The following is a 72,089-nucleotide window of genomic DNA, read 5'->3' on the forward strand; positions in this document are numbered from 1 at the left end:
GCCACATGTTCTGCGCCAAGACACATGGGGGGTGATTGGGCAAAATAACCCCCTCCCAAATGGTGGAAATACTACCCCTATGTGTCTGGGCGCAGCTTGTGTTGAGGCACAAAGAACATCAGCCCAAAGTAATAGAGTTTTTTGTTTTTTTTTATAAGAACAAATCCTTAGTTACTGGTAGAACCAACAAGGTCTGGTAGCTGAACTACTGTCTACAAACAAAAGCAAAGAGATGAAGGGAAGGGGATTATAATCCCAGATAACAAAAAGACAATGATTACAACCAAAGCTCGCCAAAGGATCTGCTACAAAATTGCCTTCTCTGTAAACATGATGGAAGGTCACAACAACAAACTTATGGCAGAGGTTGAAGCAGTCTGCTATAATGTGAGATATGCGCCATGGAGCATCAAAGAAAACTCTATTGAGAAGATTAATAACCAAGAGGTTGTCACTTTCCAACATAATGTGTTGATAGCCTCTGCTTGCAGCGATACAAACAGCTTGTTAAATAGCCAAAGAGCTTCGGCAACATAGGCATATCAAGAATAATTATCACCTCCAATTCGCAGGCACCTCCAATTCCTCTAATAGGGGGGAGTGGACCCCACCTTGGGCAGTGTTTTCAAGCAGGGGATAGGGTGGTCATTTCAGCCCCCATGTGAGGAATTGGAGGAATTGGAGGGGATAACGATTCGATTTATGTAACCCTCACATATTCCACAAAATCAGATATAAATTGACCATGATCATTTCTGAAGACATCTCCGATACCTACAGGTCCTAGACCGCCAAGATAAGAACCATCCATGTTAATTTTAATAAATTGAGAAGGAGGAGGATGCCGTGAAATAAAATCGTGTTTGTTCTTTGATTTTAGAGATTCTACCTTCAAGGAAATAATCAGAGGCAATTTTTTTTTTTTTCTTTGAGAGACTATAGAACATGGATTATGCATTTATTCTCTGAATAGATCATTGTTAAAAGATATCCAGATGTTCCAACAAGTTTAGAAACAATCCAAGATTGGATTGTGACTGAAGAAGGTATGGATCTAAATCCAAGATGGTTCAGCAAAGTGGCATCTTAGAAATGTATGATTTGTATGCCAAAATTTTAAGAACAGAATGGTTTGATCTTCCTCTTGAGAGAATGAAATGGGGATTGATACAATCGTTGTTACAACATTATCAGGCCACCAAAATTTGAGAAGATACTCTTTCCAAGTGAAGGAGTCTTGATTGATGAAATCTACTAATGTAGAAGGAGCCTTCAGAGGAAGAGGAAATGGCACCAGAACAGGAGGAAAATCTAGAATCCATGGGTCAGTCCATGGATTCATAGAATGATTGTGACCAATTCAGATGAACAGCCCTTTACATAACAGGCTTCTAGCGTGAAAAAATCGGTTTAAATCTCCCATGAGGTGTTGGTAAGACAAGAAACATGAAGAAGAAAAGTATGAGGAAAGTATTTACTCTTCATAATAAGGCCCCAAAGACTGTTAGAAGGGGTGTAGTAATTCCCAAACCTATTGAGCTCATTCCAAACCACCTGATTTCTTTGATTTGTAGATAGTATTCTACTTGACAGTTGGAACTAAAGCCTCACCACCACTAGATTAGAATTTTTTTTGAGAAATATTATCCAAATCTTTGTGAACAAAAGCAGATAATTGAAAGCATGAAATATGATATAAAGGTAATGCTAAAATTGTTGTCTGAATGAGAGTGTGCTTACCTACAATACTGAGGAAAGAGGATTTCCAAGAGTGAATCTTCTAATTAACTTGGTGGATAAGGTTTTCACATTGAGAGCGATTCAGTCGACTAAAAAGGAAAGGAATCCCTAGATATTGCTCAAGTTGAAGGGAAAGAGTGATGTGAAATCTTTCAAACAACAATCTCTTGGTTGAAGAAAGAACACATGGACTAAATTTTGCTTTGATTTTGGAGACACTAAGAGCTTGACCCGAATAATGGCAATATGTATCCAGAACCAGTTGAAACTCAGAACTGTTGATCAACTAGAGCATTCTAGAGTCGTGTTGTCATCGTTGGAAACTTTACTGGTCATATTGGTGATGAGGCAGTGGACATTGGTGAATTGGCAGAGCTAGAATGGTTAGACAGTGACTCGATAAGGTTGCAGGGGCACATGACAGTTGGACAGTGTTTTAGAGGAATCCGGCCTTGTTAGGCACCTTTTGGAAGTAAATTAGGTCCTAACACAGTATTTGGAAAAAGGCTAAAGCAGTAGGTGAAGGCCCCCCGTACATCAAAAGTTGTGAAATCATAAGTTCATGCAATGGAAGCCTATTCAGAACCATTTTTGGAAGGTTTATTGGTAGAAATGGGTAGATAGATCTATAGTATCAACGTAGATCGTCAAGTCACCTTTTCAACGCCACTAGAAGTGTTTTGTTTCAATGTCAGACGAGAAAGTTACAGTGATTTCCGTGTGACTCCGCACTTTAGAAGCAAATTGGGAGAGTGTGGGAGCTTCTTAGGTAGCTACTGGAAGTTTTCTCTGAAATTGTATACATTCTAGTACCTTATCTCTCTCCTAATATTTTTTCTTTTGGGCAAATTTCACGGACACCCCCAAGTATTCAATATGTCACAGACTTACCAAACTTTGAAAAAATATCACAGACAACCTTTATTTTATGATTATATTTTAACTTAGCCCACTCTGTTAGACTTGTGTAGTTAAGTTGTTGTTAGTTTTTTTATAATGGCCAACTTACCCTTAAAAAAAGATGAACTTACTATAATGCCCTCAAGGGTAAAACCCCCAATTTACATCAGAAGACGAAGACAAAGTTGCCGGCGTTCAACCTGCAACTCATTATTTCTCTTCCAATCATATTCTATTTAGCCTGAAATGTTACCCATAATCTCTGTTTACGTCCCCTCACAGTCCTTACGAGTGAACCTTTTGTTTCAACTCTAATTTCATACCCATCTCATTTTCTTGCTCTGTTCTGGCCGCAAGGTATCTTTACTACCTCTAACGAAGGCCTTGGCGGCATTGGCTCGCATCAAAGACCTCGTGCAGAAAGAGTGTGAAAGAAAAATTGAGGAAACATCCGTCATCAATCCACGGCTCACTCGGCTATTATTTGACGTCCTACTTATCTATTTATGTAGTCAGTCCGGATTTTAATTGAAACTTTTCCATGAAAATATAGATTTCATTTGAAATAATTGAGTCATGGAGAACACAAAAGACATTACTCTATTTCTTAATACAAACGATCGGCCTCTTCCAAAACACAATTGACAATATTTAACCACAATTTGTTCTACTTATTAGTGGAATTTCAAACAATCAGTCAAATATGCGGGTTTTGAAGCTGAAAATCTTTGAACTACAAAAGGAGGAGAGAAGGAAATTAAAGAGAATCCTAACCAGAGGGACGATGATGGCCGGATTCGGAGAATTCAAGATCTTGAGAAAATTGAGGACTGCGACTTCGATTCTAGCTCATACCTGTACCAATCACATTTGGGAGAAGGATTCCAGTTGGAGAAGAAGCAGAAGAGGAAGCAAGAAAAAGTAGAAGGCTTAGATGATAAATACCACTGAAGATGGGGAAGTATTGCTGCGTAGCAGGGTTGTTGATCAGACTAGAACAAGGACAATTTGCAGAAATCCGCCATTGTTGTAGGCTTCAAGTAGAATTTAAAAGCGACTTTGCTCATAGTCCCTACCTCTGCTCATGGTCACAGCAGTTGGCTTGTATAAGAAAATGAGCTTCTTGTTTGGGTTGCGAGCGACGATAGTAAGATCGACCTTGGAGTTGAGCTTGGAGGAGGAGCCGTCAAAGGAAGTGGTGACGTTGAACTGTGAGATCCAGAAGGACGTCACAGAGAAGGTAGGGCGGTGGGGGAGGTAAAGAACCCAGAGGGTGGCATCGGCGATGGCGGCGAGCAGGATGAGAGTGATGATGAGTAGTGTAGTCCAGAGGCAACAGATGCAGCAGCAACTACGGCGGTAGCGCTGGAGCGTCGGCTGAGGACGATAGATGGGGCGATTGTAGAGCTGACCTTTGATCGCCGGGAAGAAGAGGGAAGAAGAAGGGGAAGGTTGATATTTTAGGGTTAAAATGGACATTTCAATTTTGGGGTTAAAATGGATATTTCACCTTTGGGTTCTAACTGTGCTTAACGTTAGGGGGAAGATTGATATTTTTTCAATGTTTGGTAAGTTCGTGACATATTGAATACTTCGAGGGGGTATCCGTGAAATTTGCCCTTTTCTTTTTGAGCTGGCTAGAAAATCGAGGTAAAACCTTGTTAGTTGTACTAGATTCCATTTCTTGTACTTAGGTAGATCGGGAGGTTTGAGTACAATGTGGCTGTCATACATCTGAGCATAGGTTTAACTTGGTAAGCAGAATTATAGCCTTTGAAAGAATATTCGAATTTGATGGCGACAATGAAGGCGTGCGAATGGTAGATGAAAGAGATTCTCGCACTGGAATTTTTATTTGTCGTGAGCAGGGATTTTGGTCAGTTGAGATGTATAAAATCAATGCCACCTCTGACGTGGTTGTCGTGTATCATCGATACACCATACAACTAATATAAAGACGCCAAATCTCTGACTCTCATGAGCCTCGCGTCACGCTCAGTTGACAAAAGAGTAACGATCAACCCTAAGGGGTTAGCGTAGCTGGCTTGGAGGGGACATGAGACTTCGCCTCAGGAAGCGAGGTCTCATGATCAAACCTTTGCCGTTGCATAATTTCTTGGGGCCACCCGCCTGAGGCTCACTAGGGCCCAGAAGCTCCCGGTTTATGCGTGGCACGGGTCATGTACTAGCCCAGGGGGGAATTAGTCGGCCTAAAGTTGGATACCCCTCCTGTCTCCAAAAAAAAAAAGAATTACGATCCGATGAACAAAAAATCAGCCCGCGTTTTTGAATCTTGATCCATCGGCTGAAATTCGAGCCGCCAATAGTCCCTCATGTGGTGTTAAGTAGACGTACCCGAATCTATGCACAGATTCCAATTCCTTGGCCCAACATCAATTTGCTTTAGTATTGTCATTTAGCAACGAAAATGATTCCCATCTAATGAATCTGGTTTCACCTACCATTTCTCAAAAAGCGAGCCACCCGAGTTCATGACACTACAAACGATAATGCCGCCTCTTGCGAAGTTCCAAATGTCATGAAAATATCAAAAAATTATAGATTTGCCCTGTCCTTCCATTTTGAATAGTTCATCTTTGGAAGGTCATAATTTGCTCATTTTAGCTCCGATTTGCGAGTAGTTTGTTACCATGGGTTCACCAAAGAAAGAACTTCATCCACATGAAGAGAAAACAAAGAAAATACTACAAAGAGCACAATTTTCACAGTAGAAGACATATTGAAGATGTTTTAGATCTGCTTGAAGATGGAAGTGCATGCAATGTGCTGACTGCTCTCCAAAGACATAGTCAAGTGTGGCATTACCTTGGAAGAGGTAATCTATCATTGTAATTCCCTAATATTGTTTATGTTATTGAAACCCTAGATTGACTAAAACCCTACTTTTGAGTATTGTTATGGGGGGATTTATATTCTAGTGATTATTAGTGATAATTTGTAACTCCTTTAAAGTGGGTGTTTGATTGGAGAAGGGGTTGTAGCCTTCATTTGTGTCGTAGCACAAACTAAAGTAGGGATTGTAGTTCCTAAGTTGTAGTTGTTGTCAAAATCTTGTAGTACATTGTGCATAATTCAAAGTCCAATTAGGGCATTACACTATGAATGTAGGCATATTGCTGAACCACGTAAAACCATGTGTCTCTATTGTTATATCGTATTGGAGTGCATGTGATGGCAAGATGGGTGTGCACCTCCAGGTTGGCCTGACCAATTGGGGTTACGAGGCATGAGGACACATGAAATTGTAGAATAGTAAAATTGGGGTACCCCATCTAGTTGGTGTTTGTGTCAATTCATGTCAAGAATCAGTGTTTATGCGGTGTGGTGGACTTTAATATAATAACAGGGCTGATGGTTGTGTGCTATCAATGGTTGTGAGTATCCCCATTAAGCAATGAATTCATACAAGGATATCAAGGGCAGTGTTGAATAATATTTGAAGAAAATTTGTAGTGACCTTAATTCACCCTTGTGTCAACCTGGGATCATCAAGTGGCATCAAAGCCACATTTTTCCTAGGGATGAAGCTTAACACTCTCAGGCCTAAATATTGAGAAATGACATATGACATCCATTGAAGGTAGTTGTATGCATGAGAAGATTTCTATCTTTGGTGGGTCAAACTACAACTTCTGGAAGATCAAGATGGAGGCTTACTTGTAGTCTTAGGGTTATCGACTCTGGCTAAAGGGCGTACCTAGCAAACAAGGCTCCTGCCACTACGGGGTCTAGGGAGGGTAATAATATACACAACCTTACCCCTGCTTCACAAAGAGGCTATTTCCAGAGACTCAAACCCGTGAACACTTGGTCACAATAGAGCAACCTAACCTTTGCACCAAAGTCCACTCTCTTATTGGCCCTTTTATTATAGGAAAATTTATGAAACACCCTCTAAAAATGGGTCGAAACTCGGATCACCCCCTGAAATTTGAAAATACTCAGATCACCCCCTCTATACTAAGGGTGTTAGTTTGCTTAGTTATTGATGTAAAAAGACTATTTTACCCTTGTACTAAATCATTAGAATTAAATTTACAATACTACCCTTTCTTTCATATTCAACTTAAAATACCCCAACCTTCTTCCTCACATAACCTGCAACCCTAAAACCAAATCTAATGGGATTTAGGTTATGAGAATAAAAGAGATGAAGGTGGTTCGGTGAGCTCTGTTTGGGTTTTCGATTAGTGGACATGGAGAATGGGAGTAGGGAAGGGTATAGATTAAGGGGAAAAGGTGGATCTGGCGAATGGGATTCTCGGCTGGGTTTTAACCATGGGAAGAGAGGTGAGAGGCGGTGTTGCAGTCAAGTTCATTCAGAGCCGATTTCAAATAACCCTTGTCCCAAATTTTACAGAAAGACAAGAAAAAATTATGAATCTTGACTTGTGAATGTTAAATCATTAGGTGGGAGCAAAAGCTTTGAAGATTTCAACATGAAAAAGAAATTCCAAATCTGCAGATGAAGCAAAAGTCCAAAACCCAAAGACTTTTTTAAGGATCCAATGTCTCTGTCCACAACAGTAAGAAGAGACAGAAATTGCAAATATTATATTCACAACAGATGAACTGACCAGCACAACATCAACTACTACTTATCTTTTTACAAAACTTTGTTAAAAAACTATAATCAGATATTCTAATCACAAGATGAACTAAAATTGCAGAGAGATCTAACACGAGCAGGTTATCCTATGTGTTTGCTCACGATCCCTGAGAATTCCATTGTACAGAGCCATTCGATTGAAGACATTTCCTGAACCCTGTAACTCTGAGACCTGCAAATTCCTTTTCTTCCTTCATCTCCATTCTCCCTATAAATCCTAACATCGACGCCTTTTCTTTTCTTTTCTTTTTTCTCTCTTCACTTCTCTTCCATCTGAAATCCAGAACCGAACGCCATAAACCTGCAACCCATCTTCTTCCTCTATTCTGAACCCACTTTTTTCTCCTTCTCCTTTTCATTTTTTCCTCCATTAACCGAGTCTGGGTCTTTGGGGGTGGTGGCGGCGGCGGCGGCGGCGGCGGCTGCTGGGGCAATGGTGGTTGCAGAGGAGAGCACTGGGTTTTTAGATTAAGGGTAAAATGATAATTACACTCTTCTCAAGGGTAGTTGTGGATTTTCAAAAATTTAACTAGTTGACTTAATAAGTTATCTAACATTAGGGTATAATTTAAATATAGGGCTCTAATACAAGGGGGTGATCTGAGTATTTTCAAATTTCAGGAGGTGATCCAAGTTTCGACCCATGTTAAGAGGGTGTTTCATAAATTTCCCTTTATTATATTACTACATCGTAATATTAAAAGTAAAATAATACAGTTACAAAATCTGTTTGTCACAAATACAGCACCTTTTTTACTTTTTAAATAATTATTCAATTATTTGTATTCTCATTAACTTTTAATATTTGACTGATTTACTAGTCGGTTGGTAGAAGCAGCCGATTCCAACTGATTTGAAACGGATCACAGGACTGATTCTGACCCCGAATCCGGGTTTTAGAACTTGGTACCCAAACGTACCCCAACTAGGGAAATTAATCTCCCGCAGAACGAACACATCAAGGAAATTTCCGACTTTCCCTGGAAATCACCGTTTTCGTCGAAACAAACTAACAAAGCCCCTAAAGTGCAAATTTTATCCTAATTGCACCGTTTCTTCAAGCTTCAAACACAGTTGCGTTGAGCTCACATTCAAGACCACTAAGGCTGAAGACTGTTTTAATTTCCATCGAAAGAGCTAGACGGGATTCTTCGGACGACGAACCATGCCTGGCTCTCGTCCTTCCCTTTCATCGCGTGACTGCTTGTGCCAAACAGCTTAAAGTACGTCCCTGTCTCTCTCTGTCTGTCTCTTGTTCGTGATTTCTACGATCTGATTTCTTTGCTATGAACTTCTCTTTCCAGTTATCTTAGAATTCTAGGGTTTATAATGTCTCTGTTTCAATTATTATTGATTGGAGTATATTTTGCTTTTCTTTTGTTCTCTGGTAAGTAATTACTGTTGGAATTGACAGGGGATTGGTTCGTCTGTGTTCCCCTCAGGAATTGACTGTCAAAGTGGATAATTAGCTATTAAAAGTTAAAACATGATCACGACCCAGAAAGAAACTTAGTAATGCTCAAATTTGTCATTTACATTTGCACTGCTGTTCAAACTTCTGTTTTTTTTTTGTCTTACTTCCACTACAACTCAACTAGGTATTTTACCTGGTTTACTTTGGGCGGGGTATGTGATCCCTGTCTTCTGACCTAGTGAAGTTTGCAACTGATTAAATGCGGAGAATTTAGATGAGCATTGTGTCCTACCTTACAAACAAGCTAGCCTGTAATGATGAAGATGGAGAGAAATGTGTGGGGCTATCAACACCTATTCTTGAATTGCATTACAGTCAAGGTTCTAAATTTCCATCAGAATTAGGGAATTTTGCTGAAATATGTCTCTTTCTCTTTCCCTATAGGTTGACATTGAAACTGGGGGGATTTATAGAGATCAACCTTGGAATCAAAAGGTTTGAAGATAAGTAGAACAAAGACGGAGTATATGGTATGTAACTTTGGTTACACTAGGATGGATAGTGAGGTGGTGAAATTTGATGAGAGGGAAATTCCGCAAAGTGATTATTTTAGATATCTTGGCTCAATCATAAATAAAGAAGATGATATAAAGGATGATGTTTCACAGAGAATTAAAATAGGATGGATGAAGTGAGAAGAGGTGCGTCCAGAATGTTGTGTGATTGGTGTATTCCTTTAACACTTAAAAGAAAATTCTATAGGACAGTGACTGGCTATGATGTATTGTGCGGAATGTTGGGCAGTTAAAAAGATCATACATATAAACTCAGTGTAGCGGAGATGAGGATGTTTAGATGGATGAGTAAAAAAACTAGGAAGGATAAAGGAATGATCATATTAGAGCTGGTTTGGGAGTAGCTCCGATACGTGATAGCATAGTTGTCAAGGCGTCTAGGCGCCTTGGTTGCCTGGTTGGTGTCGCCTTGATTTTGGTCCCTCTCCAACGCCTAGGGTCGCCTAGACGCAGCGACAACTATGCGTGATAGATAAGCTACGAGAAAGTTGTTTGAGGTGGCATGGCCATGATCAACGGAGGCCTTTGGATGCTCCAGTACAGAGGAGGGATTTGATTCAGATTGAAGGAACTAAAAGAGCTAGGGGCAGATCTAAAATGACCTTAGGAGAAATGGTGAGGAAAGACATGGATAGCATAGGGCTTGTTTCAAATATGACCTCAAATAGAGCTGGTTGAAGGGCAAGGATCTAAGTAGCCGACCCCATTTAGTTGGGATAAGGCTGAGTTGTTGTTGTATTGAAACTAGGGGGAGGGGGATGGGGATGGGGATGGGGATGGGACTGATACAATGTTCCATCAAAGTTGGTAATTTTTTTTTGTTGAAACATCAAAGTTTTGCTTGAAATGTCAAAAGTGACACATTCAATAAGTATAATCCAAATTTCCACCTATTTGGTGCAAAATAGATCAAAATTGGTCGAATTTGGGGGAATTGGACATTACTCCCTTTTCAGAAAAAGAAAAGGATTTCTAAAGATTTGAGCCTTCTTGATGCATATTTATCACCAAACTGGGCTTCTTTGCTGAGGAATAAATCTAGGGTTGGGCTGTATACATGTTGGGCCTTTGATCCCAACGTAATAGGTCGCTTTTATGGGCCTAAAGTATGGGTAATAGGGTTGCATATGGGATTAACTGTTTTAATTTCCTTCTTTAGTTTTATTTTTTATGTAATTAGTGGTCATGTGATCACTTAAGTGATCATGTGACTTGGTTAAGTGGTCACGTGACTATTTAATTATTATGTAAGTTGGGCTGGATTAGGACTTTATAAGTCCAACAATATTTTGAGTCTATTTCAGTTTCCTAGTCCGTTTATAGGCCTTTCCTTTTTAGTGTAGGAGTCTGTGTTTGAGTCTTTATATAAGGCTGTAAGGGGGGCAAGTATTGGATACGTATTTTGATTAATGAGAAGCTTCTTGCTGCTCTTCTTCTCCATTGAAGTTTTTTTGTCTTGTGTTAGATCAAGGTTGAAGGAATCGGTGTTTAATCCAATTGACACCTTGTGGTGGGAAGCCTGGGTGGTTCGTGGTTACTTTTATCTTCTTCATTCGCTGTTCTACATTCAAGTTCTGTTTCAAGGATTATTCTACGTCACCAATCGGTTCCAGTTGTTCTTCAAATCAACAAGTAAGTTAGAACCTGTTGCGTCAGAAATCCTGCCGGATCGAGTTCAGCCTACGAAACAAGGATTAGCAGAGAGGACCGGGCGTCGCCGGTGATCTCACTCCGATGCTTAAGTTAGATCTCTGAGCAATAGTCAATTCAATGAGAATTCAGATAGTTTGGTCGCGTGTTACCTCCCATATTTAAGGTGGTTGAGAAGTAGAATCGTGCCTGAATAGGTAAGCTAGAATCTTGGAGTGGAGTGAGACCATTGTAGAGTGAAGTGTGGGGATAGTGTTTATCTGTCACTTCCCACGCGCCAGATTAGGCGTGACGTGGGCGAAAGTCTCGGACCCTGTTGGTCCATGTTAGACTTGGTGTTGTTTACGTAAGTTATGGAGGTCGTTCCTTTCATGCTTGGTTGTGGTCAGGCCGTCGCCGTTACCAGGTGAACGGGCTACGTCTTGGCGACGCAAGCTGGGGGGCTACCTTGTGCCTGCCACAGTACTATGTTCATGATTCGACTCTTTCTACGAGGTTGGGGAGCATCCTCGTTCGTGCTTGTCGGGCCGCGTGACCTCGTCTTGGACTCACGACCTCTATGGCTTGTTCTCATCGTACCTAGTCCTTTGTCCCAACACGAGCCCCCCACTCCCCTGGACGCTGGTGTCCTGGGGGGTTAGATCTATTCAAATTCTTGGGTGTCTGACCTTGCACTTGTGAACCTGACATATTGGCGGCTGGGCGTGACTTGACGTTCCGGTCGTCGCTTGACACGTGACCTATGCCATTTAGACGCCTCGGTTCGAAGCGACGCTTGACGTTCCCCATTCGTACGGACGCGTGGCCGTAGGCATTATGAGGTCTGGGCTAGGCCTATAGTCGCTCGATCTCTGCCGTGATGAGGCACTCACTGGGGTTTGGCCACGTGGACTATGCAGTTATTGCATCTCGGGCAGGCCCGACGTCAGTCTTCCCTAGCCCTACGATGGGCTTGCCTTCCGACCGTTGGATCTAGACTTTCGCTCTCCCCTTTTTGCCTATAAGCATAGTACTAAAACTCCTGAAATTTCGGTCGAGATATCGAATATTTCGAGTATCTCGACCTATCCGAAACGAAACGCAAGTCCAATATGAAAAAATGCAATATTTCGAATATTTCGGAAATTTCATCGAAATTTCCGCGGTCATCTTGTTTAGAAAATTTCGGTAATCTCGTTTAAAAAATTTTGGAAATCTCGGTCATTTTTGTCATTTTACACCCACAGAAAAATACCATATTTCGACGAAATTTCGGTATCTCGAAAATTTCGGTTAGACCAAAACACCGAAACGAAACGAGATTTAGAACCATGCCTATAAGTGGAAGTTGTCTTCTTCTTTGGGATTTTTTACTGTTACTCCGCGATTTTGAATTTCTTATTTCTCTGCCTTCTGTTGCCGCTGTACTTCTGCCGCTGCATTTGCTCTGGTGATCACCACTTTCCTCAGCAACTGTCGAGCATTTTTACTGAAGCTCTTTCTTCGCGAACTCATGCCGCATAACTTACCCGAGCCGCGCCTTCTCTCCGTTCTCACTTCTTGTTTCTGCAACTCCTTAATAGTAAGTTCTCTTCAATTATGCCTTCTTCGTCTCAGGCAGAGTCCAATAAGGGCTCCGGCGAGGTTGCCGGCATGAGTGGGGGCTCTGACCACGAAGTGAGCTTTGAGAGGACCCAAGAGGGGCGATCTGCACTCTTTGGGTCTAAAAAGTTCTCTTCCAAGGCCGGCCACTTGGCCCGGGCCTCCTCTGCTCAATCTAGTGGGGGTGCACGGGTCTCGGCTGAGGGCCTAGTGGAGCTCACTGCCGAAGGTGGCGGCGCCCTGGATGTGGAGGAAGAGGAAGAGGTCTTAGTGAGGCCCACCTATGTGGCTGCCTTTGAGAGCACCATGACCGAGGACTCACTAGCCGTTCTCAGGGCCCAGTATGGCTTCCCCTCATGGGTGGAGACATGGATACCTATCAGAGCCGAGAGGGCGAACACCCCACGGCCTGGCACCGTATCCTAGTACGAGGTTGCGTTCCAGTGCGGCCTCCGCTTTCCTGTTCACCAGTTTGTTGTAGACGTGCTGCGTCGCTATACGATCTCCCCCAGTCAGCTAGTGGCGAATTCTTGGAAGCAGCTTTTTGGTTTTTACTTGTTCTTCGCCCAAGGCCTCATGGGCGCTTTTCATTTATTTTTACCACCTGAAGAGGACCAACGATGAGTGGTTCTATGTGGCTCTGCGTGGTACAAAGGAGCCACAAAAGCCCAAAGCATTTGTATGCCATATGCCTGATTCCGTAAAGAAGTGGAAAGACTGTTTCTTCTTCGCGCGCATCAAGGGTTACGACCACAACGGATGAGACCATCCCTCTCGATCCTCCTCTAGTGGGCCAGCCTTCCAATGACCCCCCTTTAGCGGGCTCGACCTTGGCCCCTACGGCCTCTGCTTCCGATCCTCTTCCAACGGACTCGACCTCGACCAGTGCAGCTCCTGCTTTTGATCCTCCAGCCAAGGACTGTGGATTTTGAAGTCTTCTTTCTTTTTTTTTTTTTTTTGCTATGTAAATATTCAGTTCGTTTTCAATGGCAGATATTTTTCTTAAGTGTTGGAGCACGCTTTTCTTTCCTTGTCTTTTCCTCTGAAGTTGGCCTCCCTCGTGACGTTTTGCTTTTCTACGTGACGTAAGCATCATCATGACTTTGAATCTTCCCCCAAGATTCTCTGTGGATTTCCCACGTAAGCCTTTATTGCCTTTCCTTTCCAGCTGACGCTTGATCTTCCTTTGCCGTTAATGAGAGCTGGCTTGTGAGTTGCCGCTTCGATAACGGTGCCCTTCAAGTTTCTTGGAGAGACCCAAAGCCAATGGGAGATGGGCACGTGTCCCAAGGCATAATGGCGCTGGCACGGGAATCGAATTGCCATCCTTGTAACCGTGCCCTTCCCAATTTTTCGGGGAGGCGCGAGACCAATAGGGTTAGGACACGTGGTCCCTGACGTAACTTACCATTTACATGGCTCTGGACTTCAAACCGTCACCCTTCTTCTTTAAATAGAGGTTAAGTCCTTCATCCTACGCATCCCTTACAGATCCATGGCTTCCACTGCCACTTCGCTGTTCTTCTTTTCTCTTGGAGGCTTATACCTTCCCCGGCGTTCACGATGCCGCCGCCATTCCAGATACAGGGGCTGCAAACTCCGGGAGGCTTATTCTTTCTGTTGCTGTCCCTTTCGGCTTCAATCTTCAATCGACATTGATCCTTACAGCTTCGATCCTCAATCGACACATAGTATCTTTTGGGTGACTGGCTGTGAGGGTTCCTCTCTGTGCCCATTGCCTACTCATGGGAGTGGGAACGTTACATCAGAGAGGTGGAGAATCTTAAGGAGGCTGCTCCTTCCCCTTCCCACTGTTAACGTATTTGGTAGGTTGTGATGTGGAGCCATCAGTGTGCTGGAGAACCCAAGCTAATAACACACTCGTGCTCTTCAAGCTCTTCGTTTCTTGCGGAGGTAGAGGAGTAGAAATAGGGCTATTTTGGTGCTTCAGCTCTCTGAAGGTGAATCCCATTTGGCAAGGCGGCCTGCTCTTGATTCTCGGGGTTGCTCTGTGACAGGCGCTTTTGATGAGCTCAGTGTCGTTCTATCTGATGCTGTTGTTATTGCTACTCCTGTTTCACGTTTCGCGACCCCTGGTGCTTGTGCTTCATCAACCTTCTTCTGTTCGATAGCGCCAAGGCGGTCTACTCTGAACTCGTGCTACTGGTGGGCTCTAGTTTGCCACGTTTTCTCCTTCTGTGAAGGTGTACTTGAATCATGAAACGATCTTTGTAACTGTCCTTGGGTTATTGTAATCTCCTCATGTACTTATACTTTATGCTTTGAAATATTAATAAAGAAATTTCTTTGTTTTTCCAGTGAGTTCTTCTTCGAGCCTCGATCTCGCTGCCTTTGTTTATTTTATTGCTGATTTTGGAACTCAGGCTTTAGTGCTAACTCTGGTGATTTGGTCTTTTGTGCTGACCTTGTAGGTCAATCTTTATTGCTGACCCTAGAGATCAGTCTTTCGTGTGGACCTTGGAGATCAGTCTTTCGTGTTGACCCTGGAGGTCAGTATTTTGTGCTAACCTTGGAGATCAGTCTTTCGTGCTGACCTTGGAGGTCAGTCTTTCGTGCTAACCTTGGAGGTCAGTCTTTCGTGCTAACCTTGGAGGTCAGTCTTTTGTGTTAGTCTGAACGAGCTAGACTTTTGAAATTACCAATTTAGGTCCACTTTGAATGCCATTGTAGTCAAAACTGCGACCACGAACAAGTATCTTTATTGACTCATGAGCAACTTTTACAACGACCTTAATGACTTCATTGATAAAATTTTTTCAGATTCTCTGAATTCCAGGGTCATGGTATCTTGTTACTCCCCGGGGTCTTCAAGCGATAAGTGCCTAGCCTGATCTGCTTGGAGATCACATATGGGCCTTCCCAGTTTGCGTCTAACTTCCCTTGGTGTTGAGGTTGGGAGGCGCTTACTTTGCACAGCACTAGGTCGCCTGCCCTGAACGTCCTCTCCTTGACTTTAGAATTGTAGTAGCGGGCCGTTCTTTGTTGATAGGCCACGTTTCTTATTAACGCGTCCTCTCTTACTTCATCAAGGAAATCCAGGTTTGCCCTCAGTCCGTCCTGGTATGTTCTTTCGTTGAAATTTAGGCTCCTCAGGGAGCCCACTACTACCTCGACCGGCGCTAGAGCTTCAGTTCCATAGGCTAGCTGAAACAGGCTCTCCCCTGTGGGTGTTCGAACTGTTGTTCGATACGACCATAAGACACTGGGGAGCTCGTCGTCCCACTTTGCTTTTGCTTCAGTTAACCTTCGTTTTACTCCTGCCAGTAGGGTACGGTTGGTCACTTCCGCCTGGCCGTTTGCTTGTGGATAAGCTACTGAGGTTGTTCGGAGCTCAATGTTGTACTGGGCACAGAACGCCTTGAATTGTGGGTTGTTGAATTGTGTTCCATTGTCTGTGACCAGTATCTTTGGTAGCCCGAACTGGTAGATGACATTATCTCTGAAAAATTTCTCCATTTGCTGTCGCGTGATCTTTGCTAGTGGTTCTGCTTCCACCCATTTGGTGAAATAGTCCATCGTGACTACAAGGTATTTCCTTCCCTCTGAGGTTGGGGTAAAGTTACCCAGGATGTCCATTCCCCACATGGCGAAGGGGATAGGACTAAGTATGGAGGTTAGTTCCGTGGCGGGTTGTTGTGGTATTGCTGCAAACTTCTGGCACTGTTCGCACTTTCTCACGTACTGGATTGCTTCCTTCTGCATATTGGGTCAGTAGAACCCTGCTCTGAGCACCTTATCGGCCAGATGGTGGCCCCCCATGTGACTTCCACGTATGCCTCGGTGAACTTCTGCCAAGGCGTTTAGAGCATGTGTGGGAGTCAAACACTTTAGAAATGGACCAGAGACTGATCTTTTGTACAGGTCCCCCTCCACCTTGTATATCGAGCTGCGCGACCTCGAACCTTGCGTGCCTCGACCTTGTCTTCGGGCAGTACATCATCCCTCAGATATGCAACGATGGGATCCATCCAACTAGGCTCAACCTCGATCAGTGCGACCTCTCGGACTTGGTGGGAGGGTTCAGATAGCTGCTCGATATACACTGATCCGTCCAGCTGGGCCAGCGCCTCTGTTGACAGGCGCGAGAGTGTGTCTGCCTTCTCGTTCTCGTTACGGGGCACCCGGCTCATCTCGAACGCCTTGAACGAGCTCATTAACTTCTTAGCTACTTCTAAGTATGCCGCCATTCGATCGTCTTTGGCTTCATAATGCCCGTTGACCTGATTCACGATTAGTTGTGAGTCAGCTCGCACCGTCAGCCTCTTGACCTGTATGGCCTTGGCCGTTCTCAACCCTGTTACCAATGCTTCGTACTCTGCCTCATTGTTTGAGGCCGGGAAGTTAAGGTGTATCGCGAACTGTATTTTGAAGCCCTCTGGGCTCGTTAGAATGAAGCCAGCCCCCCAGACCTCTGAATTGCTCAACCCGTCCACGAACATGGTCCAAGATGGTTCTGGGCTGGACTCTACTTCCATTGGGTCCTCCTGCTCTGGCGCGTTTTCGCTCTGCGTACACTCGATCACGAAATCTGCCAAAGGCTAGCCCTTTATAGCCGTTTTGGGCCTGTACTCGATCTGATATTCGCTTAGTTCTACGGCCCATGCGATCAATCTTCCGGATACATCGGGCTTATGGAGCACTTTCTTTAGCGGTTGATCGATCATAACCACTATGGGGTATGCTTGGAAGTATGGCCTTAGCTTACGGGCTGCTTTCACCAACGCGAACGTGAGCCTCTCGATCTGGGGGTAGCGAGTCTTCGCATCTAGCAGCACGTGGCTAACGTAGTACACTGGTTTTTGTACCCCGTCTTCTTCTCTTACCAGGGTCGTACTCACCACCACTGGTGATGTAGCTAAGTACAGTAGCAGTTCCTTTTCAGGAATTGGTCGCGTCAACAGCAACGGGTTGGCTAAGTATGCCTTCAAATCTTTGAAGGCTTTCTGACATTCCTCAGTCCACACGAAGCCTTTGATATCCTTTAGGTTCTTCAAAGTCTTGAAGAACGGTAAGCACTTATCTCTCGAACGGGACACGAACCTCGCTAGTGCAGCTATCCTCCCGTTTAGCCTTTGCACTTCACGAACCGTCCTGGGAGGGTTCATCTCGTGGATGGCCTTGATCTTGGCTGGGTTGGCCTCAATCCCTCTCTGGGACACCATATAGCCCAGGAACTTGCCAGAGCTGACCCCGAAGGCGCTCTTGGCTGGGTTCAACTTCATCTGGTGAGCTCGCAGTACCAGGAAGGCCTCGTCTAGGTTAGCTAGCCCCGTGCTCTCATGCTTTCTACAACGTTGAGATCTCGCAGATTCGCCGAGTCTCGCCCTAAACGCGATGCCGCTAATCTCGCCGGCTCGGACCGGTTGATCTCCCCCATTTTCCTACTAACTTACACTTCATATCTCAGACCGGACCGGGCCCCCCAATAGGCTTGGTAAAATCCCAACGAGACTCGCCTGTCTCGGTTTTTCAAGAGTGCTCTTATGCTTTTCACTAGCATATCATCGACGTATACCTCCATGTTTCTGCCAATCTGGGCTTTGAATATTTTGTTCACCATCCTTTGATAGGTCGCCTCTGCATTTTTCAGGCCAAAGGGCATGACCAGATAGCAGAAATTCTCCTGGTCTGAGCAGAATGTTGTGTATGTTTCATCTCCTTTCTTCATCAGGATCTGATTATACCCTGAATACGCTTCCATGAAGCTCAGCCTCTCATGCACTGCTGTCGCGTCTATCAGGAGGTCGATCCTCAGCAACGGATATTCGTCTCTTGGGCACGCCTTGTTGAGGTCTGTGTAGTCCACACACATCCTCCACTTACTATTTGGCTTAGGGACCATCACCACGTTAGCAAGCTAAGTTGGGAACTGCTCCTCTGTGATGAAGCCAGATGCTTTCAATTTCTCAATTTTTCTTTCATCGCGGCCTGTCGTTCTGGGGCGAACGTTCTCCTCTTTTGCTGTACTAGCTTCCTGGTGGGGTCCACGTGCAGGGCGTGCTTTGCTATGTGACGCGGTATGCCTGGCATGTCAGCCGCTGACCAGGCAAATACGTCCTTGTTCTTTGGAAGGAACGAGGTAAGCTCCCTCGCTATCCAGTAGGGATCCTCTTTTCACAGTTCTTGTGGGGTCCTGTTCGTCCAGTGGGACCTCAACGAGCTCTTCAACTGGCTCGCCCCTCTGGTAGCGCTTATCACCTTCGCGGTTGTCCACGACTTCCACTTGGTTGGCCGTCCCCCTACAGTTGCCTTTGATGCCCTTCAAGAACACAGCATGGCATTCGCGGGCTTTCTTCTGTTCTGTTTGGCACTCCCCTATGCTACTCGGGGTGGAGAACTTGACTTTCAGGTGCTTGGTGGACACCACAGCTCCCAACTGGTTCAGACTTGGTCTGCCTAATATGACGTTATAGGCAGTCGCAACTCGCACCATCATAAAATTAACCCTGATGGTCTTTTGACAAGGGGCGGTCCCCACTTTCATTAGGAGTTCTACTGACCCCTCAATTGGGGCTGGTGCACTTGAGAACCCATACAGAGGTGCGGATTTAGGCTTCAGCGTGCCTGGCTCGAACCCGAACTGCAAGTATGCGTCATAGGACAGCATGTCCACGGATGCGCCTGTATCCACCAAGATCCTGTGGACTGGACAATTGGCTATCATTGCCTGAACCACGACAGCATTGTCGTGTGGCCAGCTCAGCCCCTCTAAGTCCTCATCTGAGAACGTGATCACGGGCTCGGTGCTTGCTTTCTTTTCGGGCACCTCGGCTACTACCACGAACCGTGCTTTGGCTTTGGCCTTTCGCGCGGACTCTTGCCCTAGTCCCCCGAGGATGGTGAGGATAGCTGGCGTCGTGGAAGTGTTGGCCTCATCCGGGTCCCTTCGGACCTCCTTGGGGCCATCGCGCTGGTCACCATGGCGATCCTGATTACCTCTTCTTCTGTCTCAATCATCTCTCTTGTGGTCGCCTCTTGCAGCATCACGACCTTTGGAATTGCTCCTCCCATCTTCCTTGACATAACACCTCAGATGGCCCTTTTGGATCACATCTTCTATCTCTCTCTTCAATTGTCTGCAGTCCTCGGTGTCATGACCGACATCCTTATGGAACTTGCAGAACTTATTCTTGTTTCTGTCCTCAGGCCTAGAAAACATTGGCCTAGGTCATTGCAGCAGGCCCCGATCATAGACCTCCATCAGGATTTTGGTTATGGTGGTGTTGAGCGGGGTGTAGTCGGGGCTTTCATCCCGGTCTGACCTCGCCTTCTTGGTGTCTTTCTTCTTCTCATCTTTTTCGCTCATTCTCTTTTTCTCCGGAGCCTTGCCATCTACCGCCTTCCTTGCTTTCATGATATCGAACATATTGGCGTACTGGTAGCAGCGGTCCAGTAGCTACGGCATGGTAGTCACGGGGTCCAAGGCGAGCAACTTCACCAAATCATGATTGGTGACTCCATTATGCAAGGCGTTGAAAGCCATTGCGTCATCCAGGTCCTTGATCTCCAAGCTTTCCGCGTTGAAGTGGGTAATGTAATCCCTGATGGACTTATCAGGTCATTGTTTAACGGCTAGCATGTTGGCAGCGGTCTTCTTTTACTTCACGCTGCTCTGGAAGCGGCTTACGAACGCTTTGGCTAACTCAGTGAAGCTTCTGATTGAGTTTGGCTTCAGTTTTGTAAACCATAGTGCTGCCGGCCCTTTTAGGGAGGTTGGGAATGAGCGGCACGACACCACATCAGACCCGCCGTAGACTGTCATCATGGCATTGAAGTAACTGATATGGTCGTTGGGGTCGCCTTTCCCATTGTAGGCCTCAAAGGTAGGAGGCTTGAAGCCTTTAGGGAGTTCAGCCCTCATGAGTTCGGCCGTGAAGGGATGTTGGCCGGGTCTGAAGCTTTCCTCAGGGACATTTCCCCTCTCTAGAGCCGCGATCTTGGTATCCATCTCCCTGAGCTTACGGTCAAGCTCGCTTTCCATGATCTGGTTGACAACGGGGTCAGCACGGGCTCGGCGCACATTCAACTTGTCCCGCAAGTCACGCTTGGGCGACCTTTGTTGGACCACCTGTTCAGCACGCACATCAGAGGCTTTTGAGCGGGTCCTTTCGGTCCTGGTATGAGTCCTTCGGCCAGTGGACACCGATTGTTCCCCTTCTCGCAGGGGCCTACTTATGGTAGGCAGGTTCCCGGCGCGAACAACTTCCGGCGGGGGTAACTCTCTTTTGGACGGGTGTGAGGACCCAGCCCTGCTCCCCGTTGCACGCGCATCATCTCTGGCAGGTCTCGGATTCTCCTGTGTGTTCCTTGGGAGTACCAATACAGGTGCTGGGGGCAGGACTGGTGCTGGCAGGCCTACGAAAACAGCAGCTGCCTGGTTTGCCGCTCTCAACGCTTGCAACTCTCTGACCACATCCCTAAGGAACTCGTTCTGGTGGAGCACCTGTTTCTGCAGGTCCTGGATCTGGCCCACATTGGCAGGCGCATTAGGGTCTACCAACGTGGGAGTGATTCCCTGGGGCAATGGCGGTGGAGGTGGAAGTGCCCTGATGCCGCGGCTAGACTGGCCTTGATCCTGCATTGTATTTTGGTCAGCCACCTCAGTCGCAGAAGGTTGGGTTCCGGCGGCTTCGCCTGCAGTCGGGAGCTGGGCTCTGGTGGGTCTGATATTCGCTCGCCGTTGGGTTTGTTTTCCAGCTAGTCCTCCACCGCGAGTATTCTTCGTCACCCGGCGTGTGACTACGTTTTTCACAGCGGGTGGAACTTGAGTGTTGGTTGGAACGACGCTTTGTTCTCCCGCCATGATACCAGATTGTATTGTTTGAAAGAGGTTTCGAGGCTTTTGAGAATGTCGTTCCCACAAACGGCGCCAAACTGTTGTGTCAGAAATCCTGCAGGAGCGAGTTCCGCCTGCGAAACAAGGATTAGCAGAGAGGACCGGGCGTCACCGGTGATCTCACTCCGATGCTTAAGTTTGATCTTTGAGAAATAGTCAATTCAATGAGAATTCAGATAGTTTGGTCGTGTGTTACCTCCCATATTTAAGGTGGTTGAGAAGTAGAATCGTGCCTGAATAGGTAAGCTGGAATCTCGGAGTGGAGTGAGACCATTGTAGAGTGAAGTGTGGGGATAATGTTTATCCATTACTTCCCACGCGCCGGATTAGGCGTGGCGTGGGCGAAAGCCTCGGACCTTGGTTGGTCCATGCTAGACTTGGTGTTGTTTACGTAAGTTATGGAGGTCGTTCCTCTCATGCTTGGTTGTGGTCAGGCCGTCGCCGTTACCAGGCGAACGGGCTACGTCTTGGCGACGCAAGCTGGGGGGCGACCTTGTGCCTGCCATAGTACTATGTTCATGATTCGACTCTTTCTACGAGCTCGGGGAGCATCCTCGTTCGTGCTTGTCGGGCCGCGTGACCTCGTCTTGGACTCACGACCTCTATGGCTCGTTCTCGTCATGCCTGGTCCTTTGTCCCAACAGAACCAAATCCCCAAACCTAAATTCCCCCTTTTCTCCTAATTTTCCAAACTTCCACATTCTGTCCAAAACCATTCCAGCCATGGAAATTGTCTCAAACCTTGGTCGTGTTCATCAGTCCTCATAGAGAACTCAATCCAAGTTGGGAGCAATTCTGCCCAGCCAAACCCTAATAACTCCACTCTTTCTTCTTTCAAAAACCATAACCCTAGACTCCAAAACCTGCTGCTGATTCTGATTACCAGTCCTAGACTTGTTAAAACTTAACAAGACCTTCACTAGAAGACTCCCCAACATAAACTTGACCTAACCCTACCATCAAACCCCAAACCCCACTAAACCCTAATCCTAATTTGGCCAAAACACCTATTTTGACCTACCCAAAATTACTGTTCAGATCAGATCCTGGTTATTGGTTCCTAGTTTGATTATTCTAACCTAGGACTACATTACTTCTACATCTTTAAGAAGGAGATCTACATTAGATTAGAAATACATTCCTTCTATTGCTAGTCCACAATGTTGAAGATGTAGAAAACTGTCTGGGGTTATCATCTCCTATTCCTGAATTGCATTACAGTCAATGTTTTAATTTCCGTCAGAATTGGAGTTTCTAAAATATTTCTCTTTTGCTAAGGTTCTGTTTGTTTTGCTGAACAACACTGAACAACATTTCCTGGAAAATATTGTTATTTAAAAATCTTACATTATATTTTTCTGCCATATGCCATTTTTTTGGTTGGACACGATAAGGAGCTATGTTTAGGCATGGTTGATTGATTAGGGTGGAGTCCTCCATGGGTGCCAACTGTATCAGTTATCAAGATATCACCACCATTTTGGGAAAATGACTTCCTAGAGTTAAAAAATGGAAGTTGCTTTTCAACTTTTAGTATTTCATTTCCGTAAATATTTTCCAATTCTTATGCAATTTTGAATTGGTTTTTTACAATTCATGGAAAATATTTTCAATTGAAACAAATGGAGCCTAAATGTAGGAATCAAAATTGGGGGAGGGGAGGGAATAATATAATATTCTACTGAAGTTTGGAGTTTTTTTTTCTATTGAATCATCAAAATGTTGCTAAAAATGCCAAAATGATACATCTCTTAAGTGCAATTGCTGATTTCCACCTATTTGTTGTAAAATGGCTTGAAATTGGATCCTATACCCTTTTTAGCTCAAATTTCTCCCCCTGCACCCCTCCCAAAAAAAAAAAAAAAAAAAAAAAAAAGAGATTTCACAACATTAGAGCCTTTTGCAACATTAAGAATGAGATTTGCACCAGATTAGGGAGATTTTAAAGTGGGTTTGGGGAGCTTAAATACAGCATATTGTATAGATGTAACTATTCTGTTTTTACTCATAAAATGTTGTATTATACTTTTGAACTTTAATTAATAAGTAATTAATTAATATGATTAAATAAACAAGAATAAATCATAGGTTTGAATGGTATGATTTGTATATGATTCTATTGTTTTATTATCATGTTGTGATATATCCACTTATGTAGAATATACTATATTGATCATAACCTATACGACAAACTGTATACTTAAGTTTCAATATATTACAGCCATTTTGGATGGCTTTATTGTGTATCTAATTACACCTAGATGTGTGTTTATGCTTAAATAAGGATCTATATGTATATATATATATATATATATATTATTAGAACTTAGAAGTGTATGCTGGAGGGTAAAAAGGGAAAGACCGCACTCGGGATTAGCGTCAGGTTCTAGCGTTAATACCGAGAGGGCTTCCCCCTCCTCTCTTTTTGTTCCTTTTCTGCCCTTGTATTGCTGATATATATATATATATATTTAAAGCTTTTGGGTCTGGTCTCTCTCAATATAGAGAAACCTGCTTCTCCCTCACTCTCTTCTTCTTCATCTTATTTCTCTTTTCTTATTTACGTGGTATCAGAGCTCATCTGATCAAGAGGGGCTTGCTTCCATCTCTTTCTTTCTCTCAGTTCCTTTCTAGCACAATCGATTGAAGAAAGAGGGCTCTTCTCAGTCTCGGTTTGTAGTCTCAAGGGATCTCCTCTGCTGTTAGGGGTATCTTACCCCATTTCTGAAGTGTTGAAGTATTTGGAAGGCTGCTCCAATGGTTTGAAGACATCGGTAAGACCTTCATCTCAGGTTTGCTGTCTTTTGTATGGATTTGTAGGTGATTGAATCCATATTTTGACCTGATTTCTACTCTTTTCGGTGGCTCTTTAGTGCCCATTTGTGCTTCGGTTGCTCTGCTGCCTTTATCTCTAGTGCTTGTTTGTGGGCTGTTACTATTTCTTTGGGGTTTTCTTGGTGGTAATTATGGGAGCGACATCGAAGGATACAAAGGTTGTGCCCGAGGTTGTATCCTCATCCCCAAATTTTTTGACCTCTAAGAAGCTAGAAGGAAGTCAGAATTTTCAGTAATGGCACAAGATTGTGACCTTGGTTCTCACAGGAAGGGGTGAGAAACATCATTTGACTGGAAAGAAACCTGCTACCATGGCTGATGATGCTTGGGAGGTTGCTGATGCTCGTATCTTGGGTCAGATGTTAAATTCTATGGATAGTAATATTATAGACTTTGTGACCCATATTGACACTGTTAAAGATCTATGGGATTATTTGGCTGTTTTATACTTTGGACACAACAACCTCTCCAGGATTTATGAATTCTCTCAAGAGTTTTATCGAGGTGATAGAAAGGGTCGACCCTTGACCCAACACTTTGCTGATTTCAAGAGGATGTATGAGGAGTTGAATGCTTTGCTGCCCATTACCTCTGATGTTACCCAGATGTAGCAACAACGTGAGCAACTAGCAGTTATGAGTTTCTTGGGCAGTTTGGGCCCTGACTTTGACTCAGCACGGTCTTAGATTCTTGGGGGTGTCACAGTTCCATCTCTTGTAGACACTTTTTCTGGAGTTCTTCGTGTCTCATGACACTACTCGAGTCTCTTCTGGTGATAGTTCTGCTCTTGTGAGTAGTAGCCGTAGTGGGGGTCATCAGCCTGCCAAGTTCCCCCCAGCTGTACCTTTTGCTAGTACCCATGACTCATTTGAGAAGTCTGAGAAATCTGGTCCTCCAAGGACTTGCCATCATTGTGGCAAATCTGGTCACATTCAGCGTTATTGTTGGAAGCTACATGGCAAACCACCATAGTCCAAGATAGCCAACACTGCCAGTGTTGACCTTGCAGCCCCACTTGTACCTGTTGAGGACCGTCGTGTGACTTTGACTATGACAGAGGAGGAATATGCTTACTATAGCCAGGGCAAGGCTACTTAGGACATTTCTTCCACTGCTACTTTTGTCCAGAAAGGTAATCCACTGCGTGTCTCTCCACTTCTCGGCCCTAGATTATTGATTCAGGGGCCTCAGACCATATGTCTAGCATTTCAAGTATCTTTTCCTCTTTACAACCTTCTCATTCGAGTGTCACCTTAGCTGATGGTTCCTATGCCACAGTCAGAGGCATTGGTACTGTTTAGCCCACTTCTTCCTTGTCTCTTTCTTCTGTCTTGTATGTACCTAAATTTCCTTTTAATCTCTTATTTGTTAGCCAACTTAGCAATGCCTACAACTGTTCCATAACATTTTTTCCTGATTCTTTGTTCTTTCAAGAATTGCGGACGAAGAGGACGATTGGTAGAGGCAGGGTCTCAGGGGGGCTCTATCTTCTTGAAGACACATCTTCAGTTGCTTTTTCGAGCACAACTACCCGTCATTAGCTTCATTGTTGTCTTGGTCATTCTTCTTTATAGAGTTTGCAAAAACTGTTTCCTAGTTTGTGTTCCCTTTCAGTTTTAGAGTGTGAGTCGTGTCAGTTTGGGAAACTCCACCGTGTGAGTTATACCCCTCGTGTCAACAAACGGGCCTTACATCCCTTCTCTTTGGTTCACTCTGATGTATGGGGTCCTTGTCGTGTGACTTGGTTGTACTTGATGAAAAGTCGTTCAGAATTGTTCTCTATTTTTTCTTCATTTATTGCTGAAATTAAGAATCAATTTGGCTCTTATATTAAGGTTTTGCGTAGTGATAATGCATGGGAGTATTTTTTGCCCCTTTTTCTAACTTTATGACCACTCGTGGGATCATTCATCAGTCTTCCTGTTCTGACACACCTCAACAACATGGTGTGGCTGAACGGAAGAACTGTTACTTGATGGAAGTTACTCGGTCCCTTCTCTTTGAAATGAAAGTGGACAAGTCTTTATGGGCTGATGCAGTGTTAACTGCTTGTTATCTTATCAATCAGATGCCCTCCTCTATCCTAGGTGGGGGCATTCTTCATGCTTTGCTCTTTCCTTCTGACTCTTTGTTCCCCTTGCCCCCACGGGTCTTTGGGTGTGTTTGCTTTATTCGGGACCATACTCTTGGTTTGTCGAAGTTAGATTCCAAGGCTATTAAATGCATTTTTGTGGGATATTCTCGTGTTCAGAAGGGTTATCGTTGTTATTCTCCTGTTCTTCACAAGTATTTTATTAATGCTGATGTTTCTTTCTTTGAGTCTCAAACTTATGTGTAAGAACCTGTTGAGGATCCTTCCTTGGATGAGGATCTTCCTCTTTGTGTTATTCAGCCTCCAGTGCAGCCTCCAATCATTCATGTTTATCATCATGAACCTCGTTTGAGAGAAGAAGTTGTTGCCCCTATTGATGCTCTGCCTACTACCACGTCTTTGCCGTCTGTGGATGCTACCCCTGCTCCTATCTCTTCTGATTTGGATCAGCCCATTGCACATCGGAAAGGTACTCGTCAGTGTGTTAAACACCCCATTTCTTTTCATGTTGCTTATTCCGGTTTATCTTCTACCTTTCAAACCTGTCTTTCCACTGTTGCTTCTCATCCGATTCCTAAGGGCATTGCAGAGGCATTATCTATTTCAGGCTGGAGGACAACTATGGAAGAAGAATTACAGGTTTTGGACCATAACCACACTTGAGACCTTGTTCCACTACCCCTGGGAAGTCTGCCATTGGTTATCGGTGGGTCTATGTGGTCAAAGTTAATGCTGATGGATCTCTTACTCGCCTGAAAGCTCGATTGGTGGCTAAAGGCTATGCATAGGTTTATGGTGTTGATTATTTGGATACCTTTTCTCCAGTTGCCAAGCTCACCTCTGTTCGGGTCTTGATCTCTCTTGCCGTCTCTCATCGGTGGCCTATGCATTAGCTCGATGTTAAGAATGCCTTCCTCCATGGAGATCTCCAAGAGGAGGTGCATATGAAGCAACCTCCAGGGTTTGTTGCTCAAGAGGAGTCTGGGTTAGTTTGTAGATTGAGGAAATTCTTGTATGGTTTGAAACAGACTCCAAGGGCGTGGTTTGGCCGGTTTACAGAAGTGGTTCTTGAGTTTGGTTTGTCACGCTGCAATAGTAACTACTTTCTCTTCTATCGACGGATAAGTACTGGAAGAATTTTTCTGGTTGTATATGTTGATGACATTGTGATTACTGGTGATGACTCTATAGGAATTGATAGTTTGAAAACTCATCTATAACAAAGATTTCAAATTATAGATTTGGGAAAGTTGAATTATTTCCTAGGGGTTGAAGTGGCTCAATCCAAGAAGGGAATATCTCTCTCACAACGGAAGTATACTCTTGACTTGCTTAAGGAGACTGGGATTCTAGGTTGTAAACCTCTTGATAAACCAATGGATCCCAATATCAAGCTTGTTGCAGATGAGGAGATCCCCTTCATGATCCGGAAAGGTACAGAAGGTTGGTTGGAAAGCTGAATTACTTGACATTCACTCGACCTGGTATTTCACATCCGGTCTGTGTTATAAGTCAATTCATGTCATCTCCTAGGACACCTCATTGGGATGCTGTCAATCCTGTTATTTGGATTTTAAGGTATCTCAAGAAGGCTCCTGGACGAGGATTAGTGTGCACTGATCATGGCCTTACACGAGTTGAGGGATTTTCTGATGCTGATTGGGTTGGATCACCGATGGATCGGAGGTCAACTACATGCTATTGTGTATTTGTTGGAGGGAACTTTGTCTCATGGAAGAGTAAGAAACAGAGTGTACTGGCAAGATCAAGTGCAGAATCAGAGTACCGAGCTATGGTCCATGCTACCTGTGAGCTGGTTTGGTTGAAGATGTTGTTGACTGAGCTAGGGTTTGAGAGCTCCACACCAATGCAATTATGGTGTGACAACCAAGCAACGATACATATAGCCTCAAACCCCGTATTTCATGCGAGAACTAAACATATTGAAGTGGATTGCCACTTTATAAGAGAAAAACTCCAACAGGGCGTAATCTCTACAAAGTATGTTAAGACTGGAGAACAACCTGTTGATATTTTCACTAAGTCTCTAGTAAGTGGGAGGGTTGACTATATTTGTAACAAGCTGGGCATGATTGATATATATGCTCCAGCTTGAGGGGGAGTATTAGAAGTGTATGTTGGAGGGTAAAAAGGGAAAGACCCCTCTTAGGATTAGCGTCAGACATTTTGACGCTAATACCGAGAGGGCTTCCCCCTCCTCTCTTTTTTTGTTCCTTTTCTACCCCTATATTGCTGAGATATATATATATATATATATATATATAAAGCTTTTGGGTCTGGTCTCTCTCGATATAGAGAAACCAGCTTCTCCTTCACTCTCTTCTCCTTTCCTTCTCTTATTCTCTTCTTCTCTTCTTCTTCTTCTTCTTCCTCTTTTCTTATATATATATATATATATTTATTTATTTATATTTCTCCATTTCCCTCGCTTCTATGATTTTTACCATATGACCTTACTTGAACAGTATCTATTCTATAGGCTTGTAGATTTTTACCAGATTTCCCCTGATTTCGAGGAAATATTTCCCTTTAACCAAGGGTTGAAAACACCCTCTCAAAGAAATTTGGAACTTTGATACAGTTAGAAGGTTAATTCACTATATTTCTAGTAGCGTTGTTGTGTTTTTAACCTTATAGTACTAATAACTTTCTGCTGCATTGTGATGGTAGCGTCCTAGCGTCATGAAAGCATTAAAAAGTTCATTGCTTAGTGTAAACCATGACAATGAACTATAGTTTCAAATTTAATTCGTGGAGTCTGATATATTTCAGGAATGGTAGACTGTAACATAGATATTGTTTAGCCCATGAAATGGGAAGAAAACTTCTGCAGTCTTTGCATTAGTGAAAAATACCCATCTCTGATAATACATTGCCACTCGGAAGAATTCCTGCTGGCATGCTTGATCTTGTATTTCTCATTGAATGAACTCAAAATTGTTTGTTTCATCATCAGTTTGATAGAGAGATATGGTAGCATGTGAGTTAACTACCCATAAACAGCCTGGAGAGAACTTGTTCAGTCTTTGCATTAGTGCAAAATACCCATCTCTGATAGTACATTGCTGCTTGGAAGGATTCCTGCGGGCATGCTTGGTGTTGTATTTCTTATTGAATGAACTCAATTTTTAGTTTCGTCATCAGTTTGATAGAGACATATGGTAGCAGGTGAGTTGACAACCCATAAACAGCTTTACTAAGTGTCATTGTAATTGGTTTGTGGAAGGTGATGTCGTGCAATGATCAGATACAGCCTAATTAGAAATTGTGCATTCTTGCTAAATTGTTCTTTCAGGGCCTCTAATGTAGTCCTAGATAGGTAGGAGACCTACTAGGAGCCAAACAACAGGATCAAATAACAAAAGGGGCTGCTGGTTTGAATTCAGCACTAGGATTTAGGTCAGTTCCTAGGGTTAGGGTAGGATAATGGGAATCGAGTTTATACGATTACACTAGGCAGGTTTTGGGGAGTTTAGAAAGCTAGATTTGGTTAGGTTTAGATGAGAATTCAAAATTCCAGAAATTAGGGTTAGGGTTTCAGGTTTGGGTTTTAGAAATTTGGTCAAATTTAGGGTTTTGAAAGACAAATAGGGGCAGCAGCTTGGGTCGAGTGTAGGGGGTGTTAAGGAGAGGCTGTGGTTTGAATTTGAAGTAATTCTAATGGTTGAATATGGCTGGACAGCAAGATCTAGGGTTTAATGGAGTTAGGGTTTATGGGATTCAAACAAAAAAAAAACGGATCGATTGGGGGAAAGGATTAGAGGGTTAGAAGAAGAAATTGGGTGTCAAACTTACGGGAGATTCCACTGGCAGCAGCTTAAACAGATGTGAAGGATAGAACCACCTTCGAATTGAAGAAGATCCTCCCAGCCGTCACGGCGTAAGGAGTCAACCGGATTCCACCAGTCTCTTTCCACCTTGAGATCCACAAAGATGCACACTCACAAGGAGCAACACTCAACAGAGCAGGGCAGCAGCAATGGCAGCAAACAAAAGTTTTTCATTAATCAAATTCGTATTCAATGCTGGCCTCCCTTACAAACTTATATAGAAGACTCAAAATAGACTTGGACACTAAAAAGGAAAGGCCTAACCCTATCCCTAACCTATTAGGTAACTTAAACTAACTAGGAAACTGAAATACTTAAGGACATAGACTCAAAACATGGCTGGACTTATAGAGTAGGCCTGTAAATGGAGTGGATTCGGCTCAGATACGGATCGAATGTAATCGGATTCGGATATATCCTGGTCGAATATGGATACCTCTAAACGGATTCGGATGGATTTGGATGCGGATCGAATTCGGATTTTCGACCATCCGTTTACACCTCTGCCTTGTGTAACTCGAACCTTCCTCCCCCTAGTGGATACAATTCACTCTCAATCCATAGTTTTTGATCATGATTCTCTTTTCCTCATATTCTAGAACCTGTTGAATCTTAAAAAACCCTCAAGATCATTATTTACTTAATTTTTTATAATTAAGTATTCGGATTCGGATTTGGATTTTTATCGGAGTATTCGGATTTTTTTTCGGATATCTCTAATTGAATACGGATGCCCCTAAACGGATACGGATGCGGATCGAATTCGGATTTTCGGTTATCCATTTACAGCCCTATTATGGAGTCCTAATCCAGCCCAACTTACATCACATGACCACTTAAGTTGTCACATGACCACTTAACTAAGTCACATGATCACTTAAATTGAACCAATTGGATGCAACCAATTGAACCGGTTCAATTAAAAACATAAAAATAAACTAAGTTTTGGGCTAATCCCGTATGCAACCTATATACCCCTAGTTTAGGCTCATTAAAGTGGCCTATTACATAGAAAACCCTTGGGATCAAAGGCTCAACATGTATATCTCCCAACCCTAGACTTATTCCTAATAAAAGAAGCCCAGTTTGGTAATTATTCTGCATCAGCCTCTTTGGTATCATTTTTCATTTTCATTTTTACCTATTTAACATAAATCATTAATGAAAACCATTTTTATCAAAACATAAAATTGGTTTGGTAACCAATAGATGTAAAATTTTTTTTTTTTTAAGAAATGTGTTTGGTATCTCTGTGCAAAATGGTTTATTGAAGAAATGGGTTAAGAGATGTTCCCTTCACCCATCTTCTTTATAACTCTCTCAGTTCTCCTTGCATTACAGTGGTGTTTTCTAGCCGTTTCCAACACTTTTCCAGCCTCCCGATTTCCGCTAGATCATCGTAGTAGGTGGGTCTCCCTTCGCCGGGACTTATTGGCCCCTGCTACTCCGATTAGCCGCGAGTTGCAACGGTGGGAAATAAGTCATCTGGTTTGGATTGCAGGCTTGCAACCTTGCTGGAACATAGCTTCCTCCATTTTTTCTCTGGAACAGAGGGCTTGGATCAAAATTGTGATTGAAGAGATTGGATTTGTGTGTGTGTGGAGAGGCTGCATGTTTGATCATGCTAAATTATCAAGTTTTCACCCCAAAAGTACTGCAAAACTGAGTCGTGTTTGAAGAGAAGCTTCACATAAATTTAGAATGTTCTGAAAGAAATTGGTTCATTTAGAAGTTCTAATGTTGTGATAATAGAACTTTTGATCAACATAACTGGGAACTCTTTATATTTTGGATTAAAGTCATCTCTTAATCATTTATTTAGGTATGCATTTATTAATAAAAAGACCCGCATAGCTTCCTCCATTTTTTCTCTGGAATAGAGGGCTTGGAATGAAGTTGCATTTGGGTCACATCCCTTCCTCCTCATCTCTTGCACGAGGTCCAATGCATCTCCTATTTTCACCACCATTGCAAAACCAGCCTTAAAAACCCTAAAATCTGCAACTGATTTGGGAACCAAGTCACCAACGATGGTTAGCCGTGAGTCACTGCTGTTCTCTTTCCGGCGTTTGAGGGTGGCGTTTTGGTAGTTAGAACCTCGAGAGCGTTCGCCGGAGGGTTTCGAGGCAAGTTGTTGCTTCGGTCGGTTGCCGTGAGTGGCGATCAAAAGACGCAACCGTAAATTGCTTGGTCGGGGAAGAAGAAGAAGAGGAGGAGGAGGGGGGAGTGGGGGCGTACCTTTCTAATTAAAGGAGGAAATGACTCCTTTACCCTTGACTTTGGGACTTATAAGCACATGCTCATTAAAGTACCGAAAAAATGACTAAAAAAGATTTTTGGCCAAAATCCATAATAAGGTCTCAACTCTATTATGGTTATTCTATTATTTTGATGTTTTGTAAATAGAAATAGTGTCTATAAATTGTACCAAACACTTGTACAAACGTTTGTGTCAGAAAATGAAAATGAAAAGTGATACCAAAGAGGCCCTCAGACAGATTCCCCTCCCCTACCCCCCATTTTCTTCTCGTGTGCATCCCTTATCCCTCTAGTTTACAAGAGTTAGAGAATCTGACAGCCATTTGCAGACAATTTGCCCCCAACATCCATCCATCCCCCCCTTCCCCCCAAAAAAGTTTATGCCTGGTGGGATGTAAAATTATGGATGGGTTTATGAACTCCCTTCTGGAAAACTTAATGACAGAAATTAAGCATCCCTCAGGGCTCAGGGTTCTGCTTCCCTCATATGAGAAAGGTTTTACCATACACTAATTGCTTCCATTTGACCTTATTCTCAGAGTTCCTCAATACTTTTTCTAACAACAGTGTTAACCATCCATCAAGTTATTCAAATAATGAAGACTAATCACGGACCAGAAGTCCAGCAAGAGACTAGTTCTTAACCGGATCTCATAATGTAAGTAATAGCATCAAAACCTTTTACATGCATGCTTATCCAAAAATAAATTACAAAAAAAGGTGGCAGTTCAATTGGATTGGAAATTTTGAAATCTAACTTCACACCTAATCCAGCTAAGATTTGTACAAAAAAATTCCAGCTAAGATAATATAAAAAAATAATGACAGAATTTAAACGAAAACAAACATTAAGACCCTTACTAACTAATAAATAAATCCCCATATCCCTACCTCTTACCTATATATTAGGTCCATTAAAGATGCATATTGCATCAAAAAATCCTTAAACCAAAGGTCCAATAGATATGTAACCCAAACCCAAGGCTTATTTCCACTAAAATTTGCCCACTTCTGTGATTTATCTACATCATTCTCCCTTCTAAAAAAGTGTGGTATGAAATGGATTAGTGAGTTGCTAGTTGATATCCAAGATGTGTTATTGTTGCAGTCCAGCTAGGAGGAGGTCTAAGCAGCTCACCTTTAATGTTAAGAGAAGTTCTGGTAAAAGGAACCAGGTAACCTATAGTTTGTTTGGGTTTCAAACATGATATAAGGATGTTTCAGCTTGAAATTTTATTCTGGAAAATTATTGTCAATGAGTATATTTGTTCAAGATGTTTGTTAAGATGTTTTTCCAAAAAAGATGCTGTTCCTTTCATGTATTTTTTTCTTGACCACTTTAACTTTCAGCTTTTGCTTACTGTGTATCAGATTTTTTCTAACTATAATATGCCTCTGAATAGTATTGCCTGTTATTTTTAGCAGCAACGGTATCTTCAACAGACTTATGGATGGGGAACCTAGTGAAGCATCAACGCCTCCAGTTGATTGATGTTCACTAATTTTGGTGTAGTTTCTCCTTCCCATGAGACCATATAATATAGGCCATAGAATCTGCATTTTGGAGGAAGATTATATTATTGAAACAAGGTAAGTCTGTTCCTTTGAAACTTCCTAGTAAGCAACCTTTTTACATGTTTATACTGGAGTTACATATTATTTTTATGAAATGAGTTATTCACTATGGTTACAAAAAGGGATAATTGTTTATAATTTCATCTAGTTTTAATTTTTGTATTGATTCCTTAATACATTTACATGACAGGCATATAATACTTACACATTAACTCGATATTGTGATGTGTTTTGCACTTTTGTTTGGTTTTCTGTATATAAAAAAACTCTGAAGCAATGACAATTTTGGTTCTGTGAGTTCTTCACTTCTTTCCAAGTATTTGATTGACCTATTTTGGGGTTTGTTTTTGGGGTGCGGGGGAGGGATTGAAATACAATGCTTGGTCCCAAATTTTTTCAAGTCAGAATCTAGGATTAATCAGGCTAAGAGAGCTGGATATAGAGAAATCTTTGCTGAATTCCTGCAGTAGTTGCAGTAGAGAATACCAACCAAAGGAAGGGAATCTTCTTCTGGTTCTGTAGAGCAATACCTGCTTAAACTGAAGAAGAATATAGTAGAAAGGAGAAGGAATAGTAAGAGAAGGGATGTTTGATGGGAAAGAAATCAGGAAGAAGACGAGAGATAGCAGGAGAGAAAAGTAAAAGAAGAGAGAGAAGTACAGAAATGAGGGGGGAAAGGGGAAGAGAGGAGTCGTCTAAATCAGTTTCTCAATAAAAAAAGGTTTCTGTTTGTTCCACTGTTGATTGGGGTGAATTACAACTCTTTAAATAAAAAAGAAACTGGAATCCCTATAGACTTTAACATCTTAACAAGCTATACCAATTAAAAACTAAAGTAAGATTTTCTAAATAATACAATACTAGTCTAAACTAAACCTATGACCAGACTGGGCCCGACAACTTCAACAGCTGTCTTTTAGCATAATTAAATGAGAAAATTACATAGACTCCCTGAGAATTAAAGAATTACATAAAACCCTTGTGAAAAATTAAAGAATTACATAAAACCCCTTCTATTAGAAAAGACAGGATTTTGATGGTTTGTAATTCTTAAAGCTTCCAAAGCCTATTATATTTGTTCAGCCAATCCAATGCTACTGCATCCATATTCAATTCTTCCCCTCGAAAATAGTTTTCAACCTTCTTGTGCTCGGATGAGGAACAAGTATGCTGTCTGATTCAACATGCTGGAGGAGAAATGATCCTGCTGTGCTCTTGAGCTTAAGGGCTGGGAGGTTCTTGGTGGGAAGAAGCTTCATTCCTAGCCATACGTGTAGCGGCCCCAAATATGGATGCTGGTTCTCACAGGCCGCTGTGTGATAATTGTTGAAGTCGATAGTTATATGGGCAAATAGGTCTTTGTGTCCTTGTTTTATTTCTGTTTTTTGTGTTTCAGCATATGTAAGGGCAGTTCTGTCCAAGTCACATTATTTTATAAATAAGCATTAAGTAACCAGCGAGAGAACATTCTGTTCTCACGCAGGTCTCCTCTTCCACGAGTTTTGCTCTCTTCTTCTCCTCCTCTTTCTTCTTCTTCGCTCTTCTCTTCTACTTTCTTTAATCTGATTTTCTAACTTCTGGTATTATAACATGGTATCAGAGCATGATTAATCAGATTAGAGTAATCCCCCCACGATCCTCTTCTGATTTCCCTTCATTGATTTTTGGTTTGTGGTGTACAGCCACCTATAGCTGCTTCTTCTATGATGTAATTCCACTCCTTGAAGAATGAATGGAGTGATATTTATTAGGGTAAAGTACACGTACCCCCCTGTAATGCACCCAATATTCCTCGTACCCCCCTAAGCTTCTGATAAGTCCACGTACCACCCCTGCTTTACCCCTCTAATGCCATTTTAAGTCCACACCAAGTGTTAAATGCTAGAAAATGACCAAACTACCCTTTCTTCTATCTGTTCTAAAATTTGAAAAGACCTAATTGCCCTGACCTATTTGCTAAAATTTGAAAAGACCAAAATACCCTCGTCTTCCCCAAATCATCATCTTCTTTTATCATGTAGATACCCACCACCACCACCACCACCACCACCGCTTTAGAACGGATATGCACTACCTCTCTCTCTCTCTCTCTCTCTCTCTCTCTGTCTCTCTCTGCAACTGATCGAAGGCGATGGACAAAACACATAATATACTTGTTTCATCAACAAAAACCCGTCAAATTCAATGCAGATAGAACAGTAACCTTTCATCACAGGTTTAAATCTCTAAAAAGGTCATCCCAGACCCTAACTTCACCCATTTTCCATTTCTCAACGCACCCAAAAAAATGTCCACAATCCTTTCTTCTCAACAGAAGGTAAACCAGAAAAGAAAACTATTTAATTCAATCAATCTCTCAAAACCAACAAATAATTTCTTTCACAAAACCAATTCTCAGTCATCAAACACAAACCCCAGGACCACAAAAATGGAAGTAGTAAGAGAAACCAACCCAATATATTTCTCTTGGATATTTAAAGGGAATTTTGTTCTTCTCAAAAACACAATCTTTCACTAAAAAGCATCCTTAATATCACCAAAAAAAAACAAAAATCGAAGCAAAACGTATTCAAGATCGCTCAGAAATCAAATCTAAGATAGATCCACCTCTTGCTCAGAAATCAAATCTACAATCGATACCAAGATTAGCCAGAAACCAATATTTTTTTTTCCAAACAAAATCCCAAAATCAATAGCATAATTAGAGCCACAAAATCCAACAACTATTTATTCATTACTGGCCGAAAATCAAAACAACAAATCCAATTCAACATAGAACCAAAACATTTCCAACATGGGTAGGTCTAATTTCATCCCGGGAAAGTATTGATACCTAAGAACAATTTCAGATGAATCATACGAACTACAAACATAGATTTGTGAAGAGGAGAAAAAAAAAAAAACTCACCAGATTCAAAACTGCAGATGCTCTTGGTCGGTCCTCTTGTTGTCTATTACACGAAAGAAGAAGAGGCATGGAAAGGGAAAGCTGAGCACAAGAGGACCGACCTTGGTGGTTTTCGTCGCTCTGAAAATTTATTTCTTAGTTTGTAGATGCAGATCTTTATTAAGACCGTTGCTGGCTGGCTGCCCTACGCTATGAGGTGCCGGCCGCCTTATATTCAGGAATTCTATTTGGGATTGGAATAGTAAATTAATGGGTTCATGGTGGGTGGCGGTGGTGCTGGAGGTGGGGCTTCACGGTGGTGATGGTGTTAATGGTGGGTGGCGGTGGTGGTGGGTATGTCAAAGAAGATGATGATTTGGGGAAGATGAGGGCATTTTTGGTCTTTTCAAATTTTAGCAAATAGGTCAGGGCAATTAGGTCTTTTCAAATTTTAGAAAAGATAGAAGAAAGGGTAGTTTGGTCATTTTTTAGCATTTAATACCTGGTGTGGACTTAAATGGCATTAGGGGGGTAAAGCAGGGGTGGTACGTGGAATATTGAGGGATGGTACGTGGACTTATCAGAAGCTTAGGGGGGTACGAGGAATATTGGGTGCATTACAGGGGGGTACGTGTACTTTACCCTATTTATTATTAACTACTTGATCTGATGATCGATTGGAGTTCTCCCTCAACTATTCTTGAAGACTGCTGAGATCGATTCCAGGGTAAAACCCTGACAATTATCGATTTTTTTTTGGGGAAGTTTTTGCTTGATGTCCTGTGGTTCCGGCCTACCTCTACATGTTATTTAGTGCTTCTGGAGGTTATTGTACTCTGTTTTGGGTGATGATGCTGCTGCTTTGAAGTTTTCTTCTCCTTCTCATAAACCCTGAGATCGATCTGCCTGGTTCATTGTTCTGGCTGCTTCCATCGGTGTGAGACTGCTGCTGTCTATTACCTCTGGTTTTGCTGAAGATTATTTTCCTTTTATTATCTGCTGCTGCTGTTTATTACTGCTGGTTTGGCTGCTTCCATTGAGTGATATTGGTTGCTGCTCCTCTACATTTATTATTTCTGAATCGGTTACTCTGGGTGCTTGTCCCTATTGATTTTTGAAGTTTATACACTATGGCTGATTCGAAGACCTCCAACGACAATGTGAATGTTCAGATTACATGAATAAACCTGAAGGGGGGTTCCAATTACTTATTGTGGGCATAGGCTGTTCAAGTTTATATTATAGCTAAGGACAAGTTTGACTATATTACTTCTCCTCCTCCAGAACCTGACTCTAAGGAGTATAGTACTTGGAAAAGGGAGAATGCTATTATTTTGATTTGGTTGTGGAACTCCATGGAGCCAGACATTGCTGCGAATGTTATGTTCCACACCACGGCAAAGGGAGTCTGGGATGATCTCAAGGAGACATACTCTCAAGAGAAGAGTATGACACGTATCTTCGACCTCTACGAGAAATTATTTCAATTTCAGCAGTTGGACAAGTCTCTCTAAGACTATTACAGTACCTTTAAGGGAATGGTCGAAGAACTAAATATGTTCCAGCCCCTCACCACTGACATTGAGAAGTTGAAGGCTCAAAGAAACGAGTTTTTTGTGTCTAAATGTTTGGCTGGTTTAAATCCTAGTCTCAAGGCTGTTAAAGGACATCTACTTGTTGGTGAATCTGTCCCTACCTTGAATGACACATTTTCTAGATTGCAGCGTATTGCTTCTCCTAGCTCCAAGCCCGACACCAATCCAAAGGAAAATTCTGCTTTCACTACTACTAGAGGCCATGGTAGAGGCCGTGGTTCAGGGGGAGGACGTGGATGTGGTGGTCGTAATTCTGGCGGACAGCATCTTGATAAAGCAGCCCGGTTATGTTCCTATTGTGGGAAGACAAATCACACTGTTGACACTTGCTGGTCCAAGCATGGGAAACCCGAATGGGCTCAAAACTTGGCCAGCTTCTGAAGATGGTTCTGATGTTGCTACACCTAGCGATTCTAAAGCTGGTTTAACCGTGGGAGATTCTTCTACCAACCTTCGTGATGAGATGCAACAACTCATGCAACGCATCAAGAGTCTGGAATCATCTACTTCCACTTGTGGGGCGACCACCACCGCTGCTACCTTAGCTCATGCAGGTACTCTTGTCGTTCTCCTTTCTACTACTTCCATACCCTAGATCATTGATTCGGGGGCTTCCGCTTATGACTGGTAAGCATAGTTATCAAGGCAGGAAGGCGACCATGGCGTTTTAGAGAGTCAAAAATCAAGGCGACACCGCCATGGCAGCAAGGCGCCCGCCATGGCGCTCAAGGCGACCAAGGAGCCTGGACGCCATGGTGACGCCTTGATAACTATGCTGATAAGTCATCGGTTTTTAGTTCTATATTTTCTAACTCTCACACCCCTCCTGTTATTGTGGCCAATGGTTCCTCTACTCCTGTTACCAGGCATGGTACTGTTTCTCTTAATTCTAATATTTCTCTTTCTTCAATCCTACATGTTCCTCAATTTCCTTTAAGTCTTTTTTCTATTAGCCAACTTACTAAAAATCTAAATTGCTCGGTAACCTTCTTTCCTTCTTACTGTGTTTTTCAGGATCTTCACACGAGGAAGACGATTGGTGGAGGATGTGAGAAAGATGGCCTATATTATTTGCATGGCGCTGCCCTGTCTGCTTCGGCTGTAGCTACTATTGTTGGTGGAGAGTCTCCGTTTCGATGGCATTGTAGGCTAGGACATTTATCTTTATCTAGATTACAGGTTGTTTTTCCCTAGTTTAAGAGTTTGAATAAATTAGAGTGTGAGGGCTGCGAGTTGTGTAAGCATCATCGTGCTACCTTTCCATCTCGCTCTATGCCCCGTAGTAAGTCTTTATTTTACTTAGTGCATTCAAATGTGTGGGGTCCTTGACGTGCTAGCAATAGACATGGTTTTCGTTATTTTGTCACCTTTGTGAATGATTATTCTCGGACTACATGGCTGTATCTTTTAAAGGATAGATCAGAATTTTTGCAATGAAATAAAGACCCAATTTAATGCTTCTATTAGAATATTTCGGTCTGATAATGCTCTAGAGTTTGTTCAAAATGAGATCTCCTCTTACTGTGCTTCTACAGGGATGATTCATCGGACTAGTTGTTCCTATACTCCTCAACAGAATGGAGTTGCGGAACGGAAAAATAGGCACTTACTTGAAGTTGTCAGGCCCTCATGTTGCATATGCAAGTGCCCAAACATTTGTGGTGTGATGCAGTTCTTACTTCATGTTTCTTGATTAATCGCATGCCCTCTTCTGTCCTTGGTGACAAATCACCTTTTTCTATTTTATTTCTCGGTGTTTCGAGTTTTAGCTTGCCTCCTAGAGTTTTTGGGTGTGTTTGCTTTGTTCACAATCTCCATCTCCATGGTGATAAGTTGGACCCTCGGTCCACCAAGTGTATCTTCTTAGGTTACTCTAGGACCCAAAAGGGGTATAGATGCTATGACCCTCTCACTCGCAGACAATTTGTGAATGCGAATGTCACCTTCTTCGAGGGTACATCCTATTTTTCTGACAATCCTATTGTGTCAAGTGATCCGTTAGCTGTGTTTGAAGCTCCTCCTATTCCTGCCATTGTTCCTATGACTACTCAACTACAGGTGTACCGGCGCAAGAGGCATTTTGGGCAGCTCCATACGAATCAGACTGGCCCATCTGCATCGCTTCCTGCACTTCCCTTAACCGCTGGTGGAGATCCCACCTTACCTGCTCTTCCTATCTCACCAGTTGATCCGGATCCTGATGACTTGCCCATTGCTACTCGGAAAGGTAAACGTTCATGTACTCAAAAGTCTTTCACTACCTATCCTAATGAGCAATTTGTTTCTTTATCCCATCTTCCTTCTTGTCCCCATAGTCATGCTACCTCGTTGTCTTCGTATACTATTCCCTGCACTCACACTGAGGCTCTTCATAATCCTATTTGGAAACAGGCCATGGATGTGGAAATGGATGCTTTACTAACTCAACATACATGGGAGTTGGTGGATTTACCTCCTGGTAAAGACCTAGTCAGGTGTCAGTGGGTGTACACTATTAAGTACAATTCTGATGGGTCTGTTGAGCGGCCTAAAGCCCGCCTGGTAGCTAAAGGGTATACCCAGACTTACGGTGTTGACTATTTTGAGACTTTTTCTCCTGTGGCTTGGCTGAATTCTGTTTGCATCATTATCTCTTTGGCTATGAATTTTGCTTGGTTGTTGTATCAGTTAGACATCAAGAATGCCTTTCTTTATGGTGACCTACTTGAAGAGCTCTATATGGAGCAACCTCCGAGCTATGTTGCTCAGGGGGAGAATAGTGGTCGTGTGTGTAGGCTGCACAAAGCCATTTATGGGCTGAAACAGTTTCCACGTGCATGGTTTGAGAAGTTAAGTTCTGTTGTCACACAATTTGGTTTTACTCAATGCTTCTCTGACCATTTTGTGTTCGCCGCCAAGGAGAGAAATTGGTGATTCTAGTGGTTTATGTTGATGACATCATTGTGTCAAGAAATGATGAAAATAGGATCCAGGAGGTGAAAAGCTACTTACAGCGGCATTTTTAGACCAAAGATTTGGGCCAGCTTTACTATTTCCTTAGGATTGAGGTTATCCGAAACAAGAAGGGAATCAGCCTGTCCCAAAGGAAATATGTACTAGATCTGTTGACTGAAACTGGTATGCTTGTTGCAAAACCAGTGGATACTCCTATGGACCCTAGTCACAAGTTTGGTTCTGATGATCGTGAGAGTTTTAAAGATGTTCATCCCTATAGAAGCTTAATTGGGAAATTGTTATATTTGACAGTCACTAGGCCAGATATTTCCTATGCTGTTGGGGTTCTCAGTCAGCTCATGCCGTCCCCTTGCAAGTATCAATGGGAAGCAGCTATTCGTATTCTTCGGTATTTGAAGGAGCCCCTGGGAAGGGATTGATTTATTATTCTGATGTTGATTGGGCATGTTCTACTAGTGACCGTCGATCTACTACAGAATATTGTACTTTTGTTGGGGGAAATTTGGTTACGTGGTGGAGCACGAAACAGACCACGATTGGCAGGTCTAGTGCTGAAGCTGAGTATAGAGCCATGGCCTATACCACTGCAGAGTTGATGTGGGTTAGGTCTCTCCTTGAGATGGGGTTTTCTATTCCAACCCCGAGGAAGATGTTTTGTGACAACTAGGCAGCCATCTATATTGCTAGTAATCCCGTCTTTCATGAGAGAACTAAGCATATAGAAGTGGATTGTCACTTTGTTCGCAGTGCTGTGTTGAAGAAGCTGGTTGAGACACCTTTTGTCTCTTCATCTGATCATATTGCTGATGTGTTCACAAAGTCTTTATTTGCTCTTATTTTTCGGTCTTCTTGTAACAAGCTGAGCATGGGTGATATATATGCTCCAGCTTGAGGGGGAGTGTTGAAGTCGATAGTTATATGGGCAAATAGGTCTTTGTGTCCTTGTTTTATTTCTGTTTTTGTGTTTCAGCATATAAAAGGGCAGTTCTATCCAAGTTACATTATTTTATAAATAAGCATTAAGTAACCTGCGAGAGAACATTCTGTTCTCACGCAGGTCTCCTCTTCCATGAGACTTGCTCTCTTCTTCTCCTCCTCTTTCTTCTTCTTCTCTCTTCTCTTCTACTTTCTCTAATCTGATTTTCTAACTTCTGGTATTATAACAATAATTATTTGGTCTACCATTTCTGTTACTTTCTAAATGCGGAAACTATAATCATATTAGAGCATCAGAATATCACATCGGTAAAACTATAAACATTTTAATAAACTGGCATCAGCCATCATATTGGAAACATCTAACTATTATTGCACTTTTGAAACCCTTTCTTAATTACATCAAAGCAATATCTCCCAAAATATACATCTCAAAAGTGTGTCAAAACACCAAAAATATCTGATCTCTCTCTGACCTTCTACTCAGAGGGCCCTTCGTCCTTCCCCTAGCTCGTCTAGTACACTTTGCATAGTGGCTCTCTGTTTGTACATGCTTTGTAAACAATCACAATATTGGGATGAGCTCAACTAGCTCAGTGAGAAAGAATGCAGTTCATATCATACTCGATGAATAAAAACAAATCATGCTATACTTAATAAATCATTCTAAAATATGTTGTACTCATGAATCTATCAATTTGGAATATGATATCTGATCATATTAAGCTATCATGCATGGCATATAAAACAATGCAAACATCACGTGTCTTTTACTTTCTCTGTGCCAGTCATCTCAGTGACCTATCACTCTGCATCTCATAAGGGTGAGGACACTATCTCGCAATTAGTAATGCCGTTATGTATCGCTGTCACACACTGATAGCCATCCCCAGTGTATTGTTATGTATCACCGTTGCACACTGGAGATACGTCTTGATTCGTGCCATTACATATTGCCGACGTATGCTAGGAGAGAGACCTTTCTAAGCCTCATCTAGTACCTAAACCTCTACTGGAAAGGGTTGGCAGTCACAGGGTTTCTACTATTCTTATCTTTTCAAGTCTTTGGTGCTCCTTTACTTTCTTTACGTACCTCCACTCAAGGTATAAAATTTCGCGATATATCGGTATCTCGGGCCTACCGAGATAACTGAAATATCCGAAATAAGTAGAAATTTCGCCGAAATATTTCATTTTTTCTGCAATATTTCGGCAGTCCATCTCGGTGGGTCTTTGGCCATATCTAGGCCTGATATTTTATGGACACCCTTATTTAAGCTAAATAAACACATTTAAACCTTCATATTGCAAAAAAATGAACTCAAAGTGGTGTTTTGGGCTTGTACCCTTGATTGACAATATACGGTCGCTGACCCTAATGTATAAATAGTTAAATACACATTGATTAGGCAGTCAAAGACATAAAAGAAATTTAAACAAACTAATTAAAACTCATAAGAAGTGAAAAATCCTTGGAGGATGAGCTTGGATGATGCTTCGACGTGTTTCTGGTGACAATCTATCGAAAATGAAGAAGAACAATGCTTGGATCCAAGTTGGAAGAGTGGAAGAAAGCAAAAACAGAAGCAAGATAGTGTTATGGAGGTCTCTGCAGGTCTCGGTCGAAATTTCAACCAAAAATTGCGAGATATGGTATTTATAGCATGGGTTACTTAACCCTTTAAGTGGCATATACCATATTTTGGCAATATTTCAGTGATATACCAAATTGTTCCGAAATGTCCCGAAATATCGTCGAAATATGTACTTTTTTTGTTTCGTTTTCGCATTTCGTCTCGGCACTACCAAAATTTCTGAAATTCACCAATATATCGGCGAAATTTCGCAAAATTTTGTACCATGCCTCCACTTCCAGTCCACATTGTTCTCAACTCAAGGGTGAGCTGGACATTGATGGAGTCCCTATTGTCCCCCATACTGGTGGGGTAGACATTGAGGAACCCCATTATCCTTTTCATTCATTTTGTTGAAACGGACATTGATGTAACATTCAGTTTCAGTTCTTTACTGTTAACTTATCATGCCTCACATCTTGTAATTAATTCATAAAACATCATTTCATTTCATAAAAAATAAACAACCATAACCTTATCCCAACTAAATGGGGTCGGCTACATGGATCCGAAGAGGTTATGACAGTGAAAGAAATAAGAGAAGTAAAAAGAAGTAAAAGGAAGAAGAATAGAAAATAAGTAAAGGAAAGAGTCAAAGCAGCATCCTAGGAACATTCCCCTACAAGGGGTCAGCTACATGGGTCCTTGTCCTCCAAACAACTATCTGCGGTCATTACTAGGATCGAGCCCTATCACATGCATAACCTTTCTTACCACTTCTCCAATAATCATCTTAGGCCTGCTCCTACCTCTTTTAGCTCTGGCAAACTGAATCTAGTCACTCTTTCTTACCGGTGCATCCATAGGTCTCAGTTGGACATGACCATACCACCTCAAGCGGCTCTCAAGAAGCTTGTCCTGGATTAGTGCAACTCCCAATTCGGTTCTAATACAATTATTTCTTACTCTATCTCTCCTGGTCTCGCCACACAGGCACACATCCTCCTCAACATCCTCATCTTCGTTACACTCGTCTTATCTATACTACTCTTCTTAACTGCCCAACATTCGACTCCATAAGTTATGGCTGGTCTTATAACTATCCTTTAGAATTTCCCCTTAACCTTAACAGGCATGCACTTGTCACATAACACTCCCGATGCTCCTCTCCACTTCATGCATCCTACTTTAATTATGTGGGAAACATGATCCTCTATATCACCCTCTTTGTTAATGGTTGACCCCAAGTATCTAAAGCATTCACTTTGTGATAGCTCTGGCTCCTCAAGATTCACCACCTCATCACCTCTCCTGGTTTGACTGAAGTTGTACATCATATATTCTGTCTGTGTTAATTTAAAGCCTCCTGATTCCAAGCTTGATCTCCATAACTCTAGCTTTGTATTAATCCCTTCTACTGTCTCATCTATCAAAACAATATCATCAGCGAAAAGCATACACCAAGGGACCTCATCTTGGATGTGCCTGGTTAAATCATCCATTATGAGTGCAAACAAACAGGGGCTTAGAGCTGATCCTTGGTGTAACCCCTCTGCAGTTTTGACACTTGTCACCACGCCTTCATACATATCCTTGATAATATCCACATAGTTACTTGAGCTCCTTCTCTTCTCTAGGACATGCCAAATGAGCTCTCTAGGGATTCTATCATAGGCCTTTTCTAAGTCGATAAAGATCATATGGAGGTTCCTTTTGGGAGCTCTAAATATTTCCATAAGTCTCCTTACAAGGTAAATAGCTTCTGTCGTGGATCTCCTTGGCATAAAACCAAATTGGTTCTCCAATATAACAATATCTCTTCTTAGGTGGACTTCAATGATTTTTTCCCAAAGTTTTGTGGTATGACTCATTAGTTTTATGCCTCTATAGTTATTGCAGTTCTGGATATCACCTTTATTCTTATAAATCGGGACTACAATGCTTCTCCTCCACTCATCTGGCATTTTCTTTGTACTCAAAATCTTGTTAGACAACTTGGTTAGCCAAGATATTCCCTGTGCTCCTAAGCTCTTCCACACTTCAATTGGGCTCTCATCTGGTCCCGGTGATTTCCCTACCTTCATCTTTTGTAGGTTCTCTTTAACTTCGGCCTCACCAACTCATTGTAGATGTCCATGACGTGTGTTGTTCCTCTCCACTTCCGAATCCATCTTATCGGTCAAGGTAGCTCCATTAAGTAGGTTGTAATAATATTCACCCCATCTCTCCATAATGTCCTCATCTCGTATTAGAGTTCTACCATCCTCACTCTTAATGCATCTAACATAGTCCAAATCTTTTCTCTTGCTTTCTCTTATTTGGCTATCCAATAAATTGCATTTTCCCCTTCCTTTGTATTAAGTTTTTCATAGAGGTCATCATATTTCTTCGCTTTTGCTTTCCCCACAATCTTCCGAGCTTCATTTCATTTCATAATAAAACATAATTAATCTCAGAGGCAATGATACTATATATAATATTGGGAAAACATGCAATGATATGACAAAATTCCCCTCACCTATGTGTGTCTCTACTATACTGGTATCGCTACTGTTCTCAACCAGTCGTATTTACTAGCTCTTTGTCACCTTTGGATCAAATCGGATTCTTACATAGCAAATCATGCATATTAGACCTCCCCTTAATACTCTTAGAATAGACAACCATTCTACACTTCCATGATTGTAGAGTGCTGTTCCCTTACGTGCTCTTAGCAGCTGGAGTCTGGCTTCCTTGACTGAGCTCCTTACCGATAGTAAGGAGCTCGAGGAGCTAACCGACCCCCAAAACTGGCTGAGTAGGTAGAATGCTCTGCTACCAAGTTGAGTTCTGTTGTATAGAACAGAACAAAGCCTAAGATGGAGAGTTGCAGCAGTATGTAGTATAGGAGGAGATGTGAAAGAGAGGGAAGATTGGTCTGTTCACTACTGCCTTTTCCCTTATATATTACTTGCCATAATAGAATGAAATTATAAGAATACCCCCATACATAACTCTAATTCCTATTGCCATACATAAGTCTCAATTCCTATTCCATACACATTACATTGGTATTCCCAAAATACCCTTACATGTTATTCCAACATTGTGTTGATATACATTGTTGTTACCCTTACTAAACTGCTCAAGCTTTTGGGATAAGTGGTTGGAACATGGTATCAGAGTGGGGAGGTCTAGTGTTTGATCCCTGGGAAGTGCAACATGGCTCCTTGACACATTCTCCCCTTGGTTCCATGTGATGGTTTTTCTGCTTGAGTGTGTGTCACGTGCAGGGCCATGTGTGTATAGGTCTGCATGTGCAGAGGGTGTTGATATACATTGTTGTGCCCTTACTTAACAGCTTGAGCTTTTTGGGATAAGCGGTTGTAAGTCATAGTTGTCAAGGCGTCACTTAGGCGTCCAGACGCTTTGGTCGACTTGGGCGCCTAGGCGGGTGCCTTGGACGCCTTGGTCACCTACTTGGGTGTCGCCTTGATTTTTACCCTCTCCAACGCGTTGGGTCATCTAACCGCCTTGACAACTATGGTTGTAACAATCTCGAAACCTATCGGCGCTATCAGGTATTGTATCAATACTTGATACTAAGAGTACAAGAAAGAATTAAGTAATGCGTGGTTAGTGATTGCTTATCTAATACTTTTGCTAAACATGTGATGGTGAGACTGAAGATTGTTTATAGGTCTGATTATGTTTAGGGATGTAAATGGATAATTGGAAATCCGAATTTGATCCACATCCGTATCCGTTTAGGGACATCCGTATTTGTTTAGAGATATCCAGAAAAAAAATCTGAATACTCCGATAAAAACAGTCCGGAAAAAAATCTGAATACTTAATAATAAAAAATTAAATAAATAATGATTTTGAGGGTTTTTGAAGATTCAACAGGTTCTAGAATATGAGGAAAAGAGAATTGTGATCTAAGAGATATGGACTGAGAGTGAATTGTATCCGCTAGGGGGAGGAAGGTCCGGCTAACACAAGGCAAAGATGTACATGGATGGACGAAAATGCAAATTCGATCCGCATCCGAATAGATCCGAATCCGTTTAGAGGTATCTGTATTCGGCCAGGGAATATCCGGATCTGATCGAATCCGATCCTTTTACAAGCCTAATTACGTTTTCTTCCTTCATCATATATCATGAGTAGGGCTTAGGTCTTGAGAATTCGATGTAAATGAACCAACTTTGATATCTTGTACCAAAAGTTTTGTTGTACTGTAGCCAAAGATTCCATTTCTGTTATATTTTTTCCCAGTCTGCACTCTGCACAGACAACCTCAATTTTATAATTGTTCAGTTTGAAGATTCGTACTGCACTCTTCTGGCAGTTTATCTACTAACTAAAGATCTCTAGACTGAGGTACCTTTTGAATATTTTGTTATGCTGACCCTTCTGCAGTGATAAACATAGCTTGTTCATTACCTCATCCGTGAATTTTCAGGAATGGAATCTAATTCATCTCAGCTTCGGAAATGGAACACGAGAGAGAAAGCAAAAAATATGATGTGGACAAATGAAATGGACCGTTGCCTCACAAAGGCTCTTGTACAGCAAGTGAAAAAAGGAAATAAAATAGATAAAAGCTTAACATCCACTGCATATACAGCTGCTGTTGCAGTATTAAATAAAAAATTTGCACTTGATTTGAACAAAGAGCACATAAGGAATCGGCTCAAAACATGGAAGAAGCAATATGGTGTACTAAAGGAGCTCCTTGCTCAAAGTGGTTTTCAGTGGGATGACAGACAAAAGATGGTTGTTGCAAATGATTCTGTATGGAATGAATACATCAAGGTAAGAATTTGTATAATTTGTTGTAAAAAGCACATAATGATTATGGTTACTTGCTAATTCAACCTATATTCGTAACAGTCCAATCCTGATGCCAAGGCGCTTCGGTCGAGGTTCATAGAAAATTATAATGACTGGTGTATGATATTGGGTGATTATCAGCCTACTGTGAGCTCTTACAGGACCAAAGTTGAAGTCGATGTGGACTTGACTATTGATGACGATGAGTATGTAGACGATGCTGATATGTTTCAGATTTGCAATGGCAGCTCAAAAGAGAAGGGTAAAAACCTGATGTGGACAAATGAAATGGACTGTTGTCTCACCAAAACTTTGGTAGATCTAATGAAACATAGTAACAGAAAAGACACTGTTCTGAATAATGCAGCATATACTACTGCTGCTACTTCTTTAAATGAAAATTTCGGGCTTGATTTGATGAGAGACCATGTCAGGAATCGGCTTAAAACCTGGAGGAAACAGTATGGGGTTATGAAGGAACTTCTTTCTCAGAGTGGGTTCGAGTGGGATGAGAAACAAAAGATGGTCATTGCGAAGGATTCTGTATGGGATGACTACATCAAGGTGCATGAAATATTGGGAATTTTTTTTTCTCTTTCTCAGTTATGAAATGCATGCGTTAATTATAAATACTCTACTTTTTTCTCATAATTAATAATCTTTAAATGAATGCACTCTAGATTTATTATTGAAATGGAAAACCCATTCCATTTTGTATAATCCATAATTATTTTATTTTTGTTTATATCATTGTTTGCATGTACTGCTGGAATATGAATTATTTAAATATTCCTTATTTGAACTAAGCACTTGAATTCTTTACACATTGCACAGATAATGGTTATAATATGAAATAAACTTATATGTTGTATTATGTATATAATAGAACAAAATGAATATGCAAGCTTCACCTGATTACTAACTTGAATCATACAAGAAACAGTCCCTTGTCATCTACTCTAATACTTTTATTGTATAACCTGATTAAGACAAAGCGATAAGAGATTTTCTCGAAGATATAGTGCAATCTTTGATATGAAACAAAGCCACTTGGATATAAATTATGAGACTGCTTGCTTATTTTCTTGAATGACCTGTTTTATGCCCAAATATCTTCATTATTAGAGTTAATACTGTGCGTGATGGATCAACCTATTTTTCACATTGATAAACTGTTTCTAGAGTATTCAACTCAAGATTTATCGGAACTACTGGGGTTGCTGTGTTAATCTGTTGAGATTCTACTCTATCTAGGGACTCATTTTCTTTCTGACCAACTTTAACCCGAATTTTTCTTTGGCGTCTGGCTTCTTTCAACACATCATCCCTCACTGGTGCAATCATTGCTCTTATTTATTGATGGAGGATTAGTATAGATCCTCCTGATATGGGCAGCAACCACAAAACAGTAGATGACCACATACAGGTGCAGAAAATCCTGCAAACACCCTGAAAATCAATTAGCATAAGAAACCTTTCAAAGGTTTCCCCCTTCAGATGATTTACCAGAATATACGAGGCCAGCCCACAATTCAAATGTGCAGAAATGGTCACTGGTGTGTTTGGTGTAGGTCAACTTTTTTGATTAATAGGAGTATATGCGTGGTACATGAAATGTTTTTAGTTGCTACATAGTTCTTAATGAGTTTGATGTTCTTTCAAATGTATTTACTGCCCAGCAAACACATGTTTTATACTTGTTTTCTGCCATATCAATTATCAAAAATGTTGAAACCTTACATGAAAGAAAGAGGAATCAAAAGAACAAGGTTAGTGTCTTACCTGTCTCTGTATTTTTTAGGTTTTCCTCCATATTAGAATACACAATATCATAGTGAAGGGCCTACAGTGCAAACACTACTACAAACTTTGGCCTGTAAATATCCTGGCATTGCCTTGCCTAGAACCCCCCTGCCCCTGCTCGAAACACCTGGGGTTGTCAAGGTGTTTTGACAACACTGCATATGAGCCACTTGTTTATTTCAATCTAATATCCTCTAATTGCTAATCTTGAACTGTGATGCCTGCAGACACATCCTGATGCCAAGGCCTTACGGGCAAGGTACATTGAAAACTATGATGAATTGTGCCTCATCTTTGGCAATGATCAGTTATCTGAAAGTTGTTACAGAAATGGTATGGAACTTGATATCTACTTGCCTGCTGAGAATGAGGGTGTAGAGACTGTTGATGCATGTCAGACTCGGGTTGATGACCCAAAGGAGAAAGGAAAGTACATAGTTTGGACAAATGAAATGGATCGTTGTCTCACCGAGATATTAGTAGATCAAGTGAAAAAGGGGAACAAAAAAGAGAAATTTCTAAACAACGTGGCATATCTAGCTGCTGTAAAAGCACTAAATGAAAGATTTTCTCTCAACTTGAGCAAGGACCATGTGAGAAATAGGCTTAAAACTTGGAAGAAGCAATATGGAATGTTGAAGGAACTGCTCTCTCTGAGTGGGTTCCAGTGGGATGATGAACGAAAGATGGTTGTTGCACATGACTCTATATGGAATGAGTACCTCAAGGTGGTGCTACTTTTTGGTCAAATCTGGTATTATTTTTATATTAGATGCTCAATGATTATATTTTACTTGCTTATTTACCTTTGTTGCCTACAGGAACATCCAGATGCAAGGGTTATCCGAGGGAAACTCATTGAGAACTACGACGAGTTATGTGTTATCTTTGGCAATGATCAGACAACCGGAAGTCATTCGAGAAATGGAGCCGACAATGAGGAACGTGTCGAGGTTGCGGATCAGTGTATGTCAGTGGATAATGACATCAACCCTGGTGACATTGGTGAGGGCATGGAAGAGTCAACCCAGCAGACTGGAGCTCAACCTGCTTCATCATCGCGCTCCAAAAGGCCCTTAAAGAATAAACGTGCCAACGATATGCTATTGGAAACCATGAGTGCTATGGCCACAAATATTGGAAGAATAGCAGATGCACTGGGGCAAAATAGTAGAACCGTGAATTTCGATGAATTGTTTGATATGGTTCAGAAGATTCCAGGTTTCGACGATGATCTTATTATTGAAGCCTGTGAATATCTCTCCATTGATGAGAAGAAGGCTATGATGTTCTTAAAATTAAATGAGAGGCTAAGAAGAATATGGTTGTTAAAACGATTACGCGGTCACAGTGATTAGTAAGTATACTTTGCACAGGTTCTAATGTTAGATTGTTTGGTCATTGTTCATGTGGATGGTTTGTACATAAGTTTTCCCCTCCATCGCAAGGCCTTTACTAAATGTGTTACTTAGATCTTTCTTTTAAAGCTATTGGTATTCCTAGTGAGTGGTTTTTTTTATCGATATGGTTTAACTACTCTTGATCAATCTCTACAACCTTACCTTTCATTATCTTTCTACCTGAACCTTCCCACAATAGATCACCCAAATCCCATCACAGATGGGAGTTTTGATCCATCATCCCATGAAGCAGGCTGGGGTTTAATACTTATTTCTAACCACCAATTTACTGGGCATGTATGGACTTTGGCTATATAGGATGTCCACAAGCTGAAGCAAGGGGTCGATGTAAGGGTGTCAACTGGGATGGTTCTCAATATTTGGGACGGGCTTGTACTGGTACCGGTATCGGTATCAAAGGTGTCAATCCCAATACTGTTCCGTTTAGTTAACAGGATCAAACTTAGGTCTTGGTCCTGATTACCAATGGGACGGGATGGTATCGGTTCCTAAACTGTTCTAAGCTTGCTAGAAAAAGGGAGAAAAACTTTAATGGTTTCTAAGCCTGCTAGAAAAAGGATGAAGAACTTTATGTTTCTGAGGAGATGGTTTCATTAATAATGTTGTGGATCTTTCACTATTGTGAGATGTTGGGCATTCCTTACTTTTGAAAGTAACTTAGAATACAAAACCATTATGAATTGAATTTCCTGGTTTAACTTCTTCAATTTCCTTAAAATCACATATAAGCTTTTCAAAATGATGACTAAGAATTAATCAGGATAAAATAAACAAGTCTATATACAGTTTTAGTGCTATCATTAAACAAATTTATAGAAATAGAATTAAAGTCTATCGGCTGAAACCTCCATAATAGACAATGCCACCAAAATACATCGAATTCCAGCCATAAAACTTGAACAAAAGAACATGAAATATACCCTTTGAAAAGGTATTGATAGTACTGGTCCCATCTGGTACCTAACTGATATTTCGGTATTGGTACCATTAAGAATCTCGTTCTAGAACCGTCCTGTCCTATTTATTATTCGGTACCAAAATCAAATCTCAGTATCGTCCCATTGATCCGATACGAAGTTTTAATGGGACGGTTACCAGTCCTGGTCTCAAATTGACACCCTTAGGGAGCATTTATCGTGGGATGTAAAACAATAGAAATTCAAATTGGTTCACACACCAACAATAACATCCTTGGCCAAGGAGATTTTTTCCCATCTATATGATATTGACGTAGCTTTTCACTTACTGGATCCTGTCAGTGTTGTTAAAAAGGTTAGAACATTCTCTCTCCAGCTCATATTTTGGCCATTATGGCTAGAAGTAGGAAATGCAGTATATGTATAACAATATTGTAGATTTCATTTTCTCTTCTTATTAATATATTTTGCAATTTATTTTTTCCCATAAAAATAAAAAGAACTAGGCTTGTTTTCTCAAAAGTCAGAACCCTCCATTGACCCTCAACCGTGAGGGTTTCATCTTCTTTATTAAATGTTTTTCTTTCTGTAGTCATCGCAATGACTTTATATATCTGTTGTTTTTTTTGTTTTGCTAAATTACTTTAGGACTAATCCTCCATCCATAGAGGACGGTTCACCCATCATCCTAGGGTTCACAAATTCTTTCTAGGATTTTAGTATGTTTTAAAATATTCTCTCATTATCCATTTCCACCCTCTCTTGCCCATTGATAAATGAAATCCCATTCACCGTGGATGGAGAAAAACTCGGTCATAATTTTATATATCTACTGTTAAATTCTTCCTTCTTTGGATTGCCCATAATGTTTTGGTTAGCTAAAGTCAATTGGACATTCAAGTTATTGAACAAGAAAAGAATATGGTGAATCTTATGGCCCATTTTATATCTCAAATCCTTTTGTATTTTCAATGAACTTAGTAGAATCAAATTAGACTCAAGCGTTGGACATAAGTTGGGGAGGGTAAAGGCCAATATCACTAAATTTGAGCCCTCCCCTGAGACAAAAAAAAAAAAAAAAAAAAAAAAAACCCTTAACCGTAAAGGAAGTTGGGTACATGGCCCACATATGTCAAAACCTAGAACAAGTCAATGTTGACCGTTCAAGTTTGAGTTCAGGTAGACAAGCCAGAATTGGTGGTGTATTTAGAGGAAGTGATGGTGGCTTCTTTTCTTGATTTTCTGAATGTGGTGCTGTGCCTAGACATAGAGGGGGTGAAATGATCACTCTGCCCTCATGAAAAATGGAAATGCCACTCATGTTGATGTTTTTGCGCATCTGGGTCCTTATGCTTGGCTGCTACTGGCTGTGCGATGAGAGAACTAATGTGAGCAGTTAAGAATGCCTTTTTAGGCACATTGGTGGTCCGCTTTTGTGTACAAAAATCTTTGAGGACCTTAGCATAAGCGGGGACCTGGGCTATAGCATCCAACAAAGGGATATTCACCTGATCCTATTTAAAAACATCAAGTATCTTCTCCGCAGAAGGAGATTTCTTGCTAACCAACCTATTTAGGAATGGAGCAGGTGGGCTATACATTCTTTCCGGGATGGTCCTTTTCACTTTCTCAAAAGAATCATCTTTGGTTTCCTCAACCAAATCATCTTGAATTTCTTCAGGTTCATCAGACGAACCTGGAACAGAAGGCACTACAATGGCCTCATCAGTAGGGGGAGAGTCAACAGGAGTGTGAGATGGTAAAGACTGAGGGGTACTAACCTGTTGATACTCACGGCCACTCTGTAAAGCATACACTGCATTAATCTGGCTGGAGGACCCTAGATGTTGTTGACTTTGTGCAACATTGAGCTGAGGAGCTTGGGTTCTTTGCTGAATCAGAGCCTGATGTCTAGGATTCGACTCAGGTTGACTAGGCAATTTCCCTTTTTCCCTCTCATGCATGATTGTAACAAGCTGGGTGAGTTGCTTTTTCATATTGTTATGGCTTGTCATGAGAAGAGCCATGCTTTTCTCAAGCTCACTTATTCTTGCTGTCTCTCCAACATTGGTAAACCCAGGAGGTTGCTGATAAGGTGCAAGGGGATGAGGAGACAGATTTGGGGTTGGTGGTGCAAAATTAGGCCTTTGGAGACCAAGCTGGCCTTGATGGTGAAAATTAGATGGTCCTGCTTGGTTCCCTTGATTCCAAGAGAAATTAGGATGATTTCTCCATCCTGAATTGTAAGTGTTGGTATATGGATTATTTTGGTAAAGAACACTTGCATTCTCAGTGTTGGAATTACTTGCAAAGGTGTTGGGGCATTCCTCCATAAGATGACCCGGTGTATAGTACTAACTACACATGGAGACATGGTTGACTTGGTTAACCGGGATAGGCTCCTTAGGAACTATGGATTCCAACCTTTTGATGAGGCTATCTAGTTTGGCTTCTTTGATTGGAACACCCTCAATGAGGTAGCCCTTAGTGGTCCTTTCAGTTTCTTGGGTAGACTCCCATTCCCTAGTCTTATTAGTCAAGTTGGTCAAAAATGTCCAAGCCTCATTCTCATCAGTAAAAGAGGTAAATCCAGTAGGACACATAGACTCTAAAAGTTGCTTGGTCTGAAAGTCAAAGCCCTCATAAATGATTTGACAAATTTGCCACAAGTCAATATCGTGGTGAGGGCATTCTAACAGGAGGTCCTTGAACCTTTCCATGAATCTAGAGAAGGACTCATGTGGTTTCTGCCTAAATTGAAGAATGCCACTATTGAGTTTATTGGTTTTGTGAAGAGGGAAAAACTTTCTCAAGAAGACAATTGTAAACTGATCCCATGTGGTAATGGAATTAGTTGACAGTCCATAGAGCCACTTCTTGGCATGGTCCTTCAGAGCAATGGTTATGAATCGAAGTCTAATTGCATCATCAGATAAGTTTTGGACTTTAATCAGAACACGAACCTCCTCAAATTCCTTAAGGAAGAGATAGGCATCTTCATTGGCCATACCATGGAAATGGGGCGGCAACATACTAATGAAGTTGGTCTTGAGTTCATAATTATTTCCTGTAGCAATTGGTAGACTGATGTAGGAAGGTTGTGCAACCCTGGTAGGGTAGAACCTATCCTTAAGAGTCTTAGGTTGAGGTTGGTCAACCATGGTCAAAGGTGGTGGCGAAGGTGATATTCTGATAAGACGGTTGGTTGAGTCATGGGTCCACACTTTAGCCACCTAAACAGATAAGAAGTCTCCCCCTTTCATTTTTTTTTTTTTTTAAAGAAAAGTAAAAAAGACTAGAAAAAAAAAACTAAAAACACGAGGGGACTAAAGATAGTTGGTGCATCTACCCCTCAAAGGTTGAAACAATGAATCCAAAGCTGTAAGGTTGCCGTATAGGTTGACAGCAAGGGAATCCGTATAGTCCTCATTAGCCACCTACTGCGATTCCAAGTGGATTCTGATGTAGAGTGGATGACTACTATACGTGTTTGTTTCCAAACAAAAGCGCTCACTATGTTGCTTTCTTGTTATCAAAGTTGGTCACCTCCAAAAATAGGTCATATGCCAATCCAAACCATCCAAACGAATCAAGGGGTAGCGTCATAGGTGATGAAATCCCATGAGGTACACCAAGATTGGCTGGGTTTGGCCATATGAGAAATTTTGGATGGAGCGCACATTCTTTGAAACAGAAGAGAAACAAGATGAGATTTTCTCTTTTTTTTTTTTAAAAAGAAAGGAAAAAAGAAAAAGAAAATAAAGCACTTCAATTTACTTAAAAATAAGAAAAACAAAGTGGACAATTATCTCCCCAGCAACGGTGCCAAAAACTTGTTTGTCAAGAAATAATACTGCAAGCGTACGGGTCAAACACAAGGAGATAAGCCACTCTATCTTACTCATTTAAAGTAACGCAAAGTGAACCATATTAAGATGATTAAACTAAATTAATGGTACTACGCATGCATCTACTGAATTGACGTCCTAACCATTTATCATCTAACCTATCAAAAACTAATGCGGATTACGAGATTGACGGATTAAAATCACCACAGCTACACACAAACAAAGAAAAATAAATCCAAGAGATCAAAGAAATAAAACCCAAAGATTGCTTGAACCGGACTGAACTTGATTAGCTTCCTCTACCACACTTGAATTCGCATCTACCAAATCTGAAAAATAAAATAAAAATTATCAAAATAAGAATCTAACATAAGACATGAGGGTGAGAGTGGGAAAAAAATAAAATAAAATCCTAATAGAATGGAAGAAATAGAGGGGATGAGAGTAAGAATAAAAAAAAGAGAATGGGAGAAATAAGAGAATAAGAATAAGAGAAAGAAAAAAATGGATCGATACTCCCTTCTACCACACTTGTAATTAGATGTATTGAATGAGTATTGGATGGAAGTTGTTGATGAAGCTTCAAAATCTTGAATTAACTTGCATGCCGTCCTCTTCCAAATCTCTAAGTCTTCTCACAACAATTAGAAACCTAGAACTAGAAAGCTTAAAATAAAAACTAGAAACTAGAGATTAAAAAGATTACAACCACAATTGAAAAACACTTGTTGAATTAAACTTGCATAAACATAATTACAACCATGAAAATCAAATTCATAAAAGTAAAACTAGAAAACTAGAAGCCAAAAAGAAGAAGAAGAAGAAGAAATTCTCATTAAAATTGAATACTTTGTACAACCCCAATCCCTTATGTATTTATAGGGGAAGGAGAAGGAAGAGAGAAGAGGAGAGGGAGCCTCCACGGTTTTGGGTGGGTCCCTCCTCCAAAAATCGTGGAGTGTGGAGAAATCCCCCTCAATAGTTGATTCTCTCATCTAACTTCCCTTTACAACTTGCTTGAATCCCCAAAAAAAAAAACAAAAAAAAAGAGAAAAGAAAGTAGAAGATATACAAGGCCTAGTTCAATACACCTGCTATTTTCTTAAAAGCAAGCCTTTCAATTTGACTATTGTGTTTCCTTTTTCTTGCGGGTGTCTTCTCTAAGTAATGTGAACAAGGCCATCTCCAATCTTTGACTTTTCAACTTTCCAAGGATGAGAGAATATTTTCCACAAGATATTTATCAATAGTCAAATTCTCATAATGCCCTTGAAAATTTGGTGGAGAGAGAGAGAGAGAGAGGGTGATGACTGGGAATCTTTTCAAGAATTAATTAAATCCCCATAATGTCCTTAAAAAATCGTGCAGATTGGGTGCTCTAAAAAAAACGTGGAAAGTGGGTCCCCCCATGTGTGGATGGCAACTCTTCTCTCTCTTCAAGCAGTGAAAAACGCAGAAGAGGTCTTGTACTTGCATTTAATCTCAACCCTTGATCAAGAACACCTTCTTTGATGTCAAAAATACCCTTGGAAAGTGGCAAACTGGCTTGGGCTTGCACTCCAGCTCATTTCTGGCATATTATTCTTTCCTAGCTCAAAAAGAATAATCGCTTGCATGATGGCCTAAACGGATGTGGACTATTAATGCATCACGTCCATCTTGCTCAAAATTCAGTCCTCTTTACAACCATGGAAAGAAATATGGTGACTTTATGTGTAGATTAGGAGATACAGCTCCCAATAGCCTAGAATAACATAAAATGACCAAAAACCTGAAAAATACAGAAAATCACCTGAGTAACTCTGTTCAATGTGGTAAAATGCATGCTTTATATCCTAAGATTTCACACATAAATGTGCTCATCAAGCACCACAGAGCTCACACTTCGAGGCAAGAGACACAGATCTGCGACGGACCTTATCGTCGGTGGGAAGGGCACCTTGAACCATGCGCCACCCAAAAATAGAAGTTCGAGGTTGCAAATTTCTCTGCCAAACTGCCCATCCCCACACAGGTTGAGCCGCTTTCACTCTCAAGGCTTCCCAGGCTGAAGCCACAGTGAACTTTCCAGATTTTGTGTGGGCCCAAAACCATCAATCTCTCCTATTGGAAGCCGCAAAATCTAAGCCTTGGATTATTGCGAAGATGTCATTGAGAGCTAGGATCACTGTATCTGGGAAATCCCAAGATCCCTCCTCCATAAAATCAGATACCATAGCTGAAAGGGAGCATGGGATCCTAATAGGCTGCAGCAAATCTTCAATATTGTGATCACCTATCCATTTGTCATACCAGAAAAGGATGGAGTTTCCACTGCCCACCACCCACCGTTCCGCAGTCCGGAGGAAGAAAGTGATGGACTCCTTATGGCTCTGTTTTGTTGCAAGGGTATGTAAATTTTTGATGTAAAGTGAAATCCCAAGGTAAATAATTCTAGGTGTTTGGTTGCAAGGGGATTGTTTTTCCCATGGAGAATAAATTTCACTTTTCACATAACATTGCAGTTTTTATTTCCTGACAAAAAATGCAAGTAAATTCTAAACCCTGGAATTCTCAACTTTGGGGTCTTTTCTCTCGACTAAAATATCTAAACCTCTGAAGGCTTGGAGAACCTCGAGGATGTAACCTGCGCTGGTTCTCTCTATCTCTTAAGATCGAAGCTTGGATGATATGCGTTGGATCTTCTTAGGTTTTGTTTCTGAGAAGCTCGGAAGACATTGATTCGCTTTCTGTGTGAGAAGCTTGAAAGCTCTGAGCATAGTTGATTTTCTAAAGATTGGAAGCTCTGATTTAATCGAAAGTTCATCGATCCTGTTCTGATCAGGTATTAGATCGTTTGCATATTTATGATTTGAATTTAAATAAAACCAGAAAATAAGAACCAGAAAGGCCATTTATCTTGTTGAAGATCAGCTAATCAGATCATTCTTTAAATACACCCTCGTAACATTTTGAGTATGAACTTTATGACGACTTTGTATGTTTAAATAAAATTTTTGTGCAAGTTAATACAAGAACTCAGAAGCTGCTAGTACCAACATAACTCAATATGTTTAAGAGAAGAAGACAAATATTTATACGTATTCAATAGATGGGATTGATAAGGCAACCAAAATGGGGTGTCTCTATGATACATATGACACATTGAATTACCTTTTGTTTGTATTTGGGATGTTCCCTCATGTCTTTAGTTGTATGCCTTTCTCTTAGGGCCCCTGTTTGTAGGTCCCTTTCCTTCCTCAGGTTAGGGCCCTACTTTCCTATATAGTTTTCTTTTCTTTGCTTAATAAATTGATATGACTTATCAATATATATATATATTGATAACCTACTGGTATCAGAGCCTAACTCTATTTTAGGCTACCCTTAGTTTTAAGTTCTTCTCTCCTTCTCTATTTTACTTTTCGGCAGTCCTCTGGGAGTTGCGTTGCGAGTATTAGTTGGCTTTTAGGGCCGTTGGGCAAGAGGTAAGACCCAGATTGCGGTTAATTAGCAACTAAGATCTCCTTCACCCTTTGGTGGATGGAAGTATACCTTAGTTAGGGGGATATGTTCCGATAAACTATGAGTAGACGTAGTAGAACCATGTCTGCGAGACTAGTCGGCGACTTCAGTTCGCCAAGTCAAGTAATTAGTAATGAAGTTCTAACAAGTGACCTTGATCAGTCCCTTTAAAACTGGACCTTACCCAAGGTCCCAACCAAAGAAGTTTACAAACAAGAATGGTATAGTTTCATTGAAACTATCAAGACTGTAGAACAAACTATCAATTACTCTCCAGATATGGAAGAGATCCAACTCTTAGACCCTTTAAATCTTAACAAGTTAAAAAAGGATTTTAATTATCTCCATATAGGACTTATACAAGTAGCCATCAAACCCCTGCACAGGGAAGGACTTAATGTAGCCCTCCTGCTTGCACTCAGGGATCAAAGGTTCCTGCAATTTGATGATTCCCTTCTAGGGATGATAGAAACAAGTCTTCACAAAGGCCCAGTTTATTTCAATTGTTACCGAGACATAAATTTATCCTTGAATGATGCAAATCTTCTAGATACCTTAAAAGTTAACATCCTTACAAGTGGTTACAAGATGAAACAAGGTTCTATACCAATTGCCATAATCCATAGAATCCAGTATAAGGCCATGAGAACTTTAAGACCCAAGGCTCTAAGAAGAACTATCAAAGGAAAAACCACGTTCATAGAAACGGACTTCGTCCATTCAAGAACCATTCACCCTAAAACGGTGAGCTGGAAAGACATTAAGTTTCCGACAAAATGGTGTCTCCAGGCACCTTGCCCAGAGTCACTGGTTGAGCCAAACAGTGATGTTGAATCTATAAACCAAGATCAAGACGGAATGGTTACTATAACATTCCAGAGGAAAGATAAACAAATAAAACCAAATCCTGAAGAGTTTGAAAGACTCAGTCAAGTCCCAAGTAGAGCTTCAACCTCTAGCTCTCTAACAAGTCTTCACTTAGAAAACCAAAGGTTACATGAACAAATAAGGTCCTTACATATTCTAGGATTGCATACTCCAATTAACAGTAATGTCACCCAAGGAATTTATGAAGAACAGTCTAACAAGTCTTCTCCAAATGAACCAGCCTCACCAACTCAAACTGACATGCAACACGAAGCAAGAGTTGCTGTCATAACAGTAGAAGACTATGAGATAGACAAACCCAAACTCAGAGTAGATTTCAGTTCACTCAGAAACGCTGAAAAAAGAGAATGGTTTTTTAGCTACTTCTCAAAAGAGAAACAACAAGAAATCAAGAACCTCTGGTACGACAAAATGAGAACCATCAAAGTAGATGTTATGTTTTTCACATATTTAGACATCTATACAAGTAATAACAATATTCCTTATCCCTTCTCAAACATCAATGCCAGTAAGAAGGTGTACCACACCTGGAAATTGGCTGATGACAAGACCATAGAAACGATACACCCTCCTGGTTCAAATGTTAAATTAAAAATTAACAACACGAAAATTTTGGCAACACCTTTTAGATCTATTGAAGGTGTTTCTGATGGATCCAAGAAAATTATTGAACAAACAAATTACACAAACCAGTATTTACAAACCATAGGAAGTCAACTAATTAGAATAGAGAACTTAGTTCAAAAAGACACTCCTATTGAACCAACGTCTCTAAATCAAACTAGTACTTCCTCAACAACAACCCTGTTCAAACCTTTCACAATTTCTAACAAGAGTTTAAAAAATCTAAATACTCAAGAAAATAGAGATCTAGTAAGCCAAATTTCCACAAGATTACAAAGCTTGATTGTCCCTGATACATCTAAAAAAGAAACACAAGGAAGCTCTGCTTCCAATGTGGCGAACATCCAACAAATGGCTTCCTCTGAATCATCCAGTGATGAGGAGGAGCAAGAACAAGTAAATGCTATTACTAGCCCATACATGAACAATAACTATTATCCAAGACCAACATACCCAGATCTTCAAATTGAACAAAGAAGGGAATTTTCCCAGGCAAATTACCAAAGTGGTACCATCTATGAATGGAACATAGATGGTATGTCAGATTACAATCTGGCTAACAAACTCCAAGAAATGACCATGGTGAGCAATGCTCATCGGATCAAGAACATACCTGATCAAGCCATAGCAGAAATAATTATTTCTGGGTTTACAGGTCAACTTAAAGGTTGGTGGGATAATGTTCTCAGTCCAACTGAAAAAGAATCCATACTAAGTGCCATTCAAACTAATGAACAAGGTCTACCAATTATAATAGGAGACCAACCAGTTGAAGATGCAGTAAACACTTTAATTTTTAGTATAACCAAGTATTTTTTAGGAGATCCCACAAGACTCAAGGATAGGTCTTCTGAACAATTATCAAACCTCAAATGTAAAAAATTACACGATTTCAAGTGGTATAAAGACACATTCATGACCAAGGTTCTAACTAGGGAAGATGCAAATCTCCCCTGTTGGAAAGAAAAATTCCTTACTGGGTTACCCAGTTTATTTTCTGAAAAACTCAAACAAAAATTAAGAGAAGAAAACAACGGAGAAATACCCTATCAAACCCTCACCTATGGTGACCTCATAAGTTTTGTACACAAGGAAGGGTTAGCCCTATGTACAAATATCAAACTTAGAAAACAAATTAGAAAAGAATCAAAATCCTACAAACAAGAATTAGGGGGATTCTGTGAATAGTTTGGTTTCGATTCAAAAATCATTTCTCAAAAGAAACATAAAAGTCATAGGCATAACAGGAAAAATAGATACTCAAGTAAGTACAAAACCAGAAAAGAACCAGATAAAAATTTAGACAATAGATCTAGCCCAAAGAAACAGAGACCTTACAAGAGAACTTTTCAAAAATCAAGACCGACCCAAAACACCAAGATGGGTTGTTACAACTGTGGTAAACCAGGCCACATAGCCAAATATTGTAGACTAGCAAAAAAGATTAACTCACTCATAATGCCTGATGATACCAAAATCCAACTCTTAGCCGATTTGGGTCAAAACAGTTCAGAGAGTGGAACAGAAACCCAAGAAAATGAGTTGAACCAAATTGAGTCAAACAGTGATAGTGATGAATAGGCTTCTCCTTGTAATTGTAGCCAAGGAGTTTTCTGTAAAAATTGTGATGATTCAGAATCATCAAAATCTATAAACATGATACAATCAAATTCAGGACTTAAAACCTTTAACAAACCAGAAAAATTTCTAAACTTTGTTGATCAAATCAAAGATAAACATACCAAGACTTTATACCTTCAACATGCCCAAGAACTCTTACAACAAGTCTCATCAACAAAACCCCAAACTAAGGCAACCCCTTATAACATAAAAAATATTTATAAGAAGTTTGACAAAACTCCTACTCCTTCACAAAATCCGGATCAAGTTAAAATTGCCAGCCTAGAAGCTACTACAAATGATTTAAAGACTGAAATAAAAAATATAAAAGCAGACATAGCAAGTTTAAAGAAGTTTCAGCAAAAGATCGAATTAGGGGTAGAAGAAGTAGGAGACAACAGTATACAAACTTTACCAAACAATACTGAAGATTTTGTTGATATTATTAACAAAGTCAAATGCCAACAGTGGTATGTCAATATTACTATTGTCATATCCTCAGCCCATAAGATCAGCACCATAGCCCTGGTTGACTCAGGAGCCCAAATGAATTGCATACAAGAAGGGTTAGTCCCAACCCAGTATTTTGAAAAGACAACTCAAAAATTAACAGGAGCAAATGGCTCAAGACTAAACGTAAATTATAAATTATCAGACGTTCACATCTGCAACCAAGGAGTTTGTCTAAAACAAGTATTCATATTAGTAAAAGACCTTAACACTGAAGTTATTCTAGGACAACCTTTCCTAGAACTCATAAAACCCTTCACTATTTCGGATCAAGGAATTACAACAACTATCCTAGGTAAACAAGTCCATTTCCAGTTTTTTGAACAAGCCAAAACAAAAGAAATAGACCTGCTCAAAACAGTAGCCATTTCAGAACAATCAACTATAAGTCAAATTCAAAGTAAACAAAAACATCTGCAATATCTAAAACAAGAAGTTAACCATAGGACAATTGAACAGAAACTCCAAGAAAGAACAGTTCAAAAACAAATTTCTAACACCAAGGCCCAAATTGAAAAAGAACTCTGTTCGGAGTTTCCTGATGCCTTCTGGCACAGACGTAGGCATATTGTCCATCTTCCCTATGAACCAAGTTTTTCGGATAAGGACATCCCTACAAAAGCCAGACCTATTCAAATGACCCAAGAACTACAAGAAATATGTAAAAGGAAATTCAAGACCTTCTTGATAAAAATTTAATCAAAAAGCAAGTCACCTTGGAGTCAGTCGCTTTCTACGTTAATAAGAACGCTGAAATAGAAAGAGGGACGCCTGGACTTGTCATAAACTACAAGCCTTTAAATGAAGATTTACAATGGATCAGATATCCTATACCAAATAAAAAAGAGTTACTCCAGAGGCTTTATCAAGCTACAATTTTTTCAAAGTTTGACCTCAAGTCTGGATACTGGCAAATCCAAATTCATAAAGAAGACCGCTATAAAACAGCCTTCACCACACCATTTGGTCATTACGAATGGAACGTAATGCCTTTTGGTTTAAAAAATGCTCCTAGTGAATTTCAAAATATTATGAACAACATCCTAAACCCATTTGGCCAGTTCATAATAGTCTATATTGATGATGTTCTAGTATTCTCCAAGTCTATTGAACAACATTTCAAGCATCTTAGGAGCTTCTTCCACACCATGAAAACTAGTGGATTAGTTATTTCCCAGAAAAAGATGGAGTTATTCCAGACCAAGGTTAGATTTTTAGGTCATTACATTTACCAGAACCAAGTCATCCCAATAGAAAGATCTATAGCTTTTGCTGATAAATTCCCTGACCAAATCCTAGACAAAAAACAATTACAGAGGTTCCTAGGAAGCCTAAATTATGTCAGAGATTTCATTCTTCAAATTAGCCAATTATGTAAAGATCTTTACTCTAGGCTCAAGAAAAAACCAAGTCCATGACTTCAAACCATACCAAAGCAGTTCAAGATATTAAAAAATTAGTCAAGGAAATCCCATGTTTAAAACTTGCAGATCCTGCACTCTTCAAAATTGTAGAAACTGATGCCTCTGAACTTGGATACGGAGGCATTCTTAAACAAGTCCAAGATGATAAAGAACAATTAGTCCAGTTTGCTTCAGGAGTTTGGAACCCAGCCCAGCAAAATTATAGTACCATTAAAAAAGAAATCCTTTCAGTAGTTCTTTGCATCCAAAAATTTCAAAGTGATCTTCTAAACAAAAAATTTTTAGTAAGAGTTGATTGCAGTGCAGTAAAACAAGTTTTAAAAAATGATGTTCAAAATATTGCTTCAAAATAGATTTTTGCAAGATGGCAAGCCCTTTTATCGAGTTTTGATTTTGACATAACTTACATAAAAGGAGAAATGAATTCAATTCCTGATTTCTTGACCCGTGAATTCTTGCAGGGTCCTAAAACAATTTCTGTTATCATGGCTCCAAAGGAGCCCCCCAAACCAAGCATAAAATCAAAAGGTTCCTATGCTAAACCAACTTCTTCAAGTCAACTAGTCAAAGTGTCCCCCTCCAAAACAATAGTTGAAAGTATTCCCTTCACCCAAGTCGTGGCTAGTCAGTCCACTCAAATAGTTCCTAACACAAGGTCATCCCAACAGCTCTCTAGGCCAAGTTCCTCCACAACAGTGTCCAAACCAGTTTCTTCCCAAAACTTACCTAAGAGTCAGTATGTCCTCAAACAAGCTTATCAAGACATTTTTGCCCTTGATGACCAGTTCACCAAAGGCTGCAACACTCCTGTGGAAATAGCGCGAAGGGCTTTTTTCCAAGGTTGGGATTTCTATTCCCCAAATAGTTCAAAAGGTTAAGAGTTCTATGAGTTCATCCTCGTTGATACAGATTCCATCCGTATCAAACAAAATTTCTACAAAAATGAACCAAACTTGGTTACCCATACTTCAGTAACCATTTTACAAATTATCAGTTCCAAGGATTGGGGTACACATCCCCTCTCTACAAAAAGGTTCTCTCAAAACTACCAGCCCCAGGAATATCACTATTTTGACTATATGGATGCTTGGCACCATGCTTTCCTGGTCCAAAATAGTAAGAACCAACATTCCTGGTTCTTTTGTTTCGACTTCAAGTTCTCAAGCCCAATTCCAAATTGGTTCCCTCGTTGGTGGGCCGCCTATGGGCCAATTAATGACATCCTGTCGGATCAAGTGTTCGATGCTCTAAGCATTTTTTGCCAGCACACCGAACAAATCCCTGAACAGCCAGATCTCCTAAGATTCTTCATCCATTGCCGTCTGGCGTGGATCATATATTGGGAATATGCAATTGGACAATCTGAGGGCCCCGATTACTCTATCCCTTTTCTAGTAAGAAACTTCAGAGTCAAGTGGTGGGACAAGTGTGATCTAAGAAGGTGCACCCCTGAGGCCCTTATCCAATCCCTTACAAAAGCTAAACCTCAAGTGGCCCTCACTGAAGGATCGGACAAGTCCAGTAACAGTAGACGCCTCAAGCTAAAAGCCAAACAAGCAGAGATCGAGGCCCAGCTGGCTGCCCTCGATACTGAAGAAGAAAAAGAAGAAACCAGCACAAGTGTTGGGTCCATTGACCCCCACCTTCATGAAGGCCAATATGCTCAAGACCCAGATGATGGGCTGGACCTTACCAGTCAACAACTCTCTTCAACAAGGTCCACCAGAAGGTCCATGAGCCAAACTTCTAGAAAAGTGAGCCGTTAAGCCCATAGGGTTAGTCTCCAAACCCTGATTTTGGAGAATCGTCAGCCATGACGACATCATAAAAATGGCTCAGCAACTGACACGTGGCTGTATCAAAAGTCGTGTCCCAGTTACTATCTCTGGTCTTAGATAGTCAAGCCACCACTGGGCCCATGCAAATACAGTGAACCATCTAAACCAAACCAATGAGGAAAACAGTGTCTCGACACGTGGAATGCCTCGGTGCGGTTTTTGAAGTATCTTCTCAAAGATTCCAAGTTCTACCAACAATGTGGTGAATAGTAAAAATGACTTTTTACTGTAGCACTACGGACCAAGACTACTTTCGGCGCCCCTACCTCCAAAGTCAAGACTCTGGGCCCACGACCACATGCTTCTACACCCTGCCAAAGATTCCTTCAAGATAAGGTTTGCTTTCGGTGGAAAAGTAAAGCGTCCAAAACCTCCAAAGCTCTATAAAACCCTTTGTCTTCTCGAAGAAGAGGGGAGAAATCTCTGAAGAGGAAAATAGAAGCACGCAGCACTGCTGTAGCTCAGCTCTTCAAGTTCTTACACCCAGTTACTTCAGGTTTTTAATTTTATTTTCTTCAAGTGTAATTCATCAAGTGTTCTCCAAGCTGTAACTAAGTTTCATCAAGTGTTCGTCAAGTCTGTAACTGCAAGTTTAAGCCTTTATCTCAGGCTTCAAGTTTCCTTCAAGTAAACCCGTAAGTGAGTAGTTTTCTTCAAGCTTTCTTCAAGAGTCCTGTATATCAAGAGTGTAATTCAAATTCTCCTAGTAATATAAAATTCAAGATTTTAATTCTCTTTTATCTTCAAATATTGGTCGGCTCAGCCGCCTTGCACGCAGAAGGCTACCTGCAAAACGGTAGACCGCCGAGGTTACCCCTCCGAGTGCCGCGACCGGTCTAGTATGGACTGCAGCACCTGCTAAGCACACACAAGTTATTATTTCCGTTGACCTTTTTAAGTTTTCACTTGCATATTTTACTTTCATTACTTGCATATTTTATTTGGTATCCTGAGAAACCTACTGGTATCTATATATATATATATATATATATATGTGTGTGTGTGTGTGTGTGTGTGTGTGTGAGAGAGAGAGAGAGAGAGAGAGAGAGAGAGAGAGAGAGAGAGAGAGAGAGAGAGAGTAGAAGGGACGTAAGAGAGAGTCATGGCAAGGGAAATAGCAACTGGTAAATATTTGTGCATCCTATCAGTTTATTCAAAAAGGCCAACTAACTTATATATATTGAATCAAGATTCAGCCTGATTAAGTGTATCTAACACATAAGCACATTTTTTAGCATATTTCTTTCTAAGCTTCAATTAAAACAAATTTATCATAATTATGTTTAGATCAAGAAAATAGAAACCAGTGAAAGGCTATTTATCTTGTTGTAGATAAACTAATCAGATAATTCTTTAAATACACCCATGTTACTTTTTGAGTACTTAATTTATAACTACTTTATATGTTTAAACAAAATTTCTGTGCAAGTTAATAAAAGAAATCAGAAGTTGCTAGTAAAAGCATAACTCAATCTGTTTAAGAGATGAAGAAGACAAATGTTAATATGTATTTAATAGATGGGATTCATAGGGCAAACAAAATGGTAGACTTCTATTATTTTGAAACAGCAACAGGTGAACCTCAAGTCCCCTGCATTTGCAGACATTGTATATTTATCAATATTGTAGAATGAACAGTCTAAAAGATAAGTGCCTTGAGATCACCAAAGGAAAATTAGACATATACTTTGATACATTTCCTTCAAGTTCATCTCTAGGTGTTAATGCGTCTTTCAAGGAACATAGTTGTTCCTCAACGGTGATAATTACTACCCCTATGTAGCATTGTTTTTGTAGTGCCAGTTGATATGATTATGGTGACCCAATCACTATCCACTAACATATGCTTTTACATGAACATGTTATTGTATATTAAGAGTATCTCTTAGGTACCGGGGCAACTAGGTGTGCAATAGGTCATGTCAGGACATCTTCGTGTTGTATTGGATTCCCTTCATCCCTAATGAACATGATATGATAAACGAGTCATGTTTGTGTCAACAAACAACAATATTCTATATCCTATGATCTTAATTTTGGGTAAATTGTTTGTCTTGGATCACATTAAATTCATCTCATTCAAGCCATTTAACAAAAAAATTAATTAAAATATACTTACAAAATGTAAAAAATAGACTCTTTCAAGTCCAATGCACAAAAAGAAATAAATTGAAACACCAAGCTATAACTTCATCCATGTTTAGGTATCATATATACATAACTTATATTTAATTTTCTAATTCTTTTATATTGAGAAGTTTATTATGCCCAACAAGTACAACACCACGCATCCTTAACCGTGTTCTGTCATGTATGTAGTTTGGCTATTCATATTTGAAATTGACACTACCCAAGAGGCACTGAATCATATACTTCCTTTCTCCAATTTTGTTTGGTAGAAAAAAATAAGATTAGATTAGTTATTATTTGTTAATTTCCACCCAAAACTTGTTTATTTGTAAATTAAGGATTTCACATACATGTTTTTTTAGGTTCCACCCCATTGTAAGTCGATGTATAAACTAAACCTTGTATGTATGACTTTTGAATGTGGATGCAAGAATGTTCATCATCACTCAAATCTGGGACCCAACTCATGCATACACACCTTTGGGATTGTTTGGGAACTTTTTACAACAACCAGTCCTTTTTTAAGCTCTGGATACTTATTCTTCCTCACACTGAAAATGATTGTCTTTAAGCAACACTCCCATGAATTTTTATTTAGGCAAATATTCCAACAATTCAATATTTAGGAACTTTTAACCTAGACCAGTCCTTTTTAAACTCTAGAATCTGATTCTTTATTTTCTACTTACCATGAAGTCTCCATCCTATCAAAGTCTCTATATAAGTCTCTTTGCATGCTCTTTCATTTCCATCACAGCAAACAGCAACAGGCAACAAGAAAAAAAATACTACTCAACGTTCCTAGCTACTCTAATGGCAACTGCTATTGTTTCCAAGACAACATTATCCAAATGGTTCTCCAACAAGAGCTTTGTGCTAAGTGTCCATCGCCTTAAGCATTCCAAAAAACAATCAAGATATGATGAACTCCAACAAATATTTCGTCACTTGGATGCTGATGGTAATGGGAAAATCGAAGGATCTGAACCCAAATCCTACCTTGCCTCCAAAAGGGAGTTCATGTCACCGAGGAGGCTCAAGATGTGACCAATGAACTCGATGCAGCAGGCGGCGACAGTTTGATGCTCAGCTTTGATGATTTTGCAATGTTGATGGAGCGTCAAGGTGGGGATGATGATCTGAAAAGAGGGTTTCAGATGTTCGTTACGAAGAGTTCTGGGTCCATTACATCAGAGGGCTTGCAGAGGACATTCGGTTGTCGAATGAAGAGTGCAAGAGCATCATACAGGCATTCGACCGCAACGGCGACGGTGTGATTGATTTTGCCGAGTTCCAGCAGATGATGGCTTAATCCGGTATCAATGTTTGCACCTGTTCAATGTGTGTCTGTGTGGCAATTCAGTTCACAAAAATAAAAATAATGGCCTTTCCCCTGTTTTATTCAGAAAGCTGCAATGCAAGTGGGGTTAGGAACTAGGTTTGTAAGTCAGGTGTCTACTACATAATTAGTAATTAAGAACAGGTTTGCTATGTACTGACTATGAAGCTCAAGCTTGTTAATGTCTGTTTTTTTATTTTGTTATTATTCGAGTAAATCAGTTATATTCCAAAAGAAAAAGATAAATATTTACAAACGAAGGACAGCAGCCCTAGAGCATGCCAAGGGCATTCCTGAGTGAAGAAGGGCACCTCCACAACTAAGAAGAACAAACACGCTCCAAACAGCACCCAACTTGTAATTTCTTTTTATCTCTGTAGACCTAGACTTGCTTTGGAGGTTTGGCACTGCTAGCTTGAAAGCATGCCCGAGGGTGATTATGCTAGTCACAAAAGTCAGTGGAGTATTTTTTTTTTTGGATAGGTAATATCGTTTTATTGAAAAAAAGAGATAAACTATACAAAGAATACAGAAAACAAGAGAAGAAACAACTAAAGAAGTCTCACACGGACAGACCCATGAAAGGGAGACAAAGCCAACAAGACAACTACTCAAGGATAAACAAACACAAATCTCATAGTGGATCGAGAAAGAAAGAACCAAAAAGATCTCATCAATGGTTCGACCATGAGACAAGAATACCCTAATTTTGAACCAAGAAGCAAATTTTCCCAGTCGGTGGAGTATTGATACAGCTCACAGGGGTATTTTGGATATTTGGCACCTGTTCGATGTGTGCGTGGCAAATAAGTTTAATTTGCAAAAATAAAACTAATGAGGTTAGGCAATAGGAATGTAAGTTAGATGTGAACCACATAATTAATAATTAAGAATAGGTTTGCTATGTACTGACTTTGAATCTCAAGCTCCGTAATGTCTTTTTTGGTAAATCTAATTTATTGAGAAAGAAAAAGAGATCGATTTATTACAACCAAAGGACAGCAGCCCTATAACATCTCATGGGCATTCCCGAGAGAAGAAGGGCACCTCCAACACTAAAAAGAACATACGCGCTCCAAACAGCGCCCAATTTGCTAATTAGTTGTTATCCCTACAGACCAAGACTTCCTCTGGTGGTCTGGCATAGCTTGCTTAAAAGCATGCCTGTGGCTTGTTCAGTGAATCAAGTACTCCTCATTGCATTGGTGTTTGGTATGCACCTTCCACGCTTTCCAACCCCACCCAATGTATTATTTGTTAGGATTTAAACACCAATCTAGTTACCCGAATGTGCAGCGGAATCGGATTGGATATTTACCTTTGCATTCAAGTTTGAGATCTTTTCTCATAACAAAAATTAAACGGGAAACATAGGATACCTGAGAACCATAAATGTAGTTCGTCCTTTAGACAATAGTTATTCCATACTCGAGCAACAATGGGGATTGAAAGTTTTTTATTTTTCAAGCTTCAATCCAAAGCAAAGCCAACATGAACGT

The 72,089-nt window shown here is 40.8% G+C and overlaps 1 protein-coding gene across 3 annotated transcripts; it reads left to right on the forward strand.

Moving 5' to 3' along the window:
- Nucleotides 1-8,451: 8,451 nt before the first annotated feature.
- On the forward strand, nucleotides 8,452-52,029 carry LOC122644199 (L10-interacting MYB domain-containing protein-like). 3 transcript variants are annotated; one of them, XM_043837819.1, is made up of 7 exons: nucleotides 8,452-8,493; nucleotides 33,810-33,974; nucleotides 48,183-48,271; nucleotides 48,354-48,706; nucleotides 48,785-49,288; nucleotides 50,755-51,255; nucleotides 51,349-52,029. In XM_043837819.1, the coding sequence occupies exons 4-7, from the start codon at nucleotides 48,356-48,358 to the stop codon at nucleotides 51,883-51,885; spliced, it is 1,893 nt and encodes a 630-aa protein (XP_043693754.1). In that variant the 5' UTR covers nucleotides 8,452-8,493; nucleotides 33,810-33,974; nucleotides 48,183-48,271; nucleotides 48,354-48,355; the 3' UTR covers nucleotides 51,886-52,029. The 3 variants fall into 3 exon arrangements, with proteins under 3 accessions (XP_043693754.1, XP_043693752.1, XP_043693753.1); XM_043837817.1 differs by lacking the exon at nucleotides 48,183-48,271; XM_043837818.1 differs by lacking the exon at nucleotides 48,183-48,271 and having other exon boundaries at nucleotides 8,478-8,493; nucleotides 33,807-33,974.
- Nucleotides 52,030-72,089: the final 20,060 nt, after the last annotated feature.

Source organism: Telopea speciosissima, chromosome 10 (assembly GCF_018873765.1).
Source record: "Telopea speciosissima isolate NSW1024214 ecotype Mountain lineage chromosome 10, Tspe_v1, whole genome shotgun sequence".
Classification (NCBI taxonomy): Eukaryota; Viridiplantae; Streptophyta; class Magnoliopsida; order Proteales; family Proteaceae; genus Telopea; species Telopea speciosissima.

Bases quoted from the DNA above. Each gene is read 5' to 3' on its own strand.
- LOC122644199 (XM_043837819.1), top strand. From the start codon at position 48,356: ATGGAATCTAATTCATCTCAGCTTCGGAAATGGAACACGAGAGAGAAA. The intron at 49,289-50,754 runs GTGCATGAAATA...TGATGCCTGCAG, and splicing joins TATGGGATGACTACATCAAG to ACACATCCTGATGCCAAGGC. The intron at 51,256-51,348 runs GTGGTGCTACTT...TGTTGCCTACAG, and splicing joins TATGGAATGAGTACCTCAAG to GAACATCCAGATGCAAGGGT.